At 37.2% G+C, this 72,089-nt stretch overlaps 3 protein-coding genes and 2 long non-coding RNA genes across 7 annotated transcripts; 4 read left to right on the top strand and 1 right to left on the bottom strand.

Moving 5' to 3' along the window:
• Positions 1-13,083: 13,083 nt before the first annotated feature.
• Positions 13,084-13,899, top strand: LOC128265323 (uncharacterized). The gene has a single exon (XM_053001247.1). It carries the CDS (start codon positions 13,084-13,086, stop codon positions 13,897-13,899), a length of 816 nt encoding a protein of 271 aa, XP_052857207.1.
• A 2,292-nt stretch (positions 13,900-16,191) lies between these two features.
• LOC128265320 (uncharacterized) lies at positions 16,192-16,646 on the top strand. The gene is made up of 2 exons (XR_008268850.1): positions 16,192-16,409; positions 16,471-16,646. It is a non-coding gene; the product is annotated as an uncharacterized LOC128265320 (long non-coding RNA).
• A 5,204-nt stretch (positions 16,647-21,850) lies between these two features.
• On the top strand, positions 21,851-22,410 carry LOC128265319 (drosulfakinins). Its single transcript, XM_053001245.1, has one exon. It carries the CDS (start codon positions 21,863-21,865, stop codon positions 22,286-22,288), a length of 426 nt encoding a protein of 141 aa, XP_052857205.1. The 5' UTR covers positions 21,851-21,862; the 3' UTR covers positions 22,289-22,410.
• Positions 22,411-33,049: 10,639 nt separating this feature from the next.
• LOC128265316 (uncharacterized) lies at positions 33,050-41,254 on the bottom strand. Of its 2 annotated transcripts, XM_053001238.1 has the most exons (4): positions 41,111-41,254; positions 33,941-41,050; positions 33,303-33,613; positions 33,050-33,242 (listed from the first exon to the last, which is right to left on the bottom strand). In XM_053001238.1, the coding sequence occupies exon 2, from the start codon at positions 38,351-38,353 to the stop codon at positions 35,366-35,368; it is 2,988 nt and encodes a 995-aa protein (XP_052857198.1). In that variant the 5' UTR covers positions 38,354-41,050; positions 41,111-41,254; the 3' UTR covers positions 33,050-33,242; positions 33,303-33,613; positions 33,941-35,365. The 2 variants fall into 2 exon arrangements, with proteins under 2 accessions (XP_052857198.1, XP_052857197.1); XM_053001237.1 differs by having other exon boundaries at positions 33,303-41,050.
• Positions 41,255-66,875: 25,621 nt separating this feature from the next.
• Positions 66,876-69,263, top strand: LOC128265321 (uncharacterized). 2 transcript variants are annotated; one of them, XR_008268852.1, is made up of 4 exons: positions 66,876-67,014; positions 67,753-67,827; positions 67,931-68,043; positions 68,777-69,263. It is a non-coding gene; the product is annotated as an uncharacterized LOC128265321 (long non-coding RNA). The 2 variants fall into 2 exon arrangements; XR_008268851.1 differs by having other exon boundaries at positions 68,181-69,263.
• Positions 69,264-72,089: the final 2,826 nt, after the last annotated feature.

The following is a 72,089-nucleotide window of genomic DNA, read 5'->3' as shown; positions in this document are numbered from 1 at the left end:
GGTACATTATATTTACATATCCCTTCAAATGCCAAGTTACCATTTTTGATTACTTTTATTCCATCCGGATTGAATTCGACGGACATTCCAGCATCTAGCATCTTCTTCACGGATAGTAAATTGTGCGGGATTTCCTTGCAGTACAGCACGTTTTGTAATGTAATGTTTTTTCCAGAACTGTTAAGGCTAACTAGTCCTTTCGCAGTAGCATACACAAATTCTCCACGCTTTGCAATCTCAATCGCCACACTTGGATTTATGTCGTTTACTATGTGATCTGACGCCCCTGAATCTAATATAAAATCTACGCCATCTATCTTTTCACTGGAATTAGCTAATTTCATCATAAATGCAAACGAGCGTTCTGGCTGCGTTGCTGTTGCCATCTGAGCCTGTCTCTCTCTAGCATTACTCTGGACATGAACATTCTGGTTGCCACCTGCCTGCCTTTTTAAGGAGAAACAGTCTTTCTTTATATGGCCTAATTTGCCGCAATGAAAACACTTCAACTTAGGCTTAGACTTATTCTGAAATTGTTTCTTCACAAATTTTGTTATTTTGTTTTTGTATGTGTTATCCCTAGGCTCTCGATTGCCTATAGCCTGCAACACTTTTGCACTTGTGTCCTTGCCAGCACCTTTTAGTTTAATTTCGTGATCTAGAAGCCGAGTCTTTACAAAGGCTAATGTTAAATTGCTCTCAGACAGAGTTTCTATCGCTGTTATTACCCCATCATAGCTAGTTGGAAGTGTTAGAAGCAAATGGGACACTTTGTCCATTTCATCTATCTTGGCTCCCGCCGCAACTAACTCAGTAACCAAATCATCAAATAAACGAAAGTGGTTTACTAGCGGAGTATCACCCTTCAATTTTAAAGACAATAGTTGTTTGCGTAATGAAAGTTGAGATGCCAGACTTTTACGCTCGTAAATAGTATCCAAGTTTTTAAAAATTTCCTTAGCCGAGTTCCCATTGTTGGCAAACACTAAAAAAGAGTCACTCAAGTATTCAATTATAAGACTCTTTGCATTTCTCTCTGCTCGCTTCACTTCCTCACTTTCCTTATCACTTGGTTCCTCATCAATTACTTTTATCAAATCGTTTTCCTCTAACAAAGCCCTGACTCTAAATTTCCATATGGAATACTTTTCCCCGTTAAAAGGTGTTATATTTCTCTTTCCCTTTTCCATCTTCCGAGAATAACTGTTCTTCTTTTCGGTTGCTATGCGCTTCTCAGAATTTTTTTGTTGCTGGTCTGCTCTAACACTCGCACTGAAAAATGAAAAATGTGCGCCAATTTGGTGCGTCGTTATACATATATGTATATGTACGTTGTTCACTTATAAGCACAAATTTCAATAGTAATTATTTTGTTTAGACTTGATTTAAGTTTTAATTTGTTTCACTTTTTTTTTATTTCACTTTTATTATTCGGTAACAATTAAAGCATTTTTCTATAGCACTTAGCTGCAAATTGTGACTGGGCCCATAACCTATTGAATATTATTATTATTATTATTAAAGATAGAGAAGTTTACAAAACTAGACTAACTTAGTTGGTAAAGCGCTGGCAGCAAGGCCTTCGGCTTTTAAGGTTAACGATATTAGGTCTATTTAATTACATGTTGTTCGTTGCATTTAGGCTATTTAGTTGGTAAATTTTATTTATGTACATTTTGTGTATTTTTAAATTTTGTGGTATAGGTTTGAAGTTTTTAAGAAAATTAGGATTTTTTCTAAGTTATCAGGGTTGAGTTCGCTAAGGAGATTTAGTGGGTTTGCATTTTTGAAGATAGATAGTTTAGTAGGGAGGAGTGATGAGCATGAGTTTAATAGGTGGGGTATGGTATTGTCGCCTTGGCAGAAGGGGCAGGGTGAGGTTTGGTTTTGATTAAAGTAGTGCTCGTGTGTTAGTTTTGTGTGGCCTAGTCTAAGGCGTGTTATTTTAATTTGATCGAGTCTGCTCGATTTGGGATGGAAGGCTCTGCAATAATTGTCGATGTTTGACTTGTCTTTGTTAATGTTTTTGTACCATTGATTGCAGTGTTCTATGTTTAGTTTGTTTCTTGTTAGGAATTCTAGTTTTAGGTGTCTGTTTATGTCTGTTAAGTTAATGTTTGGGGTGTAAATAAGGGGCATGTTGCTTGTCGATTTGGCTGTTTGGTCGGCTAGCTCGTTGCCTGCTATGCCTACATGACCAGGGATCCACAATATTTTAATTTTTGGGGCTAGTTTTGTAAGAATTGATCTGATTTTGTTGGAGTAAAAATTGTTGTTGTTTGGGTTTCTTATGGCGTCAATTGCTGAGAGAGAGTCAGAGCAGATCATGAACTTTCCCCTTGTGTTTTTGATTTGGTCGATTGCTACTAATATTTCTATTATTTCTGCGGAGAGTACTGATGAGTATGGGGGTAGGATACCATATTTAATAATATAAGTATCTGTTGTGATTGCATATGATATAGTGGAGTTCATTTTTGATCCGTCCGTAAATATGAATTTGTGTGTTTTATGGCTGTCTTTGGTGTGTTCGTATAGTTTCCTGTATGTATCTGGTGGTGTGGTTTGTTTCTTGTGCGCTCTAAATGTTGTGTCTATGAGGTTTGGGAGATCCCAAGGTGGCTGGTATTTGTGTAGTTTAACTGGTTCGTACGGTAGGTTTAGTGCTTGACAAAGGTTTATTGTGCGGTCTATGGTTGATGGGTTCTTTTTTGATTTTCTTTGTTTGACAAGTTTGTGTATTGGTGTATCTTTCGAGAAAATAAGGTTTTTTGTAAGTTTGGCTGTTTGAAGGTCTCGTTTTTGCTCTAATGGGAGGATGTTGGCTTCGTATAGTAAGTTATTTATGGGCGTGGTTCGGTAGGCGCCAAGGGCTAGACGAATTGCAGTGTTAAAGGGTGTTTTTAATTTGTTTAGCACGCTTTTCGGAGCCTGTCCGTATAAGAACAGGCCATATTCCATTTTTGCTATGACTGTTGCTTTCGCGACGTGGAGTAGTGTTTGTGTGTTACAATTGAATTTGAGGTTGGAGAGGCATTTTATAATGTTCAATTTTTGGTGTAGTGATGGAAGAAGTGATTTTATGTGTGTGTCCCATTTGTATTTACTGTTTATGGTTATCCCTAAGATTTTGAGTGCAGGTACTTGTTGTATTGGTGTGTTGCTACAGCTTATGGTGCTAGTGCAATTGTGTTTTTTGCAAATATGGAGGTGTTGGCATTTAGCTAAGGATAGAGATGCTCCTGAGTATGAGCACCAGCTGCTTATGTCATGTAATAAATTGTCTAGGTTGAAATTAAGGTTTTTGTTGTTTTTGAAATTTATTATCAGGAAAAAATCATCGGCGTATGCGCTAAATTTAATTTCTCTGTGTAAAGATATTACGTTTGAGAGCTTATTGTATGCGATGAGAAATAGGATTACCGATATAGGTGATCCTTGTGGGATACCATTGGATAATGGGAGTGAATTAGACAAGTGCGGACCGACTCTGACAATTATTTTTCGTTTGAGCATGAAATTTTTTACATAATTGATTATTTTTGGGCCTGTTTTCCATTCCTGGAGTTGATCAATTATAGTGTGCACACCTACTCGATCAAAGGCTCTTGAAAAGTCCAGAGTGACGAGGGAGGTGTGCCTCTTCGACTTCGTTATAAGATGGTCTACGTATAGGAGACTATCCGAAGTCGATTTGCCTTTTTTAAAGCCGAATTGGTTTGTATTTAAAAGTTGGTTGTGGGTCACAAACCACCATAGTCTTTTCGCTATGATTTTGTCTAGTGTTTTTGCTAGACAGCAGTTGAGGGAAATGGGTCTGTATGACGAGATGTTCGTTTTGTCAGTTTTTGGTTTAAGAATCGGTATGACTAAGCTTATTTTGTAGGCTTGAGGTATGTGGCTGTCGAAAATTTGGTTAAAGAGGTTTTTTATTCTGTTTTTTGTGGTAAGAGAGCTGTTGCGAATCATTTCGTAAGAAATTCTGTTTAATCCTGGAGTGGATCCTCTAAGTGTTTGTAGTGCTGTAATTAGTTCAAGGTGAGTTATGTTTTCATCGATAGTTTTGGCTGTTGTGGTCGGTGTATAGTTGGTTGTGTTGATTTTATATTTGTTATTACGGAATTCGTCTGAGAAGTTTAGGTCGCTTGAGAGCTCTGAGAAGTGTTGCGAGAAGGAGTTGGCTATTTCGAGAGTATCTGTTGTTGTTGTGTCGTTTTTGGGATTAAGTATGGCGTGAATTTGTTTGCTTGGGTTAAGACCGCAGAAGCGCCTTATGTTGCTCCATATTTTGGATGAAGGAGTTTCTGGTTGAATGGTGGATGTAAAGGAGATGGAAGCTTCGCTTTTTCTTTTTTTAATTTCAAACCTGTACTTGGCGTTTAAGCGTCTGTAGTTTATAACATTTGTAAGGTTAATGTTGCGATTAAGTGCTTTCCAAGCTAATTGTTTTTCTTTTTTAAACTGTGCTAGTCTTTTGTTCCACCAGGGAACCTTGTAGGGCTTTGTGTTTACTGAGGTTTGTGGGATGGAAATGTTTGCGCTATGTAATATAATTTTGTTAAGTTGTGCGGCTTCTTTGTTGACGTTTAGTGAAGTGGGGAATAATTCGTTATTATTGTGTGTGAGAGTCTCGTATTGCTCCCAGTTGGCTTTTTTTAATATAAAAAATGGTTTTGAAAATTTGTTAATCGTGTTTGGAGGGAATATAGAGATAACTATCGGAAAATGGTCGCTGCCGTGGAGATCATGAAGTATTTCCCACTTGGCGTGTGGGGCAAGTGTTGCTGAGCAAAGAGAAAGGTCGATATGCGTGTATGTGTTGTGTGTTGAGAAGTGTGTGGGGGATTTGTCATTTAGTAAGATTAGCTGTGTGTTGTCAATAAATTGTTGTATTGTTTTTCCTCGAGAATTAGTTTTCGGGGAACCCCAGGCAGGGTGCCATCCGTTAAAGTCTCCTAGAATTAGTGATGGTGTTTGGTTGTTGTACAAAGTGTCTTCAAGCATTTGGTTTGTGACGGTTCTGTTTGGGGCAATGTATGTTGTCTTTATGTGCATGTTCTTCTTAGATTTTATGTGTATTGCTAGAGCTTCAAGGTCGTTTGGAATGTTTACTATTGAATATTGAATTGATTTGTGTATTAATAGCGCTACGCCTCCAAATCTATTGGTGGCTATGTTTGTTAGTAGTGTGTAATTTTTTGGAGTTGGAATATTTTTAGTGTATTGTATGTGTGTTTCTTGAAGTGTAATGATATGCGGGGAGTATTTTTTAATCAGGATTAGGAGATTATTATAGTTGTTTGAATATCCTTGGATATTCCATTGAATTAAAATTAGTGACATTCTAGTAGTGTAAGAAGTTCTAAGGTTGAACCTTAAAGTAGGGGAGATCTGTGGTTTTTAAACCGATTCGCTGTCGCTGTTAGTGGTATGTTTGTTTTTGTTAGAGGACTTGGCTTTTGATTTAGTTGGTTTAAAGTTAGTACATAGAGGGTTTGACTTATCTTTAGGGAAGAGTTTTAGTTTAAGGTCCTTTGTGAGTTGAGATCCGTATGCGGTTGTTATTTTGGTGGGGTTCATGTTGTCCGTTTCCATGTCTTCGGTGTCGTCTTGGTCGTGTTGGTTGTGGTTTTGGAGAGTTTTTTTCGGTGCCGGTGTTGTTTTGATTGATGCAGATGAGGTTGGTGTGTTTGCTTGGTTGTGATCGCAGGATGTGGATGTAGTTTGTGCATTTGAAGATGTTGATGTGAGTGTATTTGGGGATCGGGTTCCTATTGTGGTTGTGGTGTTTGTAAGTGTGTTTGCATAAGAGTTTCTTGTTTTGTATCCGTGTCGCTCAAAGTATATACCCAGAGCAGTTCTATGATCGACTTTTTCGGTGGTTTTTATGGCAGTGAGTTCTTGTTGTTTAAGGAATGTGGGGCATTTGCGGTCCAAAGGGCTGTGTTGTGAGTCAATTTCCGGATTGTTTGCGCAATTTAGGCATTTTTTGTCGTTTTTTGCAAAGTTCTCCTTCGCTGGTGTGTTTTTCATCTGAGCAGTTTAAACATTTTTCGGTGCTCTTGCATATGGGTGCAGGGTGTCCGAAGCGGAGGCACTTTCTGCAACGCATTGGGAGAGGGATGTAGTTGCGTACGCGAACGGATTCATACCCGACTCGCAGTATTTCAGGGAGTTGATGGGTTTCAAACGTAATTATTATGAGTCCGGTTTCTGTTAGGTTGTTGTTGTTGTTGGTGTTGTTGTTGGTGTTGTTGTTGGTGTTGTTGTTGTTGTTGTTGGTGTTGCTGTAGTTGTTGGTGTTGGTGTTATTGTTGGTGTTTTGTCTCTTCATTATTTTTTGACTTCAATTACTTTCTGTGGTTTTAGTTCGCAGAGGATTGTTTCTTCGTCTATGTATCTAAGGTCATTACAGTAGATAACGCCTTTTGAAAAATTAAGTGTTTTGTGTTCGGTTGCTGTTATTTCCATATCTCCGATTTTGGTAAGTTTTAGTAGTTTTGTGGCTTGTGTGTTGTTTTTTGTTTTTATCAAAAGTCCGCCGTCTCTGGTTTTTTTCACAGAATCAACTCTTCCTCCGCAGGCAAAGTCCACAGATTTCTCAATGATGAAAGGTGAAACGGTTTTAAATGAGGATTCATTTTTACTTTTAATAACGATAAATTTGGGTTCTCCTAGTTGATACGATCTCGTAGTGTATTTTGCTATGTCTGGTGGCTCGTGCATGGTTGCTTGTAAAGGGCTTACGCCCGAGTGGTAAGAAATGGTGTGTTTTTTGTTTTTGTCTTTTTTTGTTTTGTTTTGTGCTTAATATTTGTTTTTCAAGTTTTGCTGATAAGCTCAATGGGTTTTTTGCAGACGCGGGATCGATGCTGTTCTAATACGACTTGTCTCTTCGGAGGTTGAAGTGGTACTGAACCTATTGAATATATATAATTAATGTATATACAAACTCCAGGAACACACCAGCCCGATTTGCCAAATAGTAAAACACTTTAATTGTCTTTTTAGTTAATTTTTATTTCACAACCGCACGCTCTCATTGTCTTCAAGTAAGTGGCAAGGGTACGCATGTGCATACAAAAGGAAACAAAAACGTTCTTTGAAAGAGAGGGAGAGAACAAAGAGAGGAGAGGGCTTTGCCTCTCTCTGAGATCTTCATTGTTCATCCCCTTCCCACACACACACCATGTGTATATGTATAAGTGTGACTTTTGGTATTCTCAACAAAAAACATTTAAAGTAAGTTATTTATTATGAGATTCAGAGATTCAGTCGTTTAAGGAATACCCAAAAAGACTAAATATCTTTTTGAAACAGTGAAATACATTTTTTACTTTGAGCAACAACAATCATGCTCAACTATATGGCTTTCTTTAAATTTTGTCTTAAAGTTGTAGAACTTTTTTTAAGCGGAATTATGGTTCTATACAAATTTGAAAGTTAATGGTAGCCACTTAATTTCTGGTAAAAAATGTTAAAATCTTTTTAAAATATAATTCGAAAGCCGAATAGTTGAACTTTTTATCCAAAGAATTCGATTACTTGTTATTGAGACGCATTTTTGGTTATTGTAGTTTTCTTTTATTTATACTATACAGGTAAATATAGATTTTAAACAGCTTTACCCAGACAAAGTCCACAATTTGGTGTGTAAATGGGACGACTTTAAACGCAAGGTTCTTCCCTTTTACGAAAAAAAAAATACAATACGATCTCAGCAAGCAAAAACTTGATCAAGCAAAGTCGGCAATAAAAGAAGGTAATTTAATTTGTTTGTTATTACAAGTAAATCGCAAGGTTCACTCAGCACTCAGATAACAAAATTCCTTAATTTTAGAAATAAGGCAATTGCCCTAATTTAAGGACAACTTACATTTAAATTTTAGCCTTCCATACTAAATTTAGGAAAACAAGATCTACAACGAAGTTTAAGGCAATTATTCCTATAATTAAGACAATTGCCTTTTTTCTGAGTCAATTAACATAACTAATTTTCTTTCATTGCAGATGCCCAAGATTTTTTGATAACAATTTTGATCAATGCCCTGCTGCCACCGTAGTGCGTTTTGAAAATGAAAAATGGAAGAAGCATAAGAAGTTAACCATAGCAGACGCGCAGGATTCAATGGTGATGCGTTTGGCTTATCTTAACGAATTAAAACCCCAAATTAACAAAAAAGTGTCGTTGCACTACACCGAGGGATCAACTCTTCAACCCTTCGTCATGGTTCACAGCTCTTCGGATGTAGATATCCAGGGTTTTTAATTTATTTCGATGAACAACTTTTTAAATTTGATTCCTTTCTTATAAGTCTGGACATTTGTTTGAAAATATTCAACGCGTATGGTCTTAAGTATCCAAAGCCTTGTGAACAAGCGGACATTGAATCAAATTTTCATTTATGAGATAGAAAACAAATGCGATAAGAAATCGTCAAATTTGTCATCGATATTAAGCTATTTGAGAAATGAAAACTAAAATGTTTGTGTGCTTTAGATGTCAAAAGTCGCTTTCAAACCCAGAGCTATTAATTTCGCTTCTTAAAATAAGCCATATATTATCTAGAAAGTCTTTAAGACTCATTTGTAAACAACAGAACTGTGAACAAGTCTTTTCTAATTTTTCACACTTTCGCCAGCACTTAGACAAAATACACAAGCCAATACCAAAGTATAGGAGAATTGCCATTTTCAATTAGAGATCACTGTTCTATGATTTCTTCCTACTCAAAGTTTGATTTTGAAAAAGCTTACTTACGCAAAAAACACGTTTCTAACGAAGTAGTATCTTTGTCAATGTTAAATTATGAAACTGAAACAATAACAAATGAAAATGATTTGACAGAATCTGGCAATACACAGTCAAAGCCCAATTTTAGTTTAAAAACATTAAAAAACAAAGTTATTCATATTTCCTTGCTACTTCACGAACTTAAGTATATGCCAAGAAGCCATGTAATCTCAATACAAAATATAATAAGTTTATTAACGTATGAAATAGCTTCTCCAATGAAGTCCATTTAAAATTTAGTTTGAACGACGAAATTAAGGACATTTTGAATTTTACTAAAGATCCGCTTAACGAAATTTGTACCGAGCACCGATTTATTGAAGCCTTAAAACGTTTATGTTTATATAAGGAACCGAAACCTGTCCAAATCGATCAAAAAATTTCTGAAATTGTTTCATGTGGAAACCCTACGTTAGGTCCAAAAATATACGATATATTTGACAATGCCAATGGCTTTTACATTTAAAAAAATTTTTTAATTTCCAAACTAATTAAATTTAACTTTAAAAAATATTAAAACAAATTTAAACACAAATGATTTCAGATTGTGGTGAGCTTTACAGAAATATTTAAAAATGTTTTGATTCGGAAACGGTTGTTCCTTTTATAATATATCTTGATGACTTTCCAATTAACAATCCGCTGGGCACCCAAACATTTTCAATTTGCGGTGTGTAATTAATTTTCCATTAATGCCACAGTACTTGTTGTCCAAATTGCAGTATATTTCAACAGCAAATCTAAAGCAGTGTGGAAACGAAGTTTCATTTTATCATTTAGTTGAGCAAATAAAAATTTTAGAAAATGGAATCATGCTAAAAGTCGACAATGAAACTTGAAAAGTTTGCTTTGTTTTGTCATTAATAGTAGGCGATAATTTGGCTGTAAATAGCATTCTCGGATTTGTTCAATCTTTTAACTCAAAACACTATAGTCGGGTATGTAAGCGAACTAAGTCTGAAATGCAGCTAGACTGCACGGAAAACAAGAAAAATCTAAGAAACGAATATACAAATGCTAAGGATATAACAGATAATGATTTTCAAGAAACTGGCATTAAAATGGATTGCGTTTTTAATAATTTAAAAACTTTTAGAGTCTCGAATATTTTCTGCTTTGATTTAATGCACGATATCCTTGAAGGAGTATGTGTTTATGATATATGTAACGTACTTTTAGCTTTAATTTAAAAAAAATAATAACTCTTGATGAAATTAATTCCAGAAAAGCATTGTTTCCATTTGGTGAAACAGAAATAGGAAATAATTCTGTTAAAATTGAGGTGCTTTTAATATTGTTAGATATTATAGTATTCTTTGTTCTGCTTTAATTTAATTATCTTTTATTTAGCTTTTTCGTTCGATTGCACCGGCCACGCTTTTTCGAATGCCTCGCTCTCTTCTTCGTGCGTCTTTTTTTAGGGATGCAAAACACATCGATACTTTTACAAACCAGGGATAGCAGACACAAAATATATCCAGGGTTGCTTACTTAGTTCTTATTACTACAATATCATGGATTTCTTCTTTAGATTGAAATACAATTTAAGTGAGTTATGCTGCCTAAGAAAGTTAGGTTGAAAACATCACTCGCAATATGTAAGTCTTTTCAGTTCTTTAAAGCCAAAACATGACTTTTTAGTTCATTATGCCACTGCAATTAAAAAATGTGAGCCGTTAAAATTTCTCCGGTGTATGCGTTTTGCGTTTTGAAGCAAAGCAAAAAGATGCAAAAATATACTTCCATAATGTCAGTTCCAGGATAAATCCTCCACATACAGTAGCTATTAAATCAGGATTAAAATTTTCAAATTTAGTTTTTGATCACCAAAGTTTCTTAGAGCCGGGTTTAACTGTATATAACAAATTAAACTCAAAAAATGCTCATAACGAACTGTTTAATAATTTGTTAAAGGAAGAGTTTTCGGACTGCAACAAATTTTTAAGGGAACTCGGTACAAAATCAATTACTACTTAGGTCTAATATTAAGTGACTTTGAGTTATTTAAAATTAATTTCTTTACTGTCTACAACAACGAAGCTTACGTTATATGCCAACAAATTGAAATTACAAACTTTGATAAACATGTTGGCGCATACGTAATTGACTCTGCTAAAGAATATTGTATTAGAAAGTTAAGTGATTTCGACACTGCTCCTTTGCATTTATATCCTGTAAGAGTATTAAATATGTATTAGCTTCTTAAGACACATTTTTCTAATGTAAGTGAAAATATACAATACAAAAGTTGTACTTTTAAATATTAAGAACTGAATCAGACATAATACTGAAATACCTTTCACTATGAAATTATATTCTTAAGTTAAAAACGTTTTGTACTTAAAAAAAGAATTATTTATTCTTCAAATAATATTGATTTCTTGAATAAAAAATGACTATATTCTTAATTAAAGAGGGTTTGGTTCTTAAAAGAAGAATGGTTTACTCTCCAAATAAGAATATTTGTTTCTTACATGAAAAATAATTCGTTCTTGAAAATGAGAGTATTCATTCTTTAACTGCGAATTTTTCGGGCTGATATTTAAAACTATTCGTACTTAAATTAAGAACTGTTCATGTTTAAACGAACGTTTTTTTTACTTAATTTGTTCACTTGCACAACTTAAACTAAGACACCTTTATACTTGCATAGAGACTTTTCGTACTCAAACCTATATCTTTCGCACTTTCTTCAAGCATTTTTGAGTACTTGGACTGATGACGTTCGTTCTTAAATGTAGAACTTCGGGATTGAATAATTCGTACTTGAATATAGTCTTTCGTTCTTGAATCAAAAAAATTCTATTTTACCCTACTTTTGACATTGTTCGTTCTTGACTATAGCGACTATAGCGTTCTTTCTTGTTGTTTGTAAGTTGCAATGGTTACCACACGCAGAAAAATGGTTAGAAAGAGCATCCAATTTTTATTGGGTGAGAAAAAATTGGATGTTATATCTATTTAAAATGAAAGATCAAAAAACGGTGATGGTTCTTTTATCAATTTAAAAATGATACCTCCGATTGGTTTTTATATCCTTTGAATTGGATAAGACTGCCAACTTTGTTGGAAATGATGACTTATACTGCTAACGTGACTTACTCGAGAGCCAGTCACGTGACATCCAGACGTAGAGAAAAATGTCCACCATATCGGTGTTGATTTTACTTGGTTCTCCTTGTAGGTTATGAGGGATTGGAAATGAAAATAAGAATTCGAATTTCGATTAATGAGTCAACTTTTTTGAAAGGCAGAAAAGAACTCGATTAATCGTAGTTGAAAATCGTATTCGACTGACTTTATTCAATCCTCGAAAATTCTGTTGAATTTATAGGTTAAGATTTACATTTTTTATGAAAATAAATTTTTTCAATTCGAGAAAATTCATCATCAATACTTAAATATACCAAAATAATATCACAAAAGTACATACAAACGATTATTTAACACGTATACGTGAAAATAAAAACAAACGGTAATTAATCATTCAAATAAAGTGTTCAATTTTTGTCAAATTTTAAGCCTACAAAAATCGATAACATTCTCGATTGATTATCGATTATTTTACAATAATCGATAATCAACTCTCGACTTTGCATTTTTCATCCCTACTCTTTTCTGTTCTTTCGGCTGCTCGCCACGCTCGCTACCACACGCTCGTTCCGGTATTGCTCGTTTTTTTGTGGTTAATTTCTAGAAAATTCTACAAGAAGAGATGGATCAAAAATGTTTGGAGTTTTTGGATTGTTCTTTTTAAAGGCAAGTTCTCTCATGCTCATTAATTGATAAAAGATTTGCGTGCTTCAGGATTACGGTCGAAAGAGTCCGAACAGGTATGTCATGAGAAATGTCCCTTTCCATTTCTATAAATTTTCATTTTTAACTTTTTTCTCTTAACAGCCAACAACTGTTCATGACGATGGAGTAAAGAGAGATGAACAGGGTGAAGTGAAGGAAGACCTGGAGTGGTTAAGACGATGCCTCGAACCCGAGGTTGAGGCTACTGAGCGGTGGAGTAGGACTTCCGATTATCGCCTCCATTCCTTAAGAGTTACTCCTACTAGAAAAAAAAATCATATACCCTAGCAGCTTTTTCAAAAATTAAATACTCTTGAATACATTAAAATTATGATTTTCTTGCGTATATGGTTTAAAGCATTGACCAGTCTATATGTTGTATGGTTAGTTTCTAAAAGCTATCCAGTGCCTTTAAAAGCCTCATCGAGGAGGAGGACTTTGTGGACTGCCGTGTAATCGTGGAGTCGCAGGCCTTCCCGTGCCACAAGGTGATGTTGGGCGTCGCCTCGGACTTCCTCAAGCGCAGTTTCATGCCCGGATTGGAGGGAACTGAGACTGGGGAACTACATCTGGAGAACGTGTCGGCAGATACTTTCAAGAAATTTCGAACCTATGTCTATACCTACAACAAGGAGACACTCGCTGGCTGCAACAACGAGTCGATCGTAAAGCTGATGGAGTGTGCCCACATGTGGATGATTCCATCGCTAAGGAAGGCCTGCGAGGAGATCGCCGTGTCGAGAATTAACCAGATGGTCCTCTCCGACCTACTGATCTACTTTGACAGTGCCCTGAAAAATTGGTGCAGCTCGCAGATTATAATCGACGAGGTTTATCAACTGGAATCGAATGCCTTCAGAGAATTCGTAACCCGTATAAAGGGCTCTATAAGCGAAAGAGTTATTTTCGATCTGGTGGAGAAGTACGTTATAATGCAAAGGCTTTTTACACAAAACCTTAGCGAGCATAAGAAATTGGAATGTCATGGAATCGCTAGCAAGGACAAAAGTAGCGAAATTGAACAGGATGCTAATGCCAACCCGCATCCGTTTCCGGTGGAGAAACTAAGCCTAACGGAAAGTAGTAGTTTCAAGTCCTTGTCAAAAAAGGATATCAATGAGGAGTATGTCAAGAGTCTTATTAGTCTAATAACCTTTACGGATATGACACATAGTGAATTCTTTGAGGGCCCCGGAAAGTCCGATCTGATCAATATGGATGATAAATTTCAATTCATGTACAAAATTGCTTGTTCTAATAATCAAGTCAGAATTGGTAGATCAGGTCGAATATCTTTTACTTATTAGGCCACAATAATGAACTCGTAATAAAATTGCAAATCGATTGCCATCCAAACCTCGACATTTTTAAATTGGGCACTTTTCGCAAAATAAAACCTGATGTAAAACCTAATAAAAAAATTAAGAAAAATATTTTCTAAAACCAATGGGAAAAGTTTGTCTAATATTTTCTAATTTCTATTTTTTTCGTATTTCTAAAAAAACTTATTTTTCCAAAATTTGTTGCGATTTGATAGCATTTTCGACCTATGTTTAGTGCAAAATAAGTTTTTCATCGAGATTCTGATTTCATAATGATAGTGGTCAAATATATACACGTACACGAAATATAAGATAACTTGATATGATTCTTGTAAGATTCAAATGTGTTCAACATTAATTGTAATTTTAAACACTTAACATAACATTAAAAACAAGTGTCCTAAAAGCCCACTCCCCTTAAAAGCAATCGTCGGTAGGGTATGCAGGCACCAACCGCTCGCAAAACATCGACAAGAGCTGATTTAGTTTGAAGTTTTCTCAACCACTGAAGATCAGTCGGTGTTTCAAGTGACACGACTGCGATGTGCCTTGTTCCCATCTCAGTGGACTGATTTCTATAAATTTGAATACATACATATACAGGGTTGCCCATATTCGACGGACCCATCTGACGACGCCATAACTTTTGACAGAGATGCCAGATCGCTTAATGACATACCGCGTTTGAAGCGTCAGTCCAAGCAGATTTTTACCATGGAACAATACACGCCACGCGAGAGTCATCGAAATGGCCGAAGATGACGATCAATTTTGGAACAAAATTATCATGTCCGATGAAGCCCATTTCACATTGAATGGGACCGTAAATAAGCGAAAAAAAAGCCACCGCGTTCGCCCGATTTGACGCCGCCTGACTTCTTCTTGTGGGGATTTTTGAAGTTAACAAGCCAAGGACCCTAGAAGAGCTCAAGGACAACATTCGTGAAGAAATAGCCGCTATTCCGGCCGAAATGTTGGCGAAAACGATGGAAAATGCTGCAAAAAGGGCACAATACGCCATCAACGCCAGAGGCGGCCATTTGAAAGATATCATATTCAAAAATTGATGTAAACAAATCTACTTGGAACAAATTAAATGATTAAAATTGCCAACCGCCAAATTTTTATTTTTTTCTTTTATTTAAAAAAAAAAAACATGGGTCCGTCGAATATGGGCAACCCTGTATGTAAAACATTTTACTGCTACCACTTATTTGAATTTGTAAACAAAAATAAAATGTATGCTGAAATATTAAAAATATATATTACAACATATAATATTCATATTTATATCATAACCAAATAGTAAATACGCCCATATTCTTAGGGTACCAAGTTTGAAAAGTGGCAAAAGACAAAATATTCTTGATGCGCCGAAATGAAATAAACGCACACATGCTCCCGTGTATAAGAATGGATGATCACGCATACATACAAAGACGAATTCAAGCGCAGGGCAGCCTTCTTCAAAAAGCGCCTCTCTGCCATAGAGTAAGAAATGTACATTTCTTACTCTATGTCTCTGCGACTGAACGACTGAACTCGTGCAATCATTGTTGCCATTTTAGCTTATTTCAAGCTAGATTTAGCATATTTTAAAATGAAATAGCTTGAAAAATACTTGAAATGCATATAGCTTAAAATCTGGCTTATTTCAAATTTCATTTAGCTAATTTCGGCTTACAAAAATTTATAACAAAAAATTTTTTGTTTTTCGATTGTATTATAATTTTTGGTAATTTTTATCGATAATTTGGACAAAAGTCATATTTTTTGTTGGTATTTTAATAATAATCGTTAGGAAGTTTCGGTCACACTGAAATTTTGCACATGTTTGTTTTGCGTTTGTTGTTGCGTAGTTTAAGAAACATGCCGAAAGTGACTTACAAGCAAAATTTCCGCGATTCGTGGTTAAATTTTGAAGAATTTAAGCAGTGGCTACGCAAAGAAGGAAATCAAAGACGAAAAATATTTTGATGAAAAATATAAAATCAGAGAAGATTGTAAAAACTTCATCAAGGCTTTAATTATTCAACTAAGGGAGATTTAAGCTTTAATTGGATTTTAATAAAATGATATGTATTAATGCAGCGTAATTTCAGACTTCCTGATAAAATTGAAGTACTAAAACAAATTGATATTTTCGCCGTTGGCAATATGCTACAAGCAAATAAAACGCCAGATAAAATTATTTCGTTGCTGGAACATTTCAAATATGAAAATATTGATGAAATAGTATCCCAATTTGGAAAAATCCACCTTATTAATTGTGAAAAAAAGGAAATAACTATAGAGTTTTGGTCAGAAGTTTTGATGTATAAGGATGCTGGCCAAAACAAAGCTTTCGAGCAACTGGCGTTATTTGCTTTGCACATTCTTTCACTGCCATGGTCGAATGCTGCGGTTGAGAGGGTATTCAGCCAAATGAACATGGTCAAAACAAAGTTGCGCAACAAAATGAATTTAAAAAGCTTGAACGCAATTTTAAGAATAAGGTTTGTTTTTGAAATTTTAAATTTTTTAAAATATACTAAGTATTTTTTTTTTATGTTATAGATATGGACTGCGACGTCATGGCAAATGTTGCCATGACTACATACTTCCAACGAAATACCTCGCTTTAGTCAGCTCATCCGCTAAATATATGGAATCGAATGATGAAGTCGATGAAATTATTTCTTTGCTCTAATAGCTATATAAATATAATATCAATAAAAGTAAAAAATCAACTATTTTAATGTTTTCCATGGTTAGCTTATTTTTAGCTTAATTTTTTTTAATTTTTAGCTCATTCTAGCTTATTTTTTTCTTCAATCTAGCTTATTTTATCTCTTAAAATCTGGCAGCACTGCGTGCAATGAGTGCGCGAGCATAAAAATGAGAATAAGAATGAGAGAGCAAAAAACCTGAACGCACACGAAGTACATGGAACTGCTGCTGTGAGCACGGGGGACCTCCGGCGATCCGTTTTTTTGTGTCGAAATGCGTTGTATGAAATGACCAGTCTATATGTTGTATGGTTAGTGGTTATATGCTGTTGACACCTGGGCTTTGCTGACAATTCCTCGCAAGATTAATTCATCTTCCAGTTCGTCATCTTATGTCATCAGGTGGCAGTTCGCACCAGCACTTCATCTTGTCATAAACTTATAGAGCCTTTGCGTTCGCTGTGCATGTGGGATATTTGCTTCAAGATATCGGTCATTTGGCAGGAACTATAGGAAAATTAAAAAAAAAATTCATATACCCTTGCAGTTTTTTCAAAAATTAAATACTCTTGAAAACATTAAAATTATGATTTTCTTGCGTATATGGTTAAAAGCATTGAAGCTAAAATGATTTGCAGCTCAATTATTCGATAGTTCCTATGACATCTATACGATATCGTTTTCCGATTTTAATAAAATTCAAAGCGTAATCCTGAACTGTCAAATTATTAATAAGTCAAAAAGAATTTTATAAAAAAATTACAAAATAGAAAAGTTACATTTTTTTAATTTTTTATGTTTCTATGGGAGTTTTATGATATAGTCGTCCGATACGGCTCGTACCTGTAATAGAAAGACAACTTTTCAGTCTGATAGCTTTAAACTGAGAGACTAATTTACGTAGAAATGGACGGACGACTTGCCGAAGTTCGCTTTCTTTCTTGTTTACCTATGTTTTTTTTTAGTTCTTCGAGATTTAGTAATGGTTTATTATTTAAGAATAACGGTTTAATTTGAATAAAATCGAACGACCATATTATATAGCTTGCCTGCACGCAGGAAAATAGTTGGAAATATACACCTGTGTATTGGATAATACAACTATTTTAAATAGGTGCTGGGGAGCGATCCAATTTGTTGGTTGGTTTATCTAGTTTTCTTGGATCCACAGGAATTGGATATATTCACCAACTTAGAGATTTAGTTGGTTCATAAAACCATCTACCAGTGATATTATATCTATTTTAATTGCTTAAACAAATTTTCAATAAGTTTTTTATTTTTTTAATAAAATACTTTTTTGACTTACGTTTATGAAAAAGATAATCAATTAGTTCAATTATTAATTTGACGACGAATCCCCTTTTTTCTAGTAGGAGTAACTCTTAAGGAATGGAGGCGATAATCGGAACTCCTACTCCACCGCTCAGTAGCCTCAACCTCGGGTTCGAGGCATCGTCTTAACCACGCCAGGTCTTCCTTCACTTCACCCTGTTCATCTCTCTTTACTCCATCGTCATGAAAAGTTGTTGGCTGTTAAGAGAAAAAAGTTAAAGTTAAAAAAGAAAATTTATAGAAATGGAAAGGGACATTTCTCATGACATACCTGTTCGGACTCTTTCGACCGTAATCCTGAAGCACGCAAATCTTTTATCAATTAATGAGCATGAGAGAACTTGCCTTTAAAAAGAACAATCCAAAAACTCCAAACATTTTTGATCCATCTCTTCTTGTAGAATTTTCTAGAAATTAACCACAAAAAAACGAGCAATACCGGAACGAGCGTGTGGTAGCGAGCGTGGCGAGAGCAATAAACCCGAACGCACACGAAGTGCATGGACCTGCTGCTGTGAGCACGGGGGACCTCCCGCGATCCGTTTTTTGTGTCCAAATGCGTTGTATGAAATGACCAGTCTATATATTGTATGGTTAGTGGTTGTATGAAATGACCAGTCTATATGTTGTATGGTTAGTGTTATAACTTAACAGTGTTTTTAAAGTCGTGTTCATAGAATACGGTCATATAAAATATCAATATCACCGAGCGAGTGGTACTGTGCGGACGCTAAGCAGCAATAAAACCTACATGAACTACTCGAAAAGCATACCCTTCAAAAACTTCAGCGTACGTGCGCCTATCTGGGTTCTTGTATCTTATTGCGTTTATAGTTTTCGATCGTATGGTCTTGCAAAGTTAGTTTTTACTGCTGATAATAAATTGTTAATTTCAAATTATGGCCAGAAAGTTGGTGAATTGCTGCGGAAATTATACAAATCGGACTCTTTATTTGGATCTAGGGGGCCTAAGAAATATATTGGCTGACATCTTGGTTTACTGGATTGTTTTGAGGAACACACGGCTGTTGTCGCGGTCACTTTTTGGCACTTGATGTACGATGACTTGTAAGAATTTGGGGTGGCGCAGCCATAGCAAAACATTTTCCTTTTTTTTTTTAACGATCGTGATACCGATGCCTACAATTTCAGCAAATCAACGCAATTGCATCTACTTCGGCTACCAAATCTTGCACCAACTCATAGCTACGCCTCTCATCCTGAAGAAAGCTGTCCCTACGATGGCAGATATCTCGTACCCTTTGACCGGAATCTATTCTAACACTTAAAAGTTAGTGTCACATCATAGAAAGAATCAATACATTTCTTATATTTTTGCTTTCTGTCCCTTATAGATTTTCTTATATCGACAATGGTTCTAGTTTCTCGAAACTGTGTGCTTCGGTAAGAATATCCCATCTAGTGTTATTTGAGGTTTTGTAGAACCGCCAATGAAATTCGCGGTCCTTTCCTTTATCTACACTCAATCCGTCTTGTCCCTCATTAAATCTCAATTTCCAGCTACTGAATTTCTTTCCGACTTTATCGGGACCAAGTCGGAATTAGAAAAGGTGGCCTGGCTTTTCTAGGCCCTCGTTGTAGAACTCGTGTCCCAGAAACCTCGGTGTCCATAGTTTCTCAATACAACTGTATTTTGATCGAAATCTGGCCAAACCAATACCAAAACCAAATACAAATACAAATACAACTAAGAAATATATTGTAGTTCCGCACCAAACAAAAAATTTGTTTGTTTGCAAAAAAAGGCTTAAAAATGAAAGATTACCTAAAACTCCTATAAATAAAAATTTAAAAATACAAATTTATGTTCCTAAAACTATATCTTGTCCAAGTCCAGCTGGAATTATTGTTTGGCATCAACAATTTTGATCGAATCGTCAGTACGAACTTCGAACTTGAAAACTGAAATTTAGCTTATTGATGTATTTGATTATATATGTGTTCTTATCTTGTATATATATATATATCGGAGAACTAAAGTCATCTCCTTGTAAGTCGTCGTTGCTGGTTACTTGATCGTTGAGAAGTAAGTTTGTTTTTCCCTTAAGCGTGACATTATAATTTATCGTATTTTCTTTCCTTTCATTCCAATTATAGAGAGCGGGTTCAAGAGGGTGGGCACATAAAAAAATTAACATAATAATAATAAAAGATAAATGGGTATCTAAGAATGGGAGCCACCGTTGCTGTGTGACTAAAGTTTACCCACAAATTTGCATGGGTGTGTGAGTCACATAATAAATGCATTTGGGGCCAACACGGAGAGCGCCAATCAAATTATTATTATTATTAGGATTTAGGATTTAATAATTTATATATAATTAAGCTACACTGCAAGTCATTACAGGCGAACTGTGTACTCCAAGCGCACGCAAAAAAATGGTTCGGTGTTGCCTGAATTCACGTTTGCCTACATAATAACGATAATTATTAGTATTAGTAATAATATTAGGTTTAAGACAAATATTATTATATTTAATCCTAAGGAATACAATTTTTAATGTTTTAAGGTCGTTATTTTTGTTGCCTTCAACTAGTGTGATCGTCCAGTAGAACCCAAAGGGGCCATAAACTAAAAGAAAAATGATAAATTTTCTTAATATATGAGGAAAAGGCAAGTATGGCCAAGGGAGGGAGGGGCTCATATAATTCCGATACCATCTGGGGTTAATCGTCGTCTTTGTTGTCATGTCCTATAGCCTGGTTTTAGAATGTTTGTGTGGGGTTGTAATCCCCCCGAATTTGTGGTCCCCCGAAAAATAACTTAATATCAAGTTAGCAGAACATTCGATAATTTTATTATTTTTCGAATAAATTACGGATTCTTGCTTACTTTATGTATATTTTTAACAGCCAATTAAGCACTTACAGTTCGTGTTAAGGTGTAGATATTGAATATTAAAGAGAGCACATTTGATATATATTTATTACAGCATAGAGACCAAATCTAGCTTGAATTAATAAATTTTTATTATTGATGAACATAGGCTATTCTTGAAATAAGAATCTTACATTCTTGACCTTAGAATATTTCATACTCGAGTTAAGTATATCCGGTGTTGTTTGAATGAACAAATTATTCTTGATTTTAGTATAATTTACACATCATTTAAAACATAAATCATATTTGAATTATGATTGGATAATTCAAACTGAATATAAGTTAAATTTATATCTAGGTCATGTTCAATTAAAAATTTACGATTTACGAATTATTATTACTTTAAGAATGTTGTTAAATGTTGTACTTTAACGTCTTTAAATTAATAATTTTGGTTTAAAAATGAAAATTTATTAGAGTAACAGTATTTATTCCACAATTTCCATGGTAATTTTAATATTTTGCAGTGTTCTTACAATGTTTATGGTAATAAATTTTTCTCTATTTGATTAACCATTTTCGTGGACGAAGCTCTTTACTATAATATAAACATAGTTATTTAACCAGTATCCATTTGCATGTGTTATATAAATATAATTTTATACACTTGCAGGTATTACAAAAATGTAATGTTTCATAGTATATATCTATCCGATTGTACCTTTGGCAGCGATATGATATAGTCGACCGCATTCAATGTAAATACTTTTTTTTAACTTCAAGTACCCATCTAAGTCACGCCTGATTTTAATGCATGTTCCGAAGAATTCAATCATTTTTCAGAGCAGCGCCAGAAGGTTAATCTAATCAATCAAGTCAATCACAAGTCAAGACCCGTGGTTGATTTAATTTCATTTGCCTGAACATTTCAAAGAACTTAATCCTTGGCAGTCGCGTCAAAGGAATCTTAAGCAGGCAAGGACAAAAACGACGTCAGCGTAAATCATATAAAAAGGAAGCACCGTCGTTTCTGTTCTCCAGTCGGCCAACGGCTAAGTAGGGAATGGGACTCAAGAGTTGCAAGCACTTCATCACCCTTGTGATGCCACTTTGGGCCTTGGCCTTTTGCCTCCTTGTGGTGGTACCGGTCCCAGCACAGACAACTAGTATGGAGACAGCAAAAGAAGAACGGCGTCTACAGGAATTGGAGTCCAAAATGGGAGCGGAATCAGACCAGTCAAACTCCAATTTCGCTGGTCCATCATTCTCGCGTTTTGGGGACAGGCACATCCAGAAAACTCTTAGTTTCGGTAGAAGAGTGCCGATGATTTCTCGCCCAATGATGCCAATCGAATTGGACCTCCTTATGGATAATGATGACGATCGAACAAAAGCTAAACGGTTTGACGACTACGGACACATGAGGTTTGGTAAGAGAGGAGGAGATGATCAGTTCGATGACTACGGCCACATGCGCTTCGGCCGGTAAACCTAAGCCAACCATTTGTCGATGAATAGTCATTAACGGGCTGTTTGTGCAAGTTGTATATATACGAATATATAGAAAACTGCTGCGGTAACTAGTACATACATAGTAATAAATGTTCGCATAAAAAATGTACTTTTTGGTTTGGTGTTTTTTTATGCTTTTATGATGGGTAACGGGTAACTTATAGTCGGGCAATAGCGTTCCTTCTTGTTTTAATTGTTAATTATATGTTGTTTTTACTCGCAGAATTTGGTTTGTATGTACATAACATATACAACAAAAACTTAAAAACTGTTGCAGTTAGTGTTCTAATATTTGGTGTGGTGTACTTTGGCATATAAGAGTGCATTCAGGCGACAAGACATAGACTGCATAAGGCCATATAGGTCATAATATTCAGGGATTTTCTTTCATTCTTCTTAGATTACTTATTTAAAAGCTATTTTATTGGTCGGTCCCCGTTTAGCCACCTTATTCTTTAACAAGGCCCACTAATTTTCGATGTGGTTCAGGTCGGGACTCCGGGCAGGCGTGTCAATCACTTGTGTTTTTTTTTTCATTTTTAAAAATGTCCAAATATAACTCTTTGGTCATTATTTCATCCAAAATTCGAAGCTCTCCAACGCCTTGGAATGAAATACATTCCCAAACCATAACAGATAGTTTGCCAAACTTTACAGTTGGTATTATATTCTTCTGTTTAAAGGCTGTGTTAAGTTTTCTTCAAACTTTGCTGGGTCCATCATGATAATATAACATTATTTTTGTCTCATCGCAAAAAAACAACGTCTTTCCAGTACTCCGGAGGCTGGATTGCTTTGGCAATAGAAAAGTTTACCCGAATTAATGAGTACTTGTAATGGGGTTAGGACACTATCATTTTTTGTTTTAACTATACGATTTTACGTAAGTGCGAGCAAGACAACCTATGGCGATTCCAAGGAGCAATGAATGATGAAAATTGTCAGAGCCGATACCCGATTGTAAAAAATATGAATCGGATTTTGGTATAAAAATACCATTCGATGAAATACCACCGGGGCTGATACCTTAATACGAAATAATTTTTACCACTTTAAGGTAACAACTTAAACTCTTTAAACGTTAAAATTAGCGGCATAAACACAATATAAGAAACAAAACAATAAAGTTTGAATTTAACGCTAAAAAGTTGTAACCTTGAAATTATTACCAAAATAATCTCAAGTAGTATCCATATAGTTGTCTCTGTCTCTGAGCTTCAATGAATCTGTCAATGAATGAGACGAATAATGTAATGTCATACCCGTATAAGTATTGAGAATCATTTTTTGATTCCATTGTCAACTTTCGGAGTGTATTTTGCGGATTATCACTAATTTTTATTCCCTTGCAGGGGGTATTATAATTTAGTCAGAATTTTGCAACGCAGTGAAGGAGACATTTCCGACCCTATAAAGCATATATATATTCTTAATCAGCATCACACAACTGACTCCAACCATGTCCGTCTGTCCGCCCGTTTCTGCAAAAACTAGTCTCTCAGTTTTAAAGCTATCTGCATGAAACCTTCCCAAAAGTTGTCTTTCTAATGCAGGTAGTATATAAGTCGGAACGACTCGGATCGGGCGACTATAGCATATAGCTCCCAGGAACAATCGGAAAAATAAATGAAAAAAATTCTAACTTTGCTGTTTTTAATTTATTTTTTTAGTTCTTCGATATATAGAAATGGGTAAATATTTTAGAATTACGGTTTAAATTTGATCAAAATCGGACCACTATAACATAAAGCTCCGATGGGTACAATAAAAATAATAAAAAAAATTTTTTAGATATGTAACTTTTTTAATTTGTTATTTTTTTACAAATATTTTTTGACTAATTAATATTTTGACAGTTCAGAATTACGCTTTTAATTTTATTAAAATCGGAAAACGATATCATATAGCTGCCATAGGAACTATCAAATAATTGAGCTGCAAAACATCATAGCTTCAGTGTTTTAAACAAATACACAACAATATTACATTTTTGCAATAGATGCAATGGTATATGAATTTCAGCTTGCCGAAGTTTGCTTCCTTTCGCGTATTTCAAAATTTTTCAATAATGTCGTGCTTTGTTGGTCTGGCTCCAGAATGGTTCAGATAAGGCCGATTTTCCTTTTCTGCACGATTAATAATATTGCATATTGTCCTTAATTTAATATCAAACTGGAGTCAGTTGTGCAATTGTCCAAACCAAAAACGTAATGAAAACAAGAGATATGAACATATCTAAGAGGCACGTGACTTTTTTTATTGAGTCTAATTTACCGTTGCTTTGCTTTGTGTCTCTCTCTAGCTTGTGTTTGCATTTTCCAAAGAATTAATTGACAGTTGAATATATGCTATTTTTTGGATTTTTTATCTTTTCCTATGTGTTATGCTGAAATATATATTTTTTTAATCCATAGTTGTAGTTAATTATAACCCTTACAATAATATAAAAAAAAATAAAAAAATCGAATTTTTGTTAATAAATATTAAACTTTTTTAAATCATTTTATTGTCATTTTTCATTGTGCAATAAATAAGTTGAGACATTGTACATAGCTTTACACAGAAATTTGTATACACACACTAAAGACGGCAGTCCATGCCCTGCAGTTCCAATCCCTAAAGATTCCCTAAGGTAGAGCTGGAAAAAACATCGGCGATGTATCGATACATCGATGTTTTTCGAAAATCGGGAAACACCGAGGTTTCAAAACATCGATGTTCGATGTTTCCTCTTTACCCATCACTACTTGGCAGGAAAAAATCTTGGTAAGCTAAGCACGTTTTTTGTAAGAAACTTAAGTAAATAAATTATAGATTACAGTCTGATTCCGAAAGTTTGATATTAGAGGATGAACTGTCGCGCATCAATGCTCAATCAAAAGCTTCCACATCAAGCCCGCCAACACCAGAATCCACAGCAGAGTCTAACACACTATTCAGTTTTTTACAAACAAACAATATTCAAAAAGTCCAAACCGGTCGCGTGGATTCCATATTAGCTTTGAGACAATATTTAAATGGTACTAATTTGGAGCCTGCACAAAACCCTTTGGATTATTGGAAGGTAAAAAAAAGATAACAATTTAGATGGTAATCAACTTAAAATCCCATTTCTTCTTTTAACAGATATCAAATGACAACGCTTTCAAAACATGCGTTTTTAAATACATCTTTTGAGTAGAACTCGATATTGTTTTTTATTTTAATTTTCATTGAATTGTGATTTAGTTTTTATTTTGGTTTTTGAAGGAAAGAGAAGAAATATACGCTGAATATATGGATCTCAAATAAAGCCTCATTATTTATCAAGACCTTTTACAAATTTGATTTATTTATGGTATTGATTAATAATATGTGATGGAGAAAAATACATTTTTTCAAAAACACCTTAAAATAATTTGATGTATCGAAACATCGATGTTTTTTCTGAAAAACATCGTAACATCGATGTAGGGAAACATCGATTATTTTCCAGCTCTACCCTAAGGAGCCGCCTGGGACTCCCGAGGAATTCTCCATACAAAACGGAGAGGAATTTGTATAAAGCAGGCGTTCAGATAGATAAATTTAAAAATTTTTTTTTCAGAAAAAATTTTACAAAATATGTTTTTTCGGCTTTTTAACTGTATTGAACCACTTCATATAGCAGAAATATGATGTGATGCTCCGATTATAACGAGTACTACACCAATCATAAGGTATCGCTAAAAGAAACCAAACCTGTACGAAAAATGAACTAGTTTTAAAGAAGGCGGAAAGTGAAATACTAACATTTTTTATTTGGAGTTGGAAAATGTTTCACTTTTCAAATGTTATTCAAAAATTCTTTTAGGATCCTTGAATAATATTTGATGTGATGTCCACACGTCGTTAGAAAAAAATGTTGTTCTACGACTTTATGAAAAACCAGCTAGTTTGGCGGAAAATAAGCTAGAAAAGCTAGACTTTGTACACACAAACCTAAAGCTACAGAGAAGTGTAATATGTCTTGCATCCAGGCATGACACGGTTTTTGTTTACATATATATTTTGGGCATTTTTAACGTGTAAGTACAATCATAAATTAAACCGATGAAATTTAATGTTATTTGGCTTATCGATAATTTTTTGCGATTAAATGAAAAAAATACTAGCAAGTAGTATACAAAATACCTGATGTTGCCAGATTTTAAAAATTAAAAAAATTACGTCAATTTGTCTATTAAAAAAGCAAGATTTATGTGATAAATATGTACAAATTTAATTAAACATTAAAGAAGTCCACATTAAGCGTTTATATGCCAGATTTTGAGCCTTTTTCGTCCTATCGCGTTTATCTTTTATTTTATCTTTGTAAGCCGAGCGTTGGCTCGAATAGCTTTCAGCTTTTTCTTATACATCTTTTGTCTATTCAATGCCACTCTTTTTTTGTATAACAAAACACGTGTTCTTGCATTGGAAACATATTGAAACATAAAAGAACAAGAAAGAAAGCAAGCTTCGGCAAGCCGAAGTTCATATATCGTTGCAGCTATTGCAAGAATTAAATACTTTTGAAAACATTAAAATTATGATTTACTTGCGTATATGTTAAAAAACATTGAAGCCATGATGATTTGCAGCTCAATTATTAGATAGTTATTTTATATATTTTTATTATTTCTATGGGAGCCATGTGATATAGTCGTCCGATTTTGATGAAATTTAAACCGTAATTCTGAAATAATTACCCAATACTATATGTCGAAGAACTAAGAAAAAAATTAAAAAACAGCTAAGTTAAATATTTTTAATTTTAATTTTCCGACTGTTCCTATTGGAGCTATATGCTATAGTCGTCCGATCCGGCTCTTTCTGACCTATATACTACATGCACAAGAAAAACAACTTTTGGGAAAGTTTCATGTAGATAGCTTTAAAACTGAGAGACTAGTTTGCGTGGAAACGGACGGACAGACGGACGGACGGACGGACGGACAGACGGACATGGCTAGATCGACTCTGCTAGTGATGCTGATCAAGAATACATTCTTTATAGGGTCGGAAATGTCTCCTTCACTGCGTTGCAAACTTCTGATTGCAAGGGTATAAAAACTAACACTTTCCCTCACTATAGAAACATTATGTGCATAAAATTAGCAGAACAACTTTTGATATTTAAACTTTTTTCTTATCGACAATTTGCCGTTATTTATCCGTAAAATATTCGTGAAAGAAAAAAATTTGCCGCTCAATTTTAACTTGATATCAAGTCACTAAATCTTACTAAACTTTAACTTTTCCAAAAAAATTTTAGCTGGGAATTTGCCGTTATTTATCCGTTAATTATTTGTGAATGAAAAAAATTTGCCGCTCCTGTTTTACGGATTTTTTTTTAAAAACCTACTAAACTTTAACTTTTCCAAAATGTTTTTTTTAACGAGAATTTGCCGTTATTTATCCGTAAATTATTCGTTTTAAGGATTTTTTTTTTTAAAAACATAGTTGTTCTGCTAACTTGATACCAAAAAATTTGCCGCTCCTGTTTTAAGGATTTTTGTTTAACTTAAAAAAAAATGTTGCTTTAAATAACATTTTAATTGTTAGTTATTTTATATCTTTGCATAAATTAACAGCTCCGGTTTGACATTTTGATATTTATCAGGACAGTACTGTTTTTTTAACAAGTCATCGTAAACCGTCCAGTATGTGATCCTACGTGTGAAGGCTTTGTGGTGGCACACAGAATGTTGAATTCTTGTTGACACAGGCGGACCAACAAAATCGATGAAGCCTATTTAAGTAAAGTTATCTTGGGTTTTTGGACTCTGAAAGATATCAGGAATGGTGGAGAGTGGCATTGGGTGGTCTATGTCAACACCAATCAGCACAATGTCACCTAGAAATTATAAAAATATATTTTTAATCATTTAGTTAAAGTAAAATTAAGTTGTTAACTATCTCATGAATGGTGTTTTTATTTATTTTAGTGCAGGCATCTTGGCGACATCTAGTTTCGTCTAGGGCTACATGCTGCTCTATAGCACTCTCTAGACTTCCGCGTAACTCCTGTGCAGTTACGGTTATTGATGGCAACCCAGTGATGCGGGCTTTGCATTCACAAGGACAAACGGAAATTTCCTTAAACGAGGGAGTGGCTTTAAATATAAAATTAGCCAGGCTCACAACATTGCAAGTGCAATCAGCACTTTGGATACAATTTATTTATTTATTTATTTGACTGAGCATCGATCTTACTTTCGATAACACTCAAAACTGTGTCAAACATAGAGTTCACATTTCATTTATTTTTTATATATAACTTTAATGTTTCAGAGTCTGAGACTCCAGCTATGAGCACCTGCAAACGACTGCCGAAAGCACACGTGTTCTGCAAAGAAAAGGTCGATCCCTCTACCTTTACCAGGCTTAGTGTAGAATCGTTGCCGTTTCTTAAAATGGCCAAGGTGGTTAATTTTTGAGAAAAAAATATCATTGGAATCGACATTTTATAGGTATAGGGTGCGTTTTCTTTTCTTTTTGTTTTCTCCCAAGCCTCTCCAGTTCTCTACCCCATTCAACGCCACTCTGGGTGAATTGTGGGACGACTCGAAACAGTCTTCGCAAATTTGGATGTTACTGCCATCATCATCCAGAATTCGTCCACCTTTGACCAATTTCTTACATAAATAGCAAGTGTCTGAAGTTTCTGTTGCACTCATTAATGACACATTGCTTATATTGCTGATGTCCATGAGTGGCTCTAGCTGGAAACTTGGAACAGTTTGGGCTATTTCACTATCAACAGTTTCGTGACAACCCTCCACATCTTCAAGGTTTACGTCATTTTGTACTTTTGTGGAGCAGTCTATTAATTTGGTGCTTCCGTTAAAATATGTTACCAGCTTGTCTACTGCTACGTCCACACGGGTTCTGGATTTTAGGACTGAATTTTTGATTGACTTGAATTCAATCTCTACTGGAGCGCTACTGGCTGGAATTCTTCCGAATCCAAAAGTGTTTCGGACAATTCTAGACCACAACGGAATAGTCCTGAAGTGCTTCAGTAGGCGTTTACCAAACTGCGCGCACTCACGCGGGTTGAGGTCGTCTCCTTCTCTCGTTCTCCACAATTTCGTCGACTACTTGTTTTATGGATAATGCCCAATAAGCAAGGTATCCTGTAGTGCTATCCGTATACTCATCCTCGAAAGTGGTTTCAGTCCGATCTAAAGAACAAATAAACAGACTCGACATCTTAGAACTTAGAGTTTGGATAACATAAAAATATTCATATATAAATTGCTGTATTAATTCGGTTTTTAAATGTTATACATTAACGACATACAAGTCGTGTAAAACAAACTTACTAGCTTACAACTAATTACCTTAAAAACTAAATGTATGATATATATCGACATTTGTTGCTAGTTCAGTCGCGTCAGAAAGAGCATTTATCTCACTTTCTAGCTTCGCTTGTCTCTCGATTATTGTAACCGATTCTTTTAAAATCGTTGCTCCTTCTCCACCTCTTTTACACAAAGAAATTATTAACAACGCCTTAATAATTCTTCGGGCGTCTTCTGGACTTGTCGACAAAATGAGCTGACCAATTCCGAACAAATAAAAGCGCTTTACAAGCTTTTTTTCGGTTTTAAAAAAATCGGCCCAATTTTTCATATAGTGAGCGACATCAATGCGGATGTAAGACGCAAACGCCAAACAACAAGCTGACAGCAAAGCCCTTGAAGAATCGCACACCTGCAATAAATTAAATCTATATATTTATTATAATTAATTTTTTTTATAAAATTACCACTTCTTTAGGATACTGTGCTCCTGTTTGTATCCATCTTAGAAGCCATGCCTATATTGAAATCATGTCCTGTTTCTCTGTGAGCATCGATGAAACAACAAACTGCCCAATGTGCTGCGATTTCTTTCCATCAATGTGACTGTATTCCATAATCCTCCCACCAGAATCATCGATACAGAGGGCACTCTGTTTTCTTAGTTTATTATAAACGCGAATCTGATGCGGTGACCAAAAAAGAACTTTAACAGGATCTCTACCAATGTCTCGAACAATGTCCTGGCCATTACGACTTATTTTCAGGTCAGAGTTTGCGTCCAGTGGATCTGCCTTCCTGAATCGTTTATTTCCTGCCTCGTATTTTGCGGTTCTGCATACTGAAGGGGAATACAAATGAGGTGGTTCTAAATCGTCGTCCGATCCCATAAGCTCGGAAGCTTTCTTGGCCCTATAGAACAGTGTAGATTCCTTTTCCAATTGGAAACTAACGCGTTTCGCGTTTGACCTCGGAGCTGTCGTTTTCCAAATTTATTTTGTCCTTTAGTGGCGGTTCACATGATCTTAAGGACTTCATCATTTTCGAGATTTGGCAAAATTTCGGCATGCACTTTGCTGCCGCACTTGCCATGGCCTGCGATAGAAAATAATATAACATAATGCGAGATGTTATGATTTTTTTGACAGTCGAATTTTAATTTTGGGTCAAAAAGAACTCCTAAGTCGTTGACACATATTATTAAGAGAATAGGTTATAAATGAAGGCGTACTTCATAAAAAGTCAATACGATACATTTAAGGAAATTCAGATTTAAAAGCTTAGATTGAGACCATCTCTAAATACAATAAATATCAGACTGTAAAAGGAAACCCGATGACAAATAAAGTTTAACATTATCAGCATACATTAATACTCAAGAATGTGTTATGACAGAAGGAAGATCATTAATAAACTGAGTTTTTTTAAAATAACCCTTTGTGTTCTTCCAATCAAATATATTGAAATCCAAGTTTACAGATGCAGGGTCCTCTTTTAGTAAAGAACGCTGACTTTGATATTATATTAAATAACTGCCTTTAATTAAAATTCGACGGTTTTGCTTAAACTTAACAAAATATACGTGTGCATTTCTCAACTGTCCTTTACGAAATTATGGCCACGAATGTGTACACCCAGAGAAAAAAATGACCTAAAAAGTCAGAAAATGTCCTAAAATTTTAGGGTACATGACCTAAAAGGGCGCTAAGACCATTTATGGTCTTAAGTTTAGGAATCCATGACCTAAACATTTCAGTCCAGATATGACCATAAGTTAAAGAAAAAAGGATCTATATTTTAGGTTATTGACAATTTTCAGGATATATAGGCCCTAAAACAAAATTATTTTTATTATTTATATTGTTTTATTTGTTTAAAATTAATCATATCCTAATTAATTATTACTAATGACTCTCGTTTATTTATTTATAATAAAATAATATCCTAACATTTAACGCATCTGCAAATATAGACGTATTAATATGGAAAATGTATACGGATAAAAAAACTTGTCTTCGTCTGTATCATCATCTTTTAATTTGTGTAACGAATCACGAATAATTCCGAGTTCAGGCGAGATGAAATACATGGAACTGAGCGCACGCGAGCGTTGGTCCGGCTGCTGCTTGTCGGCAATGAGGGGGTGGTGGTCTTGCTTCAGATTCCATAGATGCCTTTTTTTGATCCTAAAACTTATTTTCGCGTGAAAGACAAGCTTACTATATCCGGAAGTAGAGAACTCATATAAGAATAGAGGAGAGGGACATTGGTTTCTTCTAGCCCAAACAAGTCTCAGTTCACCTCCGATGACTGAGGAGGTCTTCTGCCCGCCCTACCTATGGCCATCATACCCTTTTATTTTCTTAATTATTGATGACCCCTTTTAGGCCCAAGTAACTTACTCTACAGAGGCTTCATGCTAGCTGCGGCAAAAAATATTGATGTTCAGAACATCATAAACATATTTATTAAAACTAAGACGAAATAATACTCTTATAAATAGACATAAAAATTATGGTGAATAAATAAATAAATATTGAAATTGACATGTATGAACGTATATAACGGTTAATATAAATAATAATTAAAAATATATTAATGATCAAAAGTGCGACTAATGAAATTAATGGTAAGTCCTAATACAATTAAACTTATTTCGGGCAGATTAGTTGCTTAAGGCAGAGTATTTGATTGACAACGTGCGTGAGGATAGGAATACTTTTAACGGCGACTGGGTTGCGTTCGCGCAAACATATAAATGCATTTAAATTTCTTTTGGGTTTTTTGCCTTTGTTTACGTTTTTTTTTCAAGAGGCCCTAGCGAACGGTAGCGTATGATTTATTTCTTTTCTTTTTGTAACAGCATAACTATACGCAATGTAGGAACATTCTTGTAGGGGTAATATCGGGATTTATGGAATTAATATCACTCACCAATTTTCTTTAAACATCCATCGATGAAAGCGCTTTCGGCGACGGTAGTCTGCTGTTTGGGAGGAACTAGAAATATTATTTATTTGAACACTACCCGATGCCACTAAATGAACGTTAGTACTTTTGATTCTTATTCTTTTTTTTTTTTTTTGTTTTTTTGAGTTATTTTTTTTGTAATATAAGCCTAATTCGCTTTTCTTTTTCCTTTAAGCTACCAATAAAACAACACCACGGTAGCCACACATTCCATATTCTCTCACTCACATAATCACTCACTCCATTTGAATACCAAAAAAAAATTATTAGAAAAAAAAACTTAGACTAAATTAACTTTACTTATTTCCGCACATTATTGCAGCTTTTTGCTGCTTAACTTTTTTAGTTGGGCTGACGATAAAACTTGTGGCAATTAATATGCCATTTTTCTTAATATGATGAGACTATTAACACCACCGACGAATTTTGCGTACACTCTCGCTCTCCCTCCGGACGCTGACTTGACCGCTGATTTCTTTTTATGTTTTCTGCCGGCCGTCCATCCGTGGTCTCCTCCTTCTCCTCTTTGGAGCGCCGATCACTGGTGGCTTTTTGCGCTGTGGTGGCTTCACAGCACTGCGAAAAAAACTGGTGCCTGCTTCTAACCTCACGGGTTGCGTCTTGGACTTGGGGGCGGCACCTTTTGGCCAACACCTATGCAACAAGATGAGCCCCCTTAGAAAATCTAAAAGACCTCATTCCCTTCTCACTCACCCCTGAACTTGGTCGGAATCCCGCTGGGATCTTCCTTCTGGGTAACTTCCTTGCCGTGGTAACTGTGCGGCTGTTGGTAGCCGCCTCTGCTTTTCGAGCACTTTCGCTGGTTAACTGATTTCACACTTTTTACTCAACCGACCACTTTGGTTGCCCAATTAGGAATGGCGGCTAGTGACGCCGCAATAAAGGCGGCAACCTATCTCTCCACCTAATTGGAGAAATTCTCTCACTCAGAGAAAGTCTGACATTTCGCCCTGTTACCCCAAATGATCTAACCCTGCCAGGCCACCAATTCTCCCCATCGAGATCTAGATGGCGCCACCGATTTTTTTCTTTTTACTTCGTATCTAGATGGCGTTGGACTATCTGCAGCTGCACCAAGCGCTACAAATACCCCCCGCTAAAGATCTGTCTTGGGGGTTACACATCCAAGACAGATAAACCAAAGCAAAGGGCAGCGTTACTACTGCTTCATATCCTTTGCATGATACCGCCCAACATACTTCCCTTGCAGGTCCTCTAGATCGTAATATGATTGGCCAACTCTCTTTTTAACTCTGGCCTTTAAGTACGTTGGAGCTAACTTGGCATTGTATCCCGCCACAAAATTACTTTGTTTAAAATTACGTCTATACACCTCTTGCCCTTCCGCGTAAGATATATCCCTGGAACGCAGATTATACTGGCGCGAGTTCTTTTCATTTAGCCTCTTCATTACGTCGCAGGCCTTACTACGAATTATATCCAATGAATCCTCTCGGGTAAACATCGCTGACCTATCTTCCAACATTTGCAAATTCCTCAATAGTTTAAAAGTCGAACCGGAAGATATATAATGCTGTCCGAAAACCATATAATAAGGTGAAGTGCCAATACTTGAATGGACAGCCGACCGCAATGCACAACAAATGCTGCTAAGCTGCTCATCCCAATCTTTCTGATCCGGTCGAACATAAGAACGGATTGCCGCTATAACAGACCGATTCACCCTTTCAGACGCATTGGCTTGCGGCGAATAAACAGCGGTAAGAGTATGGCCTACCTTATTTTCCCGCAGAAACTTTTGAAATGCCTCGGATTTAAACTGGCTACCATTGTCAGATACAATAGTTTCTGGCACTCCGAAAGTATGAAAAAGATCCTGCTGCATATATTTGATCACCACATCCGCTGTGAGTTTCTTCACAGCTTTCAAAAACACAAACTTCGTGTAGTGATCCAGGACTATAAAAATCCCTATATGCCCACTCCTTGACCGGGGGTATGGTCCGAGAAAATCTACAAACAACCTCTGGAAGAATCTCTGGGATTCCGGAGAAGTACCCATTAGCGGTCGTTGTATACAATTTGGCGCTTTTGCCATCTTGCAAGTATCGCAAGCCTGAATATATCTCTTACATCGTTTACCAATCCTGGCCAGAAATAATACCGTCGCACCCTTTCTAATGTTTTATGAATACCTCCATGGGAAGCCAGTGGATCATCATGAGCCTTTTTCAGCACTTCTGGTACTAATTTGGGCGGAATCCAAAGTTTCCAATTAAACACATCGTGTAAGGGTTCGCCTGTGGCATGCTCTGTTCTGCGATATACCAAATTATCAGATACTGTCAGATCTGGAAGTTTCTCAGCATTGGCTTTGACCTTTTCCAATAACTCCAAGTATTCTACACTTTTAAATTCAGGTGAATCTAATTCCACTAGTAAACCCTGACTTGCATCTAAAACAGCTAACTCCGACTCATTTACTCTAGACAACGCATCTGGCACTACATTCAATTTTCCACTACGATGCTCGATTTTAAAATCGAAACTCTGGAGCTTTAATGCCCATCGAGCTAGCCGGGAATGCAAGTCCGTCTGTGACATTAGCCACTTTAAAGAGGCATGATCTGTTATAACCGTAAATGCGTGACCTTCTACGTAAGCTCGGAACCGTTTTATACAAATGATGGCAGCCAGACACTCTTGTTCACTTACCGTGTAACTTTTCTGGGCGGAATTCAATTTTTTTGAAACAAATGCTATTGGATATTCATCCCCTTCATCGGATTTTTGCACTAAAACGCCTCCCACACCGGTCTTGCTTGCATCGCAGTGTATAAAGAATGGTCTACTAAAATCTGGGCTGTGCAAAACTGGGGCCGAACACAACATTTCTTCAGCTGCTCGAAAGCTCTTTCTCCCTCCTCTGACATTACAAACTTTTTTCTCGGCTTTAAAAGATCAGTGAGAGCGGCTGTGACAGAGGAAAAATTTTTAATGAATTTCCTGTACCACCCAGCCATTCCAAGAAAACGACGCAGAGCCTTGAGCGACTGCGGCAGAGGAAAATCTTTCATGGCCGATATTTTCTCTGGGTCAGTACGTATAACGCCCTCACCAACAATATGGCCCAAGTATTTTACACTTCGCATGCAAAACTTGCTTTTTTCGACATTTAGGGTCAAACCAGCTGTTTTGACAAAGCCTGCTACTAAACTCAACACTCTCATATGGGCCTCAAAACTCTCAGATATGATAAGCAAATCGTCCAAGTACACGAAAACCTCGTTCCTTAGACTGGCTGGAATTACCTTGTCCATTAATCTGGTCATTGTCTGAGAAGCATTAGTGAGACCAAAAGGCATAACTTTATATTGATAAAGGGGCTTCCCCGGAATAGTGAAAGCAGTCTTATCTCGCGATGCCTTATCAAGGGGAATCTGCCAATATGCATCTTTAAGGTCGAGACTGGATATAAACATCGCCTTGGGAAGTCGTCCCAAAATGCCATCTATTTGCGGCAGCGGATATGCATCCTTCTTGGTAACTGCGTTGACTTTTCGACTGTCTAAGCAGAGACGAATTTTTCCTGGCTTCTGTACCAAAACCACCGGCGATGACCAGGCACTATCTGACTCCTCTATCACCCCCAAACTCAACATCCGATCTACCTCTTCATATAGAAGTTTTTCGACTGCTGGGGAAACGGGAAAATGCCTTTGTTTCACCGGCTTCGCGTCTCCTATATCAATCGTGTGAGAAATAAGGCTGGTTTTACCTAAGCCAGAAATAGCGAATGATGGAAACAGCGCCACTACAGACTTGAGTATTTCCTGTTGGCTAGTTGTAAGATCATGCGACTCCGGAGCTATTTCTGCTATATTCATACTGGCTGGCAAAAGATCGAAAGCCTGCCAAAAATCTATTCCTAAGTAAAGATCCTGACTGAGGCTTGGAATTATATGCAGTTCTAAATCCTTAGTGATTTTCTTATACTGCACCGGAATTTTTAAACGGCCTATTATTTCTTGTCTCTTTCCATCCGCTGTACTTGCCACCGTTGCCACTCTTTTAAAAGGAATTCGACTCAAGACCACTTGCTCAGCCAATTTTCCTCCTAACGCACTCATGGCCGCTCCTGTATCAAGAAGCCCTAATACCACTTGATCTAACACCCGTACCTCAGCATAAGGTCGTTTATCGTATTTTTTGTAACGAATGGCATTAATGGTTTTAGCCGCACTCCAAAAAGCTCTTATTCTGCTTGCATTCCTTGATCTTTTCTTCGGACAGACGGGATTCGGACTTGGCAAACGCTGATTAGATTTAACTAATTGGGGCCAAAATGTAAGCGGACTATGATTTTTTTCGGACAAATTTAGTAGGTCTGTTGAACTTAGCGTTTCTACTGGTTCGTCTCTGGATTCGTCGGCTTCTGGCGCTGAACACACAACGGCTGACGAGGCTGTGTGTTCATCTTGGCGTTTTTTTTGACATTTTACGCAGGAAGGTTTATATGTATTTGGACGACCACATCCAAAACAAAAGATTTTGCGTTTTCCCTCGCAGTCGTGGTACCTGTGGCCCTCTTGGCGGCAGTTCCAGCAAATTAGAGCCATGGCACCTATTTCACCGTCGACTTCGACGTCTGAAAATTCGGTCGCATCATCAGATTGGGCTTCCTCTACCAGTTCTGCCACATTTTTACGGAACGGAATCGTCTTTTGGTAGCTATAATTTCGCTTTACATCCTCTAAGAACCTTTCTCTACGCCGACAAATTTCGCGCAAGCTATCTACTGAGCTGATTCTGATATTTAACAGCTCATGACGGATTTCAGGTCTTAAATTTCTGCTCAAAGTATCTACAATATCGCGTTCTGGCATTGGATACTCTAAATTGTCCATAAGCTGAACGACAGCGTCATGAAATGTATCGAAATCTTCTTTATCTTTTTGCTTCCTATCTCGGATCGCTTCTCTAATATCAACATCGCTGCGCGTGTCCCGGAATTGCTTCCGTAAAGCACAGCAGAGTCCATCCCAGTTGACTACTCTGACCGATTTATGAAATCTCCAATAGAAATCCCTAGCCTTTCCCTCAAATAAAATACTAGCATTGCCACACAAAGCCTCATAATTCGAATCTAGTGTCTGCTCTGTGAGTGCTTGTACTCTGTATATAAAATTATCTACACTCAAGCCCTCTTTGCTGCCACTAAACCTTAGCTTCCAACTGTTAACAATTTGGCAAACTTTATCTGGCCTGTGGGCAAGCTCGTTGACTTCGGTCCTCGGTGTTGCTAGGCCTGAACCGTGCACTATGCTTGTTGGGCCTCCAACCTGAAAGTTTACCGACTCTGATAACCGCCTCGCATTTATTGCGGGAGGGACGTTAGATTGTGGCGGCATATGAGCCGCTAAGTTAACTTGAATCAGCTGGGCCATCTTTTCCGATAGCTGTGCTAGCAGATCATTTTGCATGGCTTTGACTTGTTGTGCCACAATGTTCCCTATAGCGTGCTGGGATATAGCTACCTGCTCCGCTTCTTCTAAGCTTGATGACCCTGCACCTGCCGGCGTATTTTGCCGTTTACGCTGTCTGGTATCGTGAGGAGTCTCTTTGCAGATCGGACAAGAATTTCTGGTCTTGGCATACGACTCGAAACAGACTTTGTGGAATTTATGACCACATTTAATTTGCAGCGTCGGTGCCGAAGCCAAGGTCTTTTCGCATAAAACGCATTTGGGTGCAGACCCAGCGCCTTTCTCATCGTCCGACATTATTATTCTTTCTAAATTTAAAACACTGAGTCCCCAAAATTTTAAATTACTCCTAGTTAGATACCCGTGACTGTTATTGTTCTACTGCTTATCGCACCTTCAAACTTAGAGATCAATGACCTCCTCAGCTCGATCAGATGTTCGCTCGTCGCGCTTCCCTTTTATCAGCAGCCGACTACAGTAGGCGAAAGGCGAAAAAACAATGAGAAGAACAAAATGTTTTGCTAAAATAATTGGTTCTGAAATCCCACCAGTTAATTAGCTGAAATAATTGTAAAACCTAAAAACGTAACAAGAAACTTGAATTAATAAACAAAAAAATATATCATAAAATATTTTGCCAACAAGCATAGCTTATTCCCCTGCGAATAAGTACTGGCCTTGAACTGATCCAAATTTGACAATGTAAAAGAAACCAAAGAAAACAAAGACAGCAAAAAAAATCGCGCTAAACAACAACAAACAGCGCTGCTGCGCGGGTGGTCAGCCGTGGTCAGTTACCGCTCTTAAGAGATAAGCGACGACTGATGTCCAAGCGACTGCTACCGCGCTCTTCTTTGCTAAGGGTAAAGTATTACACTTTTGCCATCATCTGTGGCTTGCAATTCCCTTGTAAAAGGTTGTTGCAATAAATCCTATGCAGATGCTTGACAAAAGATTATGATTTAGTTCATAAAGACTTAACCCTTTACTACAACAAATCATACGTGGTCAGACAAATCATTACTAAAATGATTGTTAGCCTGCTTCTCCTAAGCGTACTGATATGCCGTGCTTTGGGGGCTACCCTGGAAAATAGTGTATAGGAAAGCTAATGCTCCTCTGCTGCTTCCGTTTGACGTGGCCGACTGACCTACTACTGATAATTCGGTTAGTCGTTCTTCCAAATCGCCAGATCGGAAGTGCAGCGGAACTGAGAGAATTTTTGTTTTGAAAGTGAACGCCAGCAGCTGTGTTACTACCAAACACTCTGGTTTAGCACACTGCCGAATTGCTGACACCCTAGATGGAGAAAAGAAATGATGTATGAGTTTGAGAGCACATTTTAAATGTGGCCGAAACGATGGGCGCCAAAGAATTAATAATCATTATTAACTGAATTATTTATAACTGTAACGAATCACGAATAATTCCGAGTTCAGGCGAGATGAAATACATGGAACTGAGCGCACGCGAGCGTTGGTCCGGCTGCTGCTTGTCGGCAATGAGGGGGTGGTGGTCTTGCTTCAGATTCCATAGATGCCTTTTTTTGATCCTAAAACTTATTTTCGCGTGAAAGACAAGCTTACTATATCCGGAAGTAGAGAACTCATATAAGAATAGAGGAGAGGGACATTGGTTTCTTCTAGCCCAAACAAGTCTCAGTTCACCTCCGATGACTGAGGAGGTCTTCTGCCCGCCCTACCTATGGCCATCATACCCTTTTATTTTCTTAATTATTGATGACCCCTTATTAGGCCCAAGTAACTTACTCTACAGAGGCTTCATGCTAGCTGCGGCAAAAAATATTGATGTTCAGAACATCATAAACATATTTATTAAAACTAAGACGAAATAATACTCTTATAAATAGACATAAAAATTATGGTGAATAAATAAATAAATATTGAAATTGACATGTATGAACGTATATAACGGTTAATATAAATAATAATTAAAAATATATTAATGATCAAAAGTGCGACTAATGAAATTAATGGTAAGTCCTAATACAATGAAACTTATTTCGGGCAGATTAGTTGCTTAAGGCAGAGTATTTGATTGACAACGTGCGTGAGGATAGGAATACTTTTAAACGGCGACTGGGTTGCGTTCGCGCAAACATATAAATGCATTTAAATTTCTTTTGGGTTTTTTGCCTTTGTTTACGTTTTCTTTTTCAAGAGGCCCTAGCGAACGGTAGCGTATGATTTATTTCTTTTCTTTTTGTAACAGCATAACTATACGCAATGTAGGAACATTCTTGTAGGGGTAATATCGGGATTTATGGAATTAATATCACTCACCAATTTTCTTTAAACATCCATCGATGAAAGCGCTTTCGGCGACGGTAGTCTGCTGTTTGGGAGGAACTAGAAATATTATTTATTTGAACACTACCCGATGCCACTAAATGAACGTTAGTACTTTTGATTCTTATTCTTTTTTTTTTTTTTTTGTTTTTTTGAGTTATTTTTTTTTGTAATATAAGCCTAATTCGCTTTTCTTTTTCCTTTAAGCTACCAATAAAACAACACCACGGTAGCCACACATTCCATATTCTCTCACTCACATAATCACTCACTCCATTTGAATACCAAAAAAAAATTATTAGAAAAAAAAACTTAGACTAAATTAACTTTACTTATTTCCGCACATTATTGCAGCTTTTTGCTGCTTAACTTTTTTAGTTGGGCTGACGATAAAACTTGTGGCAATTAATATGCCATTTTTCTTAATATGATGAGACTATTAACACCACCGACGAATTTTGCGACACTCTCGCTCTCCCTCCGGACGCTGACTTGACCGCTGATTTCTTTTTATGTTTTCTGCCGGCCGTCCATCCGTGGTCTCCTCCTTCTCCTCTTTGGAGCGCCGATCACTGGTGGCTTTTTGCGCTGTGGTGGCTTCACAGCACTGCGAAAAAAACTGGTGCCTGCTTCTAACCTCACGGGTTGCGTCTTGGACTTGGGGGCGGCACCTTTTGGCCAACACCTATGCAACAAGATGAGCCCCCTTAGAAAATCTAAAAGACCTCATTCCCTTCTCACTCACCCCTGAACTTGGTCGGAATCCCGCTGGGATCTTCCTTCTGGGTAACTTCCTTGCCGTGGTAACTGTGCGGCTGTTGGTAGCCGCCTCTGCTTTTCGAGCACTTTCGCTGGTTAACTGATTTCACACTTTTTACTCAACCGACCACTTTGGATTGCCCAATTAGGAATGGCGGCTAGTGACGCCGCAATAAAGGCGGCAACCTATCTCTCCACCTAATTGGAGAAATTCTCTCACTCAGAGAAAGTCTGACATTTCGCCCTGTTACCCCAAATGATCTAACCCTGCCAGGCCACCAATTCTCCCCATCGAGATCTAGATGGCGCCACCGATTTTTTTTCTTTTTACTTCGTATCTAGATGGCGTTGGACTATCTGCAGCTGCACCAAGCGCTACATTTGTTTAACTATCCAGGCTGTAATGCTCTTTGCCCTTTCTTAATCCAACTGTTTAAACTTTGTTCGGAATGTAATCCACTTATTTCCCAAACTAAGTTCTACGTCTGGATATTTCAACTCAAAATCTCTTATTATCTAATAAGAAACATTAACATATTAAATAATAATCACCGAATACATACATACACACATAAATAACCACTTGTGCATACTTTTGTATGGTAATCGATTCCAGGAAAATGTATTTTAATGGGATTTTGACCCAACTGCTCATTTGTATATGTATGTGTGTATGAATGTGAATAAGTGGCGACCAAGAAATTATAATATGTTTAAATCCGTTTCAAAAAACGATTTTCTTAAGAAACCAGTAGTGCGCAATTAAATGCGTATAAATAAAATTATTTCGCATTATTTGCTCACTTAATTGTCTTTAAAACATTTTACTTGCACTTGCACTTTCAGGAAACTTTACAAAATTCTTTTTTTTTTACGCGTTCATTATTCATGCCACCGATTTTAGGACGATAGCGATAGCTTTAAATTTTCCGGAAATCTATCTATCGAAATATCGCCCACCTCTAGCATAAATCTTATAGTATAACATTAAGCGAAGTTAAACTTAAAATAATTCCTTAAATTATTAACTGAATAACAATAAGCAACTTATTCATACATACAATATTTTATCAAAATGTTTTACAGAAATGGTTTGAAAGCAGCTAGAAATTTTTGGTAAAATGGACTACTTTTAATAAGGCAATGGACCTAAAAAAATAGTCCATCCATAACCTTAAAAGTAGGAAAATAGTCCATATTCTGAGAGTTTTAGGTAATGCAATACCTAAAGCTGAAATTTTAGTCCATATTGAATTTTTTAAGTAATGCATAGCCTAAAAATAAGTCTTATATTTTTCTGGGTGTAGTGTCAGCTAGCTTGGACTCTTTTCTTAGGTTGTATCTGGGTATCGATAACTTCTTAATACTATCGAGTACACAAAGGGATAGATCATGAATCAGAGTGTGAGACCATTTTTGGTTGTCCTTGTACCGCAACCCACATAGATTATTCGAAAACCCGATGCATCCCAACGCCAACTAAATGAAACCAGCTTTTATTTTGAGTTTTTTGTTTACAAGATTCTTACTCTAGACTATCTATGGCCTGAGCGCTCAAATGTTTTAGGTATTGCAGACAATTTAGAAATACCTCTATAATTTTGAACATCCGACTTTCTTCCCTTTTTTTATGGAGTGGAGTAGTAAAAGAATCTTTCCACATAGTTGAAAAAACTTATGTTGAGGTAGACAATTGAAACAGTTCAATTGTAAGGTAAACTGAATTTAGACAAGAATCCGCACTATAGAAAGTCATGATCCGACAAAGGCGTGCAAACAAGTGAGTCAGTAGGAGATGACCAAGATATATCTGGGAGATTAAAATCTCCGAAAACAATCTAATGACCCTGTCAGAAAGTAGAGATAGAACAGATTTTAAAAGCAGACAAATGATATTCATAAAATAAAATGTCAGGCCCAGGGGGATATAAGAACAGGTTACAAAAATACATAAGGCATGTAAGGATCCTTTTACACTAAATAATTCTATTACATGGGGGAAATCAGTCTGTATTATCTTCGATGTAAGGCTAGGCACCCCACCTCTCCTAAGAAAAACGCGATAAGTTCTATAGGTGTTAAAGTTGTTTGGCAAAACTTCGGAGTTGGAAATCTCCGATTTCAGCCAAGTTTCTGTGAAGAAACTTGTTCATTATGTTCATTAAAGGCAGAGAAGTCAGCAAACAGCCTAGGTAACTTCATTAAAAGTCCCCTTACATTTTAATAGGCTAGAAATATAGAAGTGTTCAGTTATTTGGAACAGACTTTAAAATCGGCGGTCGATTATTATTTATTTGTCTTTTGGAACAAATTCTTTTATTATTGATTCATAATCTGGAGGAACAGAGATTTTAAAAGAGGATACCTTGCGAGCGTATAAACAATTTTAATCTGTTTAACAGTAATGTTTGGAGATGGGTAGTTTTCTTGAATAAACTCCAAAACACCATCAGATGTGGATTCGGGGGTGACTCGAGAAACAAATAATAACAGAAAGTTTATATTTACCACCACCATCACCTTGAACACTTTGAACAATTTAACTCCGACTTTCTGATGATGGGAGTTTTTACAATTGGAATTGTGCAATGTTACAAAAACAAAACACTAGGAGCACTGGCAAATCATACACAAGAGAATGAAATTACAAGAACAAAGCTCAGGGATTAGACAATTAAAATAAAATGATTAAAACTCTAATAGTGAGCCAGGTTTTTAAGAAAAGCCTAGTTTCAAGAACACACAATGTAGTAAACTAAGCTTGGTTAAAAGAAAAACACCAGTACTCTCAGAATTTATCAAAAAGATAAACACAACCGATCACAAGCGACGCTAAATACTTCAATTGGTCTTCCAACTAACATATTAAAATTCTTTCGCCAAAATTCCTTTTTATTCATTAACATAGTCCTCTAACGACGATACAATCAATTCAACACTTTTTCATTTGGTGATTTTTGCAATCTTTTTCATCGACTTGTGACACGGTGCATTGTCTTGGTAATGAGCAATCGCAGGACCCAAAAGCTTTTTCAGCTTTTTAAGTTTTCTGGTGCAACTGACTCATTTGGCCGTCTATCGTCCTCATCATTATCGGGATCTGTGCGACCTCTTTTAAGCTCAGCACAAACTAATGGTTGATTTTTTTGGTGCAGAGTCCGAGTAATGTTTTTAAAGCCATTCCTGACATTGAACAGTATTTTTATATCAAAAAGCATTGATAAATCCACTTTAACTTGTAAACTACTGGTTGGATTGTCATGATATATTGACAATATGCCCAAAAAGGTTGTATCTTTATATATGGGTTTGGTACAAGTAGCGCCATCTATGTGTTAGTTGGGAGACTTATTGAACGAAATAGTAATAGTATAGCACGGTAGTGATAGACTATGCATTAATTATCGAGAACTTATCGATTTAGCGTCGCTTGTGATCGGTTGTGTTTATCTTGTGCACTGTGATTTTGTCAAGTTTTGATTGACTATATTGTGTGTGTTCGGAACTAAGTTTTCTTATAAATCTTTACTTACTTTCAGAGTTTTAATAATTTTATTTTTAATTGTCTAATACCTGTGCATTGCTATTGTAATTTCATTCTCTTGTGCATGCTTTGCCAGCGCTCTTAGTGTTTGTTTTTGTAACATTGCACGAGTAAATATCTGTAACATTTAATACTCTCCCTCCCACTCTACTTCTTATGCCTTATCTAACTGTGTACTACATAGTTGTTAACGTTTCACAAGCCACGCTCAGTCCATAGAAAAGTTTTTTCTCGCACTATCCGGTTTTTGCATTTACACTCCTTTCTTTTACTTTTGTGTTTTTGTGTTTTTAATTTTTGTGTTTTCATTTGATCCCAGTGTCAAATTGACTGAGGTACTTATTTATTGTTATATCTTTTGCGCGATCAAGTACATCATCGCTTGTAATTCTTACTTTAATCAAAACAAATATTAGCATTACGTCTGTTACCTGTGCTAAGAAAGGTTGCCAGCTTCCATCTGCATCAAAAGATATACAATTTGTCAACTAATTTTTTGCAAAATGGAAAATGACAATATAATGAATTTTAAAGTTTAATATTAAATAACAAAAATACGACATTTTTCTTTTTACTTAACTACAATCATGAATAAAAAACATAGAACATAGGAAAAGATAAAAAACAAAAAAACATCGATACGATATGTGAAGGGTGTTCCCTATTTCTTAGCGGGAGTTAACAAAGAATAATTGAACATAATACTTAATCAACAAATAAGGCTTACAAGGCCTTAATTCTGAACCATACCGGCTCCCCTGAACTACGCGTTCAGTTAATAGGGAGAATGGCGACCTTAGTAATTGGGCCTTTGTAGACCCCATTGGTCCTGCTCTGGGTGCCATTTCGAGGGCGAAAGATTACACTCCTTGAGTACATCAAGGGTGCCTATTTCGAGGTTGGCCTTCTCTTCGTTCCACTTGCCACGTGCCTGAAGTGAAGTGAGGTAATCAGTGTGCCATCGCTTCCAGAATCTTTGAGCATTGCCTGCAGCTGATTCCATCAATGCAGTCGATTCATCTGAGAGTCCAAAAACGTAGGTACAGGCACCGCTGTGTACGGCTGTCCTACCAAAAAGTGGGCTGGAGTTGGAGTAAGTGGCCATGAGTTTAGGATAGCTTCGATTTGGGCAAGAACGGTTGACAGTTCTTCAAAGATGAGTGCGACTCCTCCTACGACTCGGCCACAATCCGACAAGTGTGGTGCGGACGGGGGTATGAGTTGCCAGTTTATGCCTTCTTATGACAGAAAACTAGCCAATGTTTAATCCTTAGCTTACCCTTGGGAAAGTTTTCGCATTTTGTCCAATTCCCGTCGGGCTCCATGGGAGGTGGTTCCATTGTCGGTGTTTTGTGCCGGGCACAAAAACGTTTCAAGGCAGTAATAAATGACGGCGCTGAGAAATCGCTTACGACTCCTATGTGTATTGCTTTTGTGGCAAGGCACACAAATATGGCCATGCTTTGCCTTTGCGGGGAGTACGACCTTTAGTTTCCTTGATTGAGATGGGCCCGTGTAGTCTAGACCAGTGTGCCCGAAACAAGGATTTTGTTGCACGCGTGGAAGGGTTAAATCCACCAGGATTTGCTGACTTGTGACACGCCGATTCATAAAGCAGGACTTACAGCGAAAGACTTTTTTGCGTATTATGTTCCGGGCTCCCAGTATCCAGTATCGTTGACGAACTTGACGAAAAGTGGCGTCTACTCTAGTAACTTAGTGCACAACAGCAAGGCCAGCGGCGACTCTTTGGCGACGATAATCGGATGTTTTGCGTTGAATTAAAACTCCGATCAGTCTCTACGTCCTCCGATGCGCTCTAGTCCGGAAGCATCCAAAAACGGCGTCAATATCAGCAATTTTGATTTTCGGTGCAGCCTTTGATCTTTCCCGGCTGCGTCGTATTCTAATGGGAAAGACGTAAGTTGCATGTGCTTCAATAGCCTCTCTCGGGCGTATTGCAAGTCTTTAGCAGTTAGGTATCCGCTGACAGGTTCAATCTAGAATGGTAAGCTATTAGTACGACTGGCTGTACTTTTAGGGCGTATGCGTTGTATAAATCGAAAAACATAGCCGACATCGCGCAATAGTTGATTCCAAGAAGAAAGTTTTTGAATTAAACTGTCGAAAATATCCGTCTGAGAATGAGCTTTCAGAGTAAGGTTTAGTTCCTTAGATCTTTCCTCGCAAAGTACAGTTGTTTGCATCTGCATATTTTGTTTTTTGATGGCGGGCGGCCAACCGCTAACCAGTTTGGACTCTTCCATCAAAGGTCGTGGTCAAGCAGTGTTGATGGAAGCAACCCTCGGGAGGCGCAACTAGCCGGGTTGTCTTCTGACAGCTTCTGGGATACTCTGTCAAGATTTCGACGGTTCTGTTACATAAGAACGTGTTCCATCGTCGAGGTGAAGCTGACAGCCAGTGAAGAACGATTTTAGAGTCCGTCCTACAAAAGGTAGCTGTAATTGGAATCGACAAAGACGACTTTATAACAGTTAACAATTTACTTATGAAAATGGGCAGCGGTGAGTTTCAATCTCGGTATAGAAATTGTTTTTATTGGAGCTACCCGAGTCTTGCTAGCGATTAGTGTGATCCAGGCTCCGGCGTCCGTTGTTACCCTACTGTATACAACTGCTCCAACTGCTTGTGAAGATGCGTCCGAGATTCCGCAGGTCTGGCAATGTATCGAGGGATTCGACACTGAGACTGAAATAATATATTCAGCAAAATTGTAGCTGGGGTCAGTATCTGAATTTCGAAGTGCACTGCTTGGCAACATATTTGGGGCTTAAACAATTAAGCACAATTTGTTTTGCTTTACAAATCATCGACGATCGAGTATACCCAACGATAAAAATTGAGTGCACATCATAATTGAATGCGGCTGTGTGCAGAAAACACAAGACCTTCCTGACGAGTTCGAGGAGCAATATGTGTATTAGCCATGGATCTCGCTTATCACAGCCCAGCGCGTGTAATCCGCGAATGGATTCGTCTGCTCCGTCCGCTAGCTTGCGTAGGGCTTGTGGCCAATCATCGTAATGGCCTCGAAAGGTAAGAATCTTCTCAAATCGTAAGTCCGTGTGGGTGTGTGACTCTTGAACCTGCTCTAAAAACTGTGTTTGCAAGGCCACAAGCTGTGCTTGCGTGGTAGCCAACCGCTCAAGTGGATCTTCTACGTTGGCGATTGGGGTGGACGAATGAGGTATTGCTCTTTTCATGTTTGGGGCTGCTATTGCGTTGGATAAAAGAGTGTGTACTTCATAATACTTGCTTTCGTATTCATGCATATCGTCCGTCTCTAACCAATCCTTTGCCTCCAAGAGAGAGTACAGTTCCGCAGACAGCTTCATGAACTGGTCGAATGTTTCCATAATACGGCGCATATGATGTTCCAAAGTGTCCAGGGCTGTTACGGCTGATGCAAATTACGAAGCACGACTGATTGCAGAGACATGGCACAAGAGCACGAGGATTTTACCAAAAAATGTTTTTGTAAGCACCGAGACCGAGCATATCCGGCTCGAAGGACCAAAATGTTTCCGAATAATCAAAGTGTGGACTGTAATTAATCTTTTTATTTGGTAGCAAAATCTGTTGTGGCCGGGCTATCGATAGCCATATCGAATGTCGGCGCGGGGGGGATTTTGTACTGGAAAATACTGAGTTGTTGTTATGGTCACCCCAAATGTTAAACGGCCGTTGACCCGGCAAATTGGAAACACGAGAGCCGGAGTTCGGGAAGGTGATAGGAGAAGAGGAGAGCCCATAACGAAAGTCACGGTCAAGGCGTTAAGGCGTTAAGGCTGCTGCGCTCCCCTCGCCAAGTAAAGTTTTTTTGTGGTGCACGTGCGGATTACATAATCCAGGTACCTTGGTGCGACAATTTTTTTTTGAGCTGCAGCAGCGCGCCAGTGTCCATAGGCAACAACAACGTGAAGTAAAAGAAAGCAGGACTGGGAAGCCTGAAGCGGCGAAAAAACTTGAGCCGATCAGACCCAGTTACCAGTTTCAAAAATCAGCCAGGTCACCCAAGTTGGCCTGGCGATAATTTTTGTGAGGCCCGGACAATAAAGACGGCCAGAGATTTTTTTGAAGAAAATTATTACGGCGTGGATGACCGACACGCTTACCAAGAGGCGGCAACGGGCAACACATATTCCATAGTATCTACATCTTATTCAAATGTTTTAATTATTTACACTTTGAATACATACGGTCTACATGCATTATACTTACATCTACACATAAACGTATAATAACGTCTTATACCCATATTATTTATATTTAAATATTGTCGAATTGTTTGGTTTATTTGTATATATTTATATTTTTATTTATATAAATTCATGAGTGGCCCAAGTGAACGTGGGGATTTGAGCCCGGAATAATATTAATTCATGTTCTCTGCGTATACAATTACATTCTTTTTTTTAATCCCTGGTAAAGAAAGAATAAACAACCTTAAGAGCTCTTACGGTAGGTCAGGGTCAAGAAGTATATAAATTTTGGGAAACCCGAGAACGTACACTGGGGTCCACAAGAGGGTAATATGTTGTAAAAACTAGTGAATAAGAATTATTAAAGGAAAACAAGAAAGATGAACATGGAGTAAAGATTAATTAATGGGAGAGGGGGGGGGGGGGGATATTAGTAAAAGGGGTACATAATGGTGCATTAAAAATAAAAAAAACAAGAAATAAAGGTAAACAAATGTATTTGGGGCAGCTGCAAGTATGTTGCTCAAGGCAGTCTGCATGGTCGGGAGGGATGAGCAGGTGACCTCCAGTTCAGCAGGAGGAGCCCAAAGAATTGCCAAATGGGTGTAGGTTTAAAAAGACTAATATTTGTGTATTTTTTTGTTGTTTATTCGTTAATTGAAATTTAAATTCAAAAATGACGGTGCAGTATAGAGTGTTGCGAAACGTAGGACATGAAAATCCAACGTTTTCTGTTGTTGTGTGAGAGGGCAGGGTTAGGGGAACCACGGCCCTGGAAAATCGAGCTAGCTGGGGCAGCCCGACTCACGCAGGACCACGCAGGTACATAACAGATGGCGCCCAATTAAAAGGCAGCACTGTAGACTCCACTGGGAGAAAATTAGGAAAAACGTCAGCTCTAAGAGACCCTCTTTAAAATAAAGCGGTTGCTCGAGAGACTGCTCGTTATTAAACAGGGCTCTGGGACAGAAGGATTTGTTAGGTTTATATCATTTTTGAGTATTTATCTCATTCAAGCAGCGACGACATCAGCTCGGCATAAGCCAGGAGTAGATTTGCGATCGATGTGATATTAGAAGTAAGTGCTCAATTGTGATATATATCTGTGACAAAGCTTTAAGTATTAGAAACTAGTTAATTGACAATGACGGAGATATGGCAGAAGCCGGCGACTAGGTCATGACCATTCCGAAAAGGTGACCTATTGCGATCGGTGAAAGCGTGGATGGCCAACTCGACACTGCGAAATAAATGAGTAACAGTTTGCGTAATAGCTTGGCGGACAGACGTTGGACGGAGTTAGATAAATAATAGAATATAGTATATATAATATAATATAATATAAATAATATAATAATACATTGCAGCTTGTTATTAGGAAAAAGGTAGGGAATTAATTAAATAAAATTAAGATTACACAATATTAAATTGTATATATGTCTAGTTTAGGGATGATTTAAATTCTTTAACTAGGAAAATTATAAGCTAATTCTTATTGTTTCCCTTCCAAGAGCTACCCATCCAGCAACCGGCGTCCAAAATAGGATCCGAAATCACATTCTTTTTGTAGCGATTCGGTTGTAGTCCGATGTCCTTTGCTCCAATGCTTAGAGAGAAAGTAGCTTCGGGCGGTGGAAGTGGTAACCTAAAGGAAAGGAAAATTAATAAGAATTGGTAAAGTCTGGGGACTAATTTTTTTTCTTTGGCTAGTAATTATCAATTAAGTTAATAATTTAGCTAGTCGACGAAAAAAATTCGGGATCTCTACATATTCATACATACATTTGGCAATAATTGTTTGTTGTTGCTTACCAAAATAATGCACCCAGTAACCCTAAATCTAATGGAATCCCTTTCTCCCATTTGGTTGAATAAATGGATAGGAAATCCGTCAATAAATAAAATATAGTTCATTTAGTTCAGGCAGGAGCTGTTAATAGTTGTAGATATATATGCAAAATTCAATGGGAAGTACTCACCTGTCCAGAATGAGTGACAACGAGAATATAGAGCAAGATCAAGGGCAAGGAAGGCCAGGGGATAGGAACCGTCTTAGCGCGCAACAAAAGGGAGTTATTCCTAGGGGATTAAATCTCGATAACACTTCTACTCCTTTTGGAACCTACTCGCATATTCAGTTAGACCCAATACAAGAGCAGTATAGCGCGAAGCTGCGGCGGCATACGACTCAGGCTCTGGCGACAGAAGGGAAATCGAGCTGTTAATTATGACGTCCCAGGAGCAATTAAGAGTCGACATGCAACAGTTGGTAGATGTGCGAATCGAACAATGTATGCAGACCGGATTCGCTGAACTGATGAAAAAGCTGGAGTTAAAAGGAAATTCGCCAACATCATCATCATCAGCCGGAAGTGCGAACAGCCGAATTGGGCCAGTCATTAGTCGACCCGGTCAACAAAATATTCAGGATGACAGAAGCCAAAAGGAAGGCGCCGGAAGTGCGGCTGAGACCGAAGTACCAGGAGGAGGACTACAAAGGCAAGCGCTTATCGGCAACGTGCAACCAGCTAATAGGAACTTATTCCCGAGTCTTGGGCGGAATGGAGTCTCTAATGTGTCTCAATCGCTGCTACATTTGCCAGGCAATATTAGTAACCGATTTGCACCCAACATGCCTGGTGCAAACTGCAGCCAAGGGGTGGACAATTGGGCAAGGTATCAGGGAGCAACTCCAGCAGCGATGTATGGCCAAGGACCAAGAAGGAACACACCGGTGGGGATGCCAGATCAGCGAGGACCGAACCGGTCGAGATTCTATATTCCTCTCGACAAATGGGGATTCCAATTTGCAGGCAACACAGGAACCATGAGCGCCGAAGATTTTATCTTTCGGGTAGAACACCTTCAACAACACTACGGCATGCCGTGGCCAGAGTTGTTAAGAGATTTCCATCGCCTTCTGGTTGAAGATGCCTCCGAGTGGTACTGGCTAATGATCCGCACAAAGCCGCCGAGGGACTGGTCCGAGCTCAAAACTGCTTTAGAGCGGCGTTATTGCGATAATAGAAGCGACTACGACCGGATTCAGGACATCGCCGATCGAAAACAAGGGCAAGGCGAATCGTTGGACAAGTATTTCACGGCAATTCGGCGGCTGGTGGCTTCGGTGGGGTTTAGTGTGGACAATGACTGGGTCATTAAGACTGCAAAGCGAAACCTGGCAGAACCGGTCAAGCAGTGGGTGTATCCCGTCAGAGTGTATACTCTAGAGCATCTTCAAGAAGAATGCAGAGAAGCGGAACGAGCATTCGCTCCAGATTACGGAAGGCTGCGTTCACAAGTCCCAGTAGTATACAGAAGTCGGCATGAGGGACGTGTAGGCAAAGTGGACGAGATTCGGAATTTAGATCTTGGAGACAGGGAGGCTGTAGGAGGTTCAGAGGAAGCCGTAGAAGCAATCAGTGTCGAGTCCATGAGGAAGCCAATGGTGTGCTGGAACTGTCAGCAGAAGGGTCATGGTTTTAAGGAGTGCGAAGCGGAGCAACGGAATCTGTTCTGCTACAAATGTGGATTGGCAAACACAGTTACTCCAAAATGCCCCAAATGCAGCCAGGGAAACGGTCTCCGGAACGCGGGAGTAGCGGGCAATCTACGTTCCGGGAGAGAGCCTGCGGAAATTTCGAGAAGGCAGCACTAAAACAAGAAGACAGCAAGCAAGCTGCGGTCAGGGAAAAAACATCCAATCCTGACAGGGTATTGTTGTCACTGCAGGAACGCCTGCGCCGGTATATGGAGGCTCGAGATCGCATATTTAATAACAATCAGCTGATGGGAATGACATTAATAACAAGACGAGTTAAGAAAGCTAGGGAAAGGTTCAAGAAACGTCGGCAAGAACGGCAGCAGGTGCAACGATCAGTTACGGCCATAGGTAGAAAAGAAGCCAGAACAGATCCGCGCCCATATGTATTGGTGCAGATGGCCGAAAAGGAATTTCGTGGGCTACTAGATTCTGGCGCATCCGTAAGCTTGTTGGGCAAAGGCTGCAAGGAGTTAGTGGACAAAATGGGAATTCCTTGGCAACCCTATCATGCTTAGGTACGAACTGCAAGTGGATCAGCCCAGAACATACTAGGAAAAATACGAATTCCAGTTAGCTATAAGGGTACCAATGTCAACATGAGTATTTTTCTATGTCCTTCTCTGGAACAGGAGCTGTATCTGGGAGTCGATTTTTGGCGTGGATTTGGGATAGCACCAGAAATATTCGGGCTCGAAGAACTTACGACGGAAAGCAATCTAATGCAAGAGGTACCGGACAGGATAGATCCCGAACCACACGATCTTAATGACAACCAAAGGTCGCAGTTGAAAGAAGTTCAAGAATCATTTCTGTGTTTTGAAGAGCACGGATTGGGAAGAACATCCGTTATGAAGCACACTATTGAACTGGTAAAGGAGGCAGTTCCGGTAAAAGATCGCCATTATCCGGTATCGCCGGCAGTGCAAAAGCTTATATATGAGGAAGTAGATGAAATGTTGCGCCTAGGGGTCATTGAAGAGAGCGATAGCGCCTGGAGCAATACGATTACCCTAGTTAGAAAGCCTGGTAAGAATCGACTCTGCTTAGATGCCCGGAAGCTGAATGAGAGAACTAGAAAGGATGCATATCCGCAGCAAAATATAGAGGGCATACTGAGTCGCATTGATACGACCAGGTTTATAACGAGCGTCGACCTAAAGCATGCATTTTGGCAGATAGAGTTGGAAGAGAGCCATAGAAAGTACACAGCGTTTACAGTGCCGGGACGGCCGTTGTACCAATTCGTAGTTATGCCGTTTGGATTAACCAACGCTGCCCAACGTTTATGTCGCTTGATGGACAAAGTGATACCTCAAACGCTCAGGGAGAAGGTGTTTTTATACCTTGATGATTTGCTGGTGGTATCTCCTACATTCGACGAAACGTTGAAAAGAGTTTCTCAATGTCTCCGAGAAGCAGGGTTGACGATTGGGCTTAAAAAATCACATTTTTGCTTTAAGGAGCTGCGATATCTTGGGTTTATCATAGGTAAAGGAGTCCTGAGGACGGATCCTGGTAAAGTGGATGCGATCCGAAACATGCCGGAACCAAGAAGTGCAAAGGAAGTACGACGTTTTTTTGGGTCAGCCGGATGGTATCGCAGATTCATCAGGAACTTTGCTGAATTGGCCGCACCGCTCACGGATACTTTAAAAAGGGGGCGGAAATTCGAAATGACGAAGGACGCTAAGGAAGCAATGGAAGCTTTAAAAACTGCGCTCATATCAGCTCCAGTATTGCGGCATCTGGGCTTCTCTAAAAGGTTTTACGTGCAATGTGATGCATCGGATGTTGGAATCGGAGCAGTGTTATTCCAGGAAGAAGAGGATGGCGGTGAAAGACCAATCGCTTTCTATTCTCAGAAGCTCAATACTTGCCAAATTAAGTATAGCGTGCCCGAAAAGGAGTGCCTGGCGGCCGTCTTGGCCGTAAAACGGTTCAGGCCATATATAGAGTTGATGCCGTTTACGATAATAACAGACCACTCTAGCCTAAAATGGCTGATGTCGTTGAAGGATTTGAGTGGGCGACTGGCAATTTCGTTATCGAACATCGCAAAGGCTCAGAAAATGTGGTCGCGGATATGTTGTCTCGATCAGTGGAAGAAGTGGAGTTGGAGGCAAAGGAGGATGTTTTGGGTTTTGAAACGATGGAGTTTGAAGCGGCGGACTACACCGAGTTGAGAAAGGAGGTCGAGGCAAATCAGGAGAGATTGCCGAATTTAAAAGTAGTGGACGGCTTTGTATTCAACGCACCCGAGTTTAAGATGGAAGGGCGGAATTGGAAGAAAATAGCTGGAAACTATGGATTCCGGCGGCCCTGACGTCAACGCTAATCGAGCAGGCCCATTCTCCACCCACACGGTCACATGGGGGGTCGCGAAAACCCTATTCCAATTAAGACTCCAATTTTACTGGCCGGGAATGGTGGCCGAGGTCAGAAAATTCATTCGGGACTGCCAGGTGTGTAAAGAGACGAAATCCACAAACAGACCGCCTAAGCCGGGACTAGGAGCAGAGACAGTGACGTACCGCGCGTTTCAAAAGTTGTATGTGGACTTCTTAGGGAAATATCCTCGCTCGAAAGGTGGCAATGCATACATTTTTATAGTGGTAGACCATTTTTCGTAATTCGTCTTTTTAAAAGCCATGAGGGAGGCCACTGCAGCAGCAGTCGTAAGGTTTTTGACCAGCGAAGTGTTCCACACGTTTGGCGTACCGGAAATACTGCATTCCGATAATGGAAAACAATTCGTGGGAAAGAAGTTTGCGGATATGATACAGCTGTACCAAATAAAACATGTAAGGACAGCGTTTAATTCCCCTCAGTCCAATGCGTCCGAAAGAGTGAACCAATCGGTGCTGAATGCGATTAGGGCCTACTTGGATCAGGATCACCGCGACTGGGACTTATATCTGCCCGAGATAGAGACGGCATTAAGAAGCTCGATACACCAGGCCACCGGCTCTACACCGTATTTTGCACTGTTTGGCCAGCATATGTTCACGAGTGGGGCTGATTACCAGTTGGCAAGAAAACTACACTCGTTGGAGGACTGCCAAATCCGGCATCTAGAACATGGAGATAGGATGGAACTGTTGCGCGAGTCGATCCGCAGGAATATACTTGGAGCGCGCGGTACTATAATCGGACCACACGGCAGATCACATTCAAGCCAGGGCAAGAAATCTTCCGAAGGAATTTTGTACAAAGTGACTTTGGAAAGAACTTTAATGCGAAATTCGCCAGAAAGTTTGTCAAGTGCAGGGTTCGCAGGCCCGTAGGTAACCATATGTATGAAGTGGAAAACACGCGCGGAAAGCTCTGCGGGGTGTACCATGTGAAGGACTTAAAGCAGTAAGGAATGTCTGAAGAAGGCGACCTACACCAAGGGGATATGAACGACCAACGAAGAGTATCTGGAAGAGAGAAGAAATATAAATCTGGAATATGTTTCAGATATTTCACGTATAACCTGAGGCAAATAGGACAGCTGATATTCCGGAGTAAGAAGCACCGAAGTCCAGACTGGGTCGTTGGGCATTTTCCTTTTGATTCCGTGGGCGTTTTCCCTCGTTGGGCGCTCGGAGAGTTCCTATGTGTCCTGCGGGTTGCAAATCCGTGGTTCTGGCTCCAGATTACGGGTTAAGGCCATTTCTTCACTGCCAATTCTCTTGTTTTGTTTTCGTATTCGGATTGTTGTTCATTGTCAGTGTGGTTGTTGTGGCCGGGCTATCGATAGCCATATCGAATGTCGGCGCAGGGGGGATTTTATACTGGAAAATAATGAGTTGTTGTTATGGTCACCCCAAATGTTAAACGGCCGTTGACCCGGCAAATTGGAAACACGAGAGCCGGAGTTCGGGAAGGTGATAGGAGAAGAGGAGAGCCCATAACGAAAGTCACGGTCAAGGCGTTAAGGCTGCTGCGCTCCCCTCGCCAAGTAAAGTTTTTTTGTGGTGCACGTGCGGATTACATAATCCAGGTACCTTGGTGCGACAATTTTTTTTGAGCTGCAGCAGCGCGCCAGTGTCCATAGGCAACAACAACGTGAAGTAAAAGAAAGCAGGACTGGGAAGCCTGAAGCGGCGAAAAAACTTGAGCCGATCAGACCCAGTTACCAGTTTCAAAAATCAGCCAGGTCACCCAAGTTGGCCTGGCGATAATTTTTGTGAGGCCCGGACAATAAAGACGGCCAGAGATTTTTTTGAAGAAAATTATTACGGCGTGGATGACCGACACAAGAGGCGGCAACGGGAGCCAGACGGCTTCAGTCAGATTTTTTTTTTGTTGTTATTAGATTTTTTGAATAATTAATTTTTTTATCGTGTAGTGTTTGTTGTAAAATTGTATGATTATTTATTTAATGATAAGGGTTATTTACATTTTTTTTTGGATATTAATTTTTATTTACACATAGGCCATAGTATCTACATCTTATTCAAATGTTTTAATTATTTACACTTTGAATACATACGGTCTACATGCATTATACTTACATCTACACATAAACGTATAATAACGTCTTATACCCATATTATTTATATTTAAATATTGTCGAATTGTTTGGTTTATTTGTATATATTTATATTTTTATTTATATAAATTCATGAGTGGCCCAATCGAACGTGGGGATTTGAGCCCGAAATAATATTAATTCATGTTCTCTGCGTATACAATTACATTCTTTTTTTTTAATCCCTGGTAAAGAAAGAATAAACAACCTTAAGAGCTCTTACGGTAGGTCAGGGTCAAGAAGTATATAAATTTTGGGAAACCCGAGAACGTACACTGGGGTCCACAAGAGGGTAATATGTTGTAAAAACTAGTGAATAAGAATTATTAAAGGAAAATAAGAAAGATGAACATGGAGTAAAGATTAATTAATGGGAGAGGGGGGGGATATTAGTAAAAGGTACATAATGGTGCATTAAAAAAAAAAAAAACAAGAAATAAAGGTAAACAAATGTATTTGGGGCAGCTGCAAGTATGTTGCTTAAGGCAGTCTGCATGGTCGGGAGGGATGAGCAGGTGACCTCCAGTTCAGCAGGAGGAGCCCAAAGAATTGCCAAATGGGTGTAGGTTTAAAAAAGACTAATATTTGTGTATTTTTTTTTTTGTTTATTCGTTAATTGAAATTTAAATTCAAAAATGACGGTGCAGTATAGAGTGTTGCGAAACGTAGGACATGAAAATCCAACGTTTTCTGTTGTTGTGTGAGAGAGCAGGGTTAGGGGAACCACGGCCCTGGAAAATCGAGCTAGCTGGGGCAGCCCGACTCACGCAGGACCACGCAGGTACATAACAAATCCTCCAAAGATATGCTGCTGCCGGTCTGCACAAATTCCAATTTCAGTGTGTTAGTGTGTTTAAATTAGTGGTGATACGTGAAAAGCTTAACGATATAAACATTGTCACTATCGATACATCGATACGATATGTGAAGGGTGTTCCCTATTAACGAAGAATCATTGAACATAATTAGACTTAAAAGGCCTTAATTCTGAACCACTGGCAGAGTTAGAGATTATCCTACATTGACCTCAGACTGGGCTCAAGTGGTCAAGGGAAATGGAACTTGAGATGTTTAGTTTTATGAGGCAGACTCGTGACGGTTTTAAGAATTTTTTTTTAGTTTTAAAACGACTCATTGAAGGGTTCAACGCGGTAATTGAACAGTTTAGTAGTAAAAAACTGCAAATTGAGTCACCTAAGCGTAAAAACCCGGTCACATTAGAACGAGCCCTTATTTAAATTCAGTTCCAGAAAAGGAATCTGCCCAAATTCCAACTAGCTCATCAGCCCATGAACCTGGAGAAGTTGTAGAGCAGCCCGGTGGATTAAAAACTTTACTGCCAGCTATTCCTAATGATACTGTGTGCTCTGAAGTACTCCCTACATCAGAGTGTCGAAGTAAAAATGTTCAAAGTACTCAAGGTGTTGGTGGTGGTAAAAAGAAACTTTCTGTGATTATAAACAATTATTTGTTACTCGATTTACCCCCGAAACCACATCTGATGGTGCTATGGAGTTTATTCAAGAAAAATACCCATCTCCAAACATTTTCATACGCTAGCAAGATTTCCTTTTTGAAAATATCTGTTCCTCTAGAACCCTTTAACGTTCTAAATAATAAAATAATGATGATAAATTAATAATAACAGCATTTATTCTTAAAAGACAAAAAATAATAATCGGCAGCCGATTTCAGAGTCTGTTTTAAAAAACTGAACACTTCTGTATTTCTAGCCTATCAAAATGTATGGGGACTTTAAATGAAGTTACCTAGGCTGTTTGCTGACTCCTCTGCCTTTAATGAACATATTTTAGTCTTCACAGAAACTTGGCTGAAATCGGAGATTTCCAACTCCGAAGTTTAACACTTATAGAACTTATCGCGTTTCTCGTAGGGGAGGTGGGGTGCCTAGCCTTACATCGAAGATAATTCAGACTGATTACCCCAATGTAAAAGGATCCTTAAATGCCTTATGTATTTGTAACCTGTTCTTATATCCCCCTGGGCCTGACATTTAATTTATGAACATCATTTGTCTGCTTTTAAAATCTGTTCTATTTCTTCTTTCTGACAGGAATCATTAGATTGTTTTCGGAGATTTTAATCTCCCAGATATATCTTGGTCATCTCCTACTGACTCATTTGTTTGCACGCCTTTGTCGGATCATGACTTCCTATAGTGCGGATTCTTGTCTAAATTCAGTTTACCTTACAATTTAAACAAGTCAAATTGTAATTTTTCCCCGTTAATAACAGAAAGTTCTCTTCTTTTCAGGGCCGGATAGGCTTCCTGGGTGCGTGCTTAAGTTTTGTGCCTCAACTATTTGTAAACCGATTCTTGAACTGCTTCAATTGTCTACCTCAACATAAGTTTTTCCAACTATCTAGACAGATTCTTTTATTATTCCACTCCATAACAAGGGAGGAAAGTCGGATATTTAAAATTTATTTATTTCTAAATTGGCTGCAATACCTAAAGCATTTGAGCGCATTATTACTTCTCAACATTTGTGTTTCTCACTAATATCCCCTTATCAACATGGCTTTCTTAAGCGAAGGTCTACCACAAACCTACTTGATTTGACATCTATTATAGTTAAAGGATTTAAAAATAAAATGCAGACTGATGTTATATATAAAGATTTTACTAAGGCTTTTGATTCTGTTAATCATTTTCTTCTTTAATTTAAATTAAATCAGCTTGGGTTTTCGAATAATCTTTTAAATTAGATTTAAAAAGGCAGTTTCCAATATGATTAACGTAACATCTGGAGTGCCTCAGGGTAGTCATTTGGGGCCATGGCTATTTACTTTGTTCATCAATGATCTTCCTACTGTCATAAGACATTCTCGAGTATTAATGTATGCTGATGAGGTTGAACTTTGTTTGACCTATAATAATTTGCAATCCGGTTTCGGTTTACAGTCTACTATAGATTGTTTTCAGAGATGGTGTCAATCTAACATCTTACATATGAATGCTCTTTAATGTAACGTAATGACATTTTATAGGGGTACGCCTTCATTTATAAGCTATTCTCTTCTCTTGACGATCTTTATACTACTAAATTATTTTTTACTTTTCTTATCCGTCCTAATTTGCAATATTGCGTCTCGTTTGGAGTCTCCAATATCAAGTACACATTGATCGTGTTGAGTCGGTACCCTTAATCTAATAGATTACTATTGCTTAATTAACTTACTCTTGTTAATCGTAGAAACATGCTTGCAACTAATTGTATGCTCAATCTTGTCAAAGGTTATATTGACTCCATAGAATTGGTAAGCCGCTTAACTTTAAATTTGCCTTTGGGACCAAACCGCAATTACCATCCTCCTAACTTGCCAAAATGAACCTCAACTTTTGGCCTGCATAAACCCTTTTCGTGTTCTTTGTTATAATTATAATAATCTTTATAATAACATTTGCATTTTAACCTCTGTCCCTGTCTTTAAAACTACAATTTTAACATATTTAGCTTTAGTTTTTTTATTAATGTCTCTACATTATGCTATTTGTGTTTTCCTCGCGAATTTGATAACTGCCGGTTTCGTTGGGCCACTTGTTTGTACTGTTTATAGTGCATCAACGTTCAACAATTTAAAAAAAAAAAATTTGTTGTTTATCTTTGACTTATCACTATCAAATAAATCTATATTTACATTACACACATTGTTTATCTTAATTAATGTATTATCATCGACTACCGATAATACAGTTTGGGTTATGTAAATATCAAACTTGTTTCTTTCTAACATTATTCCAAAACCATGTTGAAAGACATCTTGTCCAACATTTATTTCATATTTGCGGCATTTATCATTTACTACGTTGAAAAGAAGAAATTTGTACGGTGGACAGAATATTCATGATGATTTCGACAATATAGTCAACTATGCCTCTATAAACTAACAAATTGTGACATTTTTTGCCGGCTAGCTTTTCGCCGATTGTGTCGGACATTCGGATCCCGCATCAAAGAAAAATGGAAAGCGCTCACCAAATCGTCCCTCCCGTTAGGCTGGATTATCGCCTACATATCCATACTCCATTGCTGTAATGTGTCCAACGGTACCGATTTTGAAACACGTCACCGTTGATCTGCTGTTGCTATGGCCTGATCTCGTATCGTTTCTCTCTTCTGCTTTTCTCCTGCGGCACTCGATTGCTTCTTTTTAGAGGCCCTGCTCTGTTCCAGAGAATTCCGAATTTCTGACGAACGAGTGCGCTTTGAGTTGTTGCTGTAGCTCCGCTCGTGTCTTGATGTTTTGTAGAAAACACTAAACGCTGTAGTCTTTGATCAGTTTGCGATGTACATACAGTGTGTCAACTAATTCTTTACAAAATGAAAAAAGTCAATAATATCAATTTTCAAGATTAATATTTATTAACAAAAATACAAATTATTTCAGTCTTTCTTTTATAATATTATAAGGGTGATTCTTAACTATAATAATGAATTACAAAATTTATATATTTCAGCATTAAACACAAAAAAAAATATTAAAAACAAAAAAATAGCAAAATTTCAATTGTCAATTAATTCTTTGCAAAATGCAAAACTTGGTTAAATTCGTAACGAAAACTTAAATTGTAACAATGTATGTTTTAATATTTCGTGTGGTGTCCTTTGACATCTTAAACTGTATTTAGGCGACGAGACATGGACTGTATAAGGACATTTAGGTCAAAGTACTCAGGTATTTTTTTCCATTCTTCTTGGATTGCTTGTATTAAAGCTTTTTATTGGTTGGTCCCCGTTTAGCAAGGCCCACAAATTTTCGATGGGGTTAAGGTCAGGACTCTGAGCTGGCGTGTCAATCACTTTGCTGCAGTTATACAGCAGCCAGGACTTGCAAAGGAACGATTTATGTTTGGGGTCGTTGTCCTGATACAGTTTGTATTGAAGTTTATTTCGGTTTTGAGGCTTCATGAACCCAAACGCCTTCACGCTGTTTGTTGGTTCATTTTTTAAAATGTGCAAGTAAAACTCTTTGGTCATTATGTCATTAAAAATTCGAAGCTCTCCAACACCTTTGGATGAAATACATCCCCAAACCATTAAAGATAGTTTGCCAAACTTCACTGTTGGTATTATTTTCTTTTGTTTAAAGGCTGTTTTCGGCTTTCTCCAAACTTTGCTGGGCCCATCATGATAATATAACATTATCTTTGTTTCATCACAAAAGATAACGTCGTTCCAGTACTCCGCCGGCTGGTTAGCATGGGCAATAGCAAAGTTGAGCCGCCTTTCGATGTTTAGCGCAGAGAGCATTGATTACTTTCTCGCTACGTGTGATGAGTACTTGTGAGTATTGAGAACTTTCCTTACAGTCTCGTGGCTTACTGTTACATTGCAATCATTTTTTAACTCCAATGCCAACTGCCTGAGTGTAGTTTACGGATTTTCGCCAATCTTTTTCAACATTTTTGATTGATCACGTCTGGTGTGCTTTTTGGTCTGCCTCCAGAATTGTTCAGATGAACCTTTTCCTTTTCTGCCTTTTTCCTTTTCTGCCCGATTAATAATGTTGTATATTGTCCTTAATTTAATATTAAACATTTTTGCTAACTCCTTTGCCGGTTTAACCTTATAATAATTAAAGTAAACTAGTTGAGTTAAATTTTTATCAACACGTTTGCCAGGCATTGTTAATAATGCAAACTGCAGTCATTTGTGCACTTGTCCAAACCAAAATCGTAATGAAAATAAGAGATAAGAATTTGATTTACCGTTGCGTGGCTTTGTGCCTCTCTTTAGCTTGTGTTTGCATTTTGCAAAGAATTAATTGACAGGTGGAAATTTGCTATTTTTTTGTTTTTGATATTTTCTCCTGTGTTTTATGCTGAAATTTATATTTTTTTAATCCATAATTGTAGCTAAGAATCACCCTTACAACCAATAATGGTGCAACTAAACAAGGTGGTCTCAACGCACGAGCTGCTTTCTTTTGAGGACGTAATTTTTGCCAGTCGTTTGTCAAACGAGCGAAAGTAAATCGATTGCTATCTTTTCTATCTTATCTGAAAAATGTATCATCTTCGGCATCTTCGGCAGAGCTAATGAGTCCACCTTGTATAGTTGCACCATGGGCTTGGGGACCCCTGATCTACATTAAGCGTCTGTTAATCCACATTATCATAACTATCACACATACATTGCATGCAATATTTCAATCAACATAATATACACTCAGCTCTGAAACGGAAGTTGATATAATTTTTAAGTCTCAGCATCTTGGCTATGGTGCCCATTGTACTGCTTTGTAACAAAAACCATAACAGATTATCAGCTCCAGTTTGATATAAATGATTCTACGTGGGATGTTCCCAAAAATAGTTCCTATCAGACCCTCAATTCCAGAAACAGCATATTTTATTTTTGACATGGTAATTTATATTTATATTGGCCAACGCAACCCACTAGCTTTAAATTTCAGTATATTTACCTTGGCTTCGATGTGCTTACGATAAGTAAGCCGTCTATCCAGGTGGACTCTAAGGTTTTCAGTTTCTTGTGTAATATTGATTTTGCCTATATAACATACAGTGTCGGTCATAACACGCTACCTTGATGTACTCCCGTAGATTTGACGCCGATATTTGATGGATTCTTCAGAATACCAAACTGGATTGCATCGTTTCTGGGGGTCTGGAAATCGCAGCAGAGAAAGTATGTGCTCTAGCTACTTCAGTCAAGCCGAATATATCTGAAACTGGAGAAAATTACCTTACTGAAGATGTAAAATTATTTTGTGAGATAGTCGATTGCTTGTCGTTAGATATTTCTCAGTCCAATAAGAATTTTTTTGTAAGCGTTTGTTTCACGAAAACGGCACTCGGTTTGGCTTTTAAACAGCTCTGGATTGTATTCCCTGGGTGACCCCTTCGGTCTCGCGCTGTGGCGTCTTAAGAGTTTAGAAGCGAATATAATATATCCATAACGGCCACTTCTACGAAGAAGAAGATATTTTTTATTCAACTTTTACCAAAAGAAGCGTTTTGTCAGTGATCGCAAGATGTTATGATTCGCTCCCATTCTAGGTTTTTTTTTTTTGCCTACATTATCTTTTATATCTATAAATCGATGCCCATTAACAGTGCCATTGAGTTGAACTGTGGCCTCATTAGGTACCGGGCTGGTAGGTCAATTGTTCTTAGGAGGGTTTAGGTTCTGATTTCGCAGAGAGCGCTGGCTGGTTTGTGTGACAATTTGTTTCGCTTGTAGTTGGGTAATTTTTACTTTTATTAACGGGATGTTTGGATCTCTGAGGATGTTTGTGTTTGCGGATGTACCACAGACTTATTTCCAAACAGGCTTACTAACAGTGTTGAAAAGCATAACCGTAGTGGAGAGCTGGAATTTATTAGCCACTGCAATTGTCGTGACTTATATTTTAGTTGGTCGCGCTTTGCTTATATGTGCTTTTTCCAAGTAAAACGACTGCCTAGGTGTTGTCCGAGATATGTGACTTCATTTGTAGATGGTATCAATATATTGTTAAATGATAATTGCGGCAATGTTTTTGTTAGGGTGAAAGTATTATGTTTGCCTTTTTGCTCGTTCACTTTTATGGTCCAATCAGATAACCAGTTTTCCAAATGTGGTAGGTGAGAAGCTAGTAATGCCTTAAGTGGACATTTAACTTTCGGTCTTTTTCTAATTTCATGTCATCATCAGTAATATATTTACGCTTGCGTATACCAAATTACCAAGAGTGCATTTTTCGATTTTTAGAATGTCTAATTTAATTGAGCAGAAAATTGCGGAATAAAATTTTGACTTCAGAAACCTTGAGGATGTTGCAGAAGGGTTTGTGGATTCTACCAGAAAACTTTTTATAATTGGTCCAAAGACGTCAAAGAGGGAATTACTGCACAAAAAACTTCGGTATGCTCCCAAAACAAAAAACTTCATATAAAAAAAATAAACACAATATTTTTCCCGTTTTTTATACGAAGTTTTTTTGTGTTGGAAACAACTTCGGTAGCCTGAATACCAAGCCCTTAAATTGACTTTAAGTAAATCATCAAGGCGAGAAAACAGGCCCTAACACCATTTTATTTTATGTTTTCTTTCCAGAAATTAAGCCTGAAGCTTAAATATTAGCAGGAACCTCATATACGATTCAGCCACAATAATTATTTAGTTATAAATAAATGTATATATATTAAGTTAACTATAAAACAAATGTAGATACTTTTAGCAAGTGCTAACAAAATTGTTAAAATAAACATTCTCGCTTCTGCTTCTACATTTTTTTTTTAATAAAATAAAATAAATAATATTAAGTTGTTTTTTTTTAATATTAAATACGTAATAATAAAGATTTGACATATAAATATGAAATTTACAACATCATTGATTCTACGTTTTAATATCAAAACAAGAAAGGAAGCTAATTTCGGCATGACGAATTTCATATACCCTTGAAGCTATTGCAAAAATTAGATATTCTTGAAAACATTAAAATTATGATTTACTTGCATATATGTTTAAAAACATTGAAGCTATGATGATTTGCAGCTCAATTATTTGATAGTTCCTATGGCAACTATAGTGGATATACAACAAACAAACAAAGAAAACCATTGCTGCAATTGTGCGCATATTGAGACATTGATCATTTTTCCTACTGACCCATACTGCCTAAACGACTTTACGAAGTCGGCCATTACGAAACTCAGAACACTTTGAGCTCCAACTAGTAAACCACCTACAAACATCTTAATGAGACATAAATATATATTATTTTAAATATATTGACTTTATATAAATTAATATAAGTGCACAAAAAACATATACATGTTAATTTTTAGCTAAACAATTTGCTTTGATATCTCTTCTTCAAAAGAAGTGCCGTTTGGGTAGCTTCGAAAGTTTGAAGTCGCTGCGGTAGTTGCACGTATTTTTTCTTTGCTCAACCTTCGTATCAAGTTTTCTCTGCTTATATCTTTACGATTTAGCTCACATTTTGCCTACGGTTCGGTGTTTTTGATACCTTCTACAATCCAAAACCACGGATTTATTTTAATAAAAGACAGTAACTTAAAACTTAAAATAAAAGTTTACCAGCAATCTAGTTTCTCAATTTCTGTGCTGCTGTTGTTCTAGTTCACGCGTTTACCGCTTATCATTGCATTGTGTTGTTATTGTCGTGCGATTCCTCTGCCGTCGCCTGCTGCATTACAACAAAAACAACACGCACCTTTACCTTTGTATTCTGTTTTGAACACTTCTTTTCCGCGTTTATAACATATAAACATGAGTATCTGCTGTGTTGTGTCCTGCATTTTCAATTTTCAATCAAAATCACTTCGCGTCAGCCAATCCAATCACTGTCTGCCGGTTTTAGCGACTTGCTAAGCCGGTTCCAGACGACGGAATCCCATTTCAAGACACTGAAACTGTTAAGTGATTCTCCAAAACAAAAGAATACTCTTCTGCAAGTTCCAGATCCTGTGACCTCCCTTATGCTTTTCAGTCCGACGCAATTCCGAGTTTGCAGCGTGCCAACGATGATCACGCATCAACGTCGAAAGCGGCTGCGTCACCGGCCGCTCCTAGTTCCGCTGGAAGTTTCGTACACCCTGATTTAATGATCAGGGATCGACAACACAGGACGCTGCATCAGCGGGTGCTTTTCTGGCTCCTGCTCCTTCCGTGGCGAAGCCGGGAAGTACCATCATAACAACTGATATCTGCAGACACAAAAAGATAATCGTAAAGTTCAATTTGATAACGACTGTTAAATTTGATATTTAGAAGAGATTTTTATTTTAACCATGTAAAATGTAAATTTGGTGTTGGAAAATGGTATTTATTCAATTTCTCTCTCTTTCAAAGTTCTGTCAAGTCGAAAAAGAGAGAATCCTGCAAGATGGCGACAAAAATCAAATAAGTTAGAGGGAGAAGCACAGTTACGAAAGTCAAACTCCCGAATTCTATACGTGTTGTCCCGCTTGCTCTGGCTTTCTCATTACTTGTTTTTCGGTCAGTTGAAATCAATGTGGTGAAGTGGTAGGTGCGTTTTACAAGTTTTACAAGAGCAAGCAGAGAAGGTGAGTATTGTTTTTTTAAACTTAATAAAAAAGTGAAATTAAAATGTTAAATGATTATTAGTATAATTGTAACTTATATGTTGTATTTGTAACATTTTAATATTTCATAATTCTTTTGTGCTGTGCGTGTGAATTGATTGTATGTGTGTATTGGTCTCTATTTGTCTATGTAGCCGGACTGCGTTCCAGAAATTTCGGAAATGTGTGTGTTTGCTATGCTTATGGACGACAGCGTAGAAACCGAAATACATATGTACGCTGTCTGTATATTACAGCTGTACTTATTGAATAAAAAAAGTTGCTGAAATTTCTGGAACGCATTTTTATAATGTATAATGAGTGTACATATGTATGTATGTATGTCTTTGACAGAAGCCTGGCTGGATAGACAAATATAGACAAACACACACATATAGTCACGTGTGCATTTTTTTGCCGGCCTAGATAAACACTCACACTCACAACACAAAAGAATTATGAAATAATAAAATATTACATATGAACATACATACATATGTACACTTTACAATTATTTGCAGATATTTCTTTGCCAGAAGCCCGTCTACAAAGAAAAATGCACATGTGACTTATAAAAATATATGTATACATATACTATATAATGATATTTCTGGTGTCACATGTGCATTTTTCTTTGAAGCCGGGTTTCTGGCAAGGTATAAATACTCACATATATATTCGTATAATTGCCTGCAAATAACTATAAAATGTTTTTTTTAGATACAATGGAAGATGATTTGTATGATTTTTTGACGGCTTAAAACCTGCCCTTGTCTTGCTATGAGGAATTAAGAGGTAAATTTGATGTAAAATGGGCAATTAAGAGCCTTCATTGCCACATTCAAACATACAATTTGTAAAGTGCGGTTTTATTAATTTTTAACTTTTTTTTTTGCAGACTTTGTAAAATATATTACAGACCGCGACTTTGAGGTCATTTTTCCACAAAAAGAGCAGTGCGGTTTGAAGGCAGTGTTTTGAGCAAAGTTGAAGCAGTGGAGACACGCAAATGTAAGTATTCGTGGTGACCCAAAATTTTGTAATTTTTTTTTTTTTTAATCTTAATATTTTGTTTTGTTTCTTTATTTGTACAAATTTATGGTTTAATATTTTCAAAATCTCATCTTATACTTTTAAATTATTTATAGTTATTTTGTATTGTTTTAATTTATGAAGTACGTACAATTCATTCTTCAATCATCCGATATTGAAGCTCAAATCATTCGCCATTTTAAAACATCTAAAAGTCTAGCAAATCTAAACAGAAGTAAATTTTGACTCTTATTGCTGGAAGATTCTATAAAGCATCGCTAAATGTTTACAAAGTTCCAAACGTTCAGGAAATAGAAACTTTGCGGAGGATAAAGATATTTACTTCCTGAGCAGAAAAACGTCCATTCATGCAATTGAAAACGATGTTATTGATATAATGTACGACCTGTTCGAGGGTGTTTGCAAATACGACAGTTGTAAGATTCTTAAAGATAATTATTTCACATTGGAAAACTTTAACTACAGAAAAGGAATGTTTAATTATTCAGCTTTGTCAAAGCGTCAGCAAGGCAAATTATGAATTTGATGCCTTTTCTTACGGTTTTTATTGGTGACTTAGTACCCGAGAATAATAAAGTTTGAAAATTTGTTATAGTAATTATTAAAATTATTTATATTTTGATGCAAAGCTTTTTACAGCTTTTTAACATTCCGTTAAAGCCCAAGTTTTATTTCCTTGTCCATTATTAAGATGTAATTTTAAAGAATGGCCCACCTAAGCACTTTTGGAGCAGGAGGTATGAAGCAAAGCACTACCAGCAGAAAAGCATTTTTTATTTATTAACCTTACTTAAGCACATATGAAAATGGATTTCTAACGTTTTACAAGATTAAAAAGAAAAGTAATAATGTTTTAAAAAAAATCTAGCTTTAAATACCTAATCAAAAATGAAAATGTAAATGATTACTTTATTGATTCTTTTATAACACATTTAGAGTTTAAGGGCGTAGACTACAAGCAAAACCACTATGTCACAAGACAGGCTGTTGATGTTTGTGAATTACATGAAATATTACATATGTATTTTAGAAAGTGAATCAAAAAAAATGTTCATAGTTACTTAATTAATTGATGTTTGCTATTTTAGCGAGCACTAGGCTTTTAGGATTGGATCTAAATTGGAAACGTTTAAGTTTCAAAATATTGAAAACTTTGAAGATCCGCCTATTCATTTATATAACAAAAACACATATTTTAGAAAAAAAAATGTTAGTTGTAAATAAATGTAAATATTTATATTTTAACTTAGTTATAAAACAAATGTAAAAACTTGAAGCCTATGTTAAATAACAAATAAAAAAGTTATTGTTTCTGATTTTACATTTATTTCAAATAAAATATCAAATATACTATAATATCACGTTGACTTTTAAGTATCAAATATACAGTATACAAATTTGGAAATTTAAATATCAAATATATAATAATAAACTGTTGATTTTTTAATATCAAACAAACTATAATATAAATTTGATTTTTATACCCTTGCAGAGGGTATTATAATTTCAGTCAGAAGTTTGCAACGCAGTGAAGGAGACATTTCCGACCCTATAAAGTATATATATTCTTGATCAGCATCACTAGGAGAATGGATCTAGCCATGTCCATCTGTCCGTCTGTCCGTCCGTTTCTACGCAAACTAGTCTCTCAGTTTTAAAGCTGCATGAAACTTTCCCAAAAGTTGTCTTTCTATTGCAGGTAGTATATAAGTCGGAACGAGCCGGATCAGACGACTATAGCATATAGCTCCCATAGCAACAATCGGAAAAATAAATTTAAAAAAATTATAACTTTTCTATTTTTAAATTTTTTTTTTAGTTCTTCGACACATAGTAATGGTTAATTATTTCAGAATTACGATTTAAATTTCACTAAAATCGGACGACTATATCATATAGCTCCCATAGGAACAATCATAAAAATAAATAAAAAAAAATTACATCTTTGGTGTTTTTTAAATTTTTTTTTAGTGCTTCGAGATATAGTAATGGTTAAATATTTCAGAATTACGTTTTAAATTTCATCAAAGTCGGAAGACTATAGCATATAGCTCCCATAGAAACAATCATAAAAATAAATAAAAAAAATTATAACTTTGGTTTTTTAAAATTTTTTTTTAGTGCTTCGAGATATAGTATTGGTTAAATATTCCAGAATTACGGTTTAAATTTCATCAAAATTGTACGACTATAGCATTTAGCTCCCATAGGAACAATCGTATAGCTGCCATACAAACTATCGAATAATTAAGCTGAAAATCATCATAGCTTCAATGTTTTTAAACATACACGCAAGTAAATCAGATTTTAAAGTTTTCAAGAGTATTTAGTTTTTGAAATAGCTGCAAGGGTATATGAACTTCGGCACGCCGAAGTTTGCTTCCTTTCTTGATTAATATCAAATAAGCAATAATATTGCTTTGATATTAAAATATGAAATTTACAGCAGCATCGATTCTACATTTTAATGCCAAAAAACGTTAATATATTGATACTGTTTTTGTGTAAAATTGATTTTGTCAAAATATATGTTTTTACAGTTCAATGATATCAAACTGATACGTCATGTATCAGTTGAGTATCATATCTTATAAAATTTTTATTTCTTATTCTTTGAATAATCTAATACTTATTTTCCGTTAACCATACAAGCTTCCCCATACTGACTCAATTTTCAGTACCTTAATTGAGGAAAGAGAAGTTTTTCGAGGCCTTGCATTGCCGGGTTCGGATATGGTGCTCACTTGCAGTTCCATTGACAACGATCTTTCAAAAATCAATTAATCAATGCACCTTTCCGGTCATTTGGATGGAATCCTTTATCATTTCTCTTCGCAAAAAGGGAAGCAAGACTGAGATTAGCAACTACCGCGGTATTGCCAAACTTAGTGCCATTCCTAAGCTTCCTAAATCATTCGGGACCCACTGCAGCATCAGTATAGATGTATATTATTTCCATATCATCATGGCTTTACAAAACCTCATTCATCTACGACTAATCTACTTGAGCTTACAAAATTCATTAGTCAAGGCTTTCAATCCTCAAAGCAAACGTATGTAATTTTCAAGGACTTTAAGAAAGCTATTTGACTCGGTCAACCATAAGCGACTAATTCATAAGCTTCTACTGATCGAATTTCCTCCAAATCTACTAGCGTGGATTCGTTCTTACTTAACAAATCATATCCAAAAGGTCCAATACAATAAAGGTTACTCTAAAATTGTTGCTGTAAATTCAGGAGTTCCACAAGGTCATCTGGGTTCGATACACTTTGGTCTCTTCATCAATGCTCTTCCTCAAATAATTGAATCCTCCAAAGTTATTATGTATGCCGATGACGTTAAGTTGATATGTATGTGTGCTCAACAAGTTCCCACAGGCAACTCCAGCTACTGCTTAATCCAGATAAATGTAAATCCATGTAATTTTACCGATTCAATCCATATGTGTGCACATACTACATTGATTATATTGCCCTTAAACGCATAGATACCGTTCAAGACCTTGGTGTCCTGTTCGACCACAAGAATTGCATCAATCGCCACGTCACTACCATTTGGAAATGGTAGCTAAAAGTCTTCTAGCTTTAATCAAGCGCTGGTCTAAGGATTTCGACGATGCTTAAACAACAAAGCTCCTTTATGTTTCTTTAGTTCGACCTACACTTGAGTACTGGTCTCCTCAGTACGAGCATTATCAAGAATTAATAGAGTCCGTTCAGAAACAATTTCTCCTGTTTGCATTAAGAGGCTTAAACTGGGAGTCAGGTCCCCGTCTGTCCTCTTATAGATACAGGATGCGCATTTTGAATCTGCATACTTTGAAGGACCGTCGGACCTGTCTTGGTATAATCTTCCTGCCCAAACTCATTAATGGCGCAGTGTACTCTTCTCATTTGCTGACCTCCCTCAATTGGAGTGTTCCTTGCAGACCAACTCGCCGATTCCGTTCATTAGCACTACCAGTGTGCAGGTCAAACTATTCCCGATTTGACCCCTTCCGA

The sequence above is a fragment of the Drosophila gunungcola genome, unplaced genomic scaffold (genome assembly GCF_025200985.1).
Source record: "Drosophila gunungcola strain Sukarami unplaced genomic scaffold, Dgunungcola_SK_2 000113F, whole genome shotgun sequence".
Taxonomy (NCBI): Eukaryota; Metazoa; Arthropoda; class Insecta; order Diptera; family Drosophilidae; genus Drosophila; species Drosophila gunungcola.
Note: the sequence above shows the minus strand (reverse complement) of the source record. Positions and strands in the feature narration are given on the sequence as shown.

Excerpts from the sequence above, each read along its gene's own strand:
- LOC128265316 (XM_053001237.1), bottom strand. The coding sequence starts at position 38,353 with ATGTCGGACGATGAGAAAGGCGCTGGGTCTGCACCCAAATGCGTTTTA.
- LOC128265323 (XM_053001247.1), top strand. The coding sequence starts at position 13,084 with ATGTTGGGCGTCGCCTCGGACTTCCTCAAGCGCAGTTTCATGCCCGGA.
- LOC128265319 (XM_053001245.1), top strand. The coding sequence starts at position 21,863 with ATGGGACTCAAGAGTTGCAAGCACTTCATCACCCTTGTGATGCCACTT.